Genomic DNA, 72,089 nt, shown 5'->3' with positions numbered 1-72,089 from the left:
TGTTTGAATAAATTTATACAGAGAGAACGTGTTGTGAGTAAAGAAGGCGAGTTTACGCTAGATTTCGTCAACAAAAAGGCACGTGATGGAGAAGACGCAGGAAGCAGGAAAATCCAAAGCTTTGTCAAAAGAAACACCCCGGACAACCCCGATCATCACCCGAAGCAAGCAGAAAGGAGATAAAACTAAAATGACCAATCGAAGGCAGGATACCACTGAAATCACTTCACCCATGAACGCTAATTCTGTTGCAATGGCGGCTCTCAGAGCAGCAACGATAAAATACGGGGAAGCCGCGGTAGTCCCGAAGGCTGCGGAGGCTAGCAATACCTTCGCCATGAGTCAACTTAACCAACCAAGGGAAAGGGTGGATGAATCCAGAACATTCCAACCCGCGCATCTGCTAACCTTTGGAATGCCGCTAACAAATAACCAGAATCAAACCATACCGGCGGCTCGGGCACCGCAGAGGGGCGCTCACTCCAATTTGGAAACACCAGCAACAGAAGTTGAACCCCTGCCACCTTTAGTACATACCATGGAGGAGGGCGGCGCCACGGCTGTAGCGGCACGTGTGGGGACTCCCAATCAGGGGTCCAACCAATCACACCAACTAATGGCTGAGCTCGAGGAACTGAGAAGGAACCAACAGGTTTACGCAGAAGCTGTAGCACTTTTGGCCAGAGAAAATCAAGATTTAAAGGAGCGGATTGCTCTAAGCACAAAGACCAACCAACAACTTGATGAAGCAAGCTCCAAAGCACCAGAGCCAAACCAAGACTGCAGAGTCGTCCTAGCGACTAATGAAGACGCGACAAGGAGACATAGCGTATCCGACCCAGATTATGACGATGGAGAGTCAAACGGAAATGATCTGAAGAATTTAGAACACCAACGCGCAATGGAGGAACTGCGAGATGAGATGATGGCAGAGATCAGGCAATTGAAAAATAAACAAGGAGGGGGAAGGTTAGAAGAGGTTATGAGAGAAGCTAACTCCACGCCCCTGACGCATCGCTTGGCCAACACCCCTATTCCCCTGAAATGCCCTGTCCCGACGTTCGAATGCTATGATGGGTCCAGCGACCCTGCTGCACATGTTCGGTACTACAACCGCGTCCTAGAGAGATGGGGACAGAACGACGCCGTACTCTGTAGATACTTCCCGTCAAGTTTGAAGGGATCGGCGTTATCATGGTTTGATAATCTGCCACCAAACTCCATACACTCATACGACCAACTGGCAGAGAAATTCTTAAGAACATACATGTACAACAAGACTGTAAACACTGGGATGGATAAGCTTTTTTCACTAGCAATCGGCTACAAGGAAACCACGAGGGAATACACAAACAGATGGCATAGGATCTGCCAAGCCATAGGAAGCGTGGACCCAGTGGTAAGCATCAATTGCTATAAGTGGGGCTTGGACCGAATGAGTCCCCTATTTGTTGAAATTCACGGGAGCGTGCCCAAGACAGAAGGCGATCTCCGAATAATTATCGAGAAGCACGCTCGACTTGAAGAAATTCAACGGGAAAACCCGAGGGCATATCCGCAGAGGTCTCACCGCACCAATTCAGCAGAACAAACCAATGGGGCCAAAAGGGGTTCCTCAGATGAGAGACCTCACGAAGATAGAAAGGAACGGAGGGATGAACGAAGAACAGGCGACCGAAAATTCGAAGACCAAGTTTACACGAAACTCAACGCTAGCTATGCTCGTATCCTGCGGAGATCAAAGGGAGGGAAAACTTAGAATGGCCATGGTCTAAGGGAAAGCAGCCCCCAAGATCCGAGAAGTCTAAAGATTACTGTGAGTATCACTGTTTCAACGGACACCAGACCGAAAAATGCAAGAACCTTAAAATAATGATCCAAAAATTAATTGATGCGGGAGAGCTCAAACATTACATACGGAAGGAGGTTACCGAGGACAGATCCAAACGAAAAACCAGTCCAACTTCCGGAAGAAAACCGAACAATCAACACCATCTCGTGTTCCGAAGCCACAGGACCCTCGCTCACAGCACAGATTGGAAAAAGGTTACGGAAGCAATTCGAAGATCGCTGCGAGTTATATAAGGTCGATGGGATAACAGTGGACGAACATGAAAAATGGATGGAATTACCTGTCATCTTCGATGCCGAGGATATCGAAGAAGATATGGAAGACCATAACGATCCCTTGGTCCTGACATTACCAATAGCGGGATGTAACCTCAAAAAGATCCTCATAGACGGGGGAAGCTCTGTGAATGTCCTATTCTATGACGCATTCAAGCGGATGAAGCTCCATGATGAACAGTTGATGACCTCTTATCACACCATCTACGGATTCAATGGAGCGGCCACGAAGCCCTTGGGAGACATTGTGTTACAGGTTAACGCAGGGCCCATGAAACTGGATACCCGATTCAGTGTGGTGGATACCCCTTCCCCCTACAACGCCATTATTGGACGACAATGGGTACACAAGCTCAAAGGAGTTGCGGCAACATACCACCAGTACCTCAGATTTCCAACACCTGAGGGAATATGGAGATCAAGGGAGATCGAATCGCTACACGAGAATGCCAGGCCACTCAGGATCATATCAACAACGAGCAAGAAGAACAGCGAAAAATCCGAAGAGTAAGAAATCAAGAAACCACGCAAGAGAAAGCCGTAGAACTATTCCTTAAGGAAACACAGGAAAAGGCTTGACGAAAGAGGGTAATGTCCGAGGCTCGGAAACAAGTACCTCAACAATCAACAAAGAGCAGAGAAACACGCCAAATAGCAATTAAAGAGCGCCCCAGTCCTCGGAAACCCAAGCCTATGTTCACACCGTGGAACCCACTAAGGAAATCAACATAGGAACGGGAAGAAGACCCGAAGATGGTCAAAATCGGGACCATCATGAAGAGGAGAGAACATTCCTTAACCAAATTACTTAAGGAATATGCGGATGTGTTCGCCTGGAAGTTAGGAGATATGCCGGGATGACCCAAAAGTAATCCAACATGAACTACGCATCAAACAGGGCACACCCCCGTTCAGGCAGAAAATACGAAAAGTGGCTCCAGAATATCATGAGGCGGTAGTAGAAACAGAACTTCGGAAGCTACTAGACGCAGGATTTATCAAGGAAGTCAAGTATCCTACCTGGATATCCAACATGGTCATTGTTCCTAAGAAAAATGGAGGGGTTAGAATATGCATCGACTTTACTAATCTCAACAAGGCGTGTCCAAAGGACAGCTATCCCCTGCCGAGCATAGATCAACTGGTTGAAGCAGAGTTGAAGGGTACGAGGAGCTGTCGTTTATGGACGGACTCTGGTTACAACCAAGTAGCCCTGGCAGAAGAAGATCAGCAACACACAGCATTCTATACACCACATGGCCTTTATTGCTATACCAGAATGCCTTTCGGGCTCCGAAACGCAGGGGCAACATACCAAAGGATGGTCGATGCTATCTTCAAACCATGGATTGGAGGAACCCTAGAAGTCTACGTGGACGACATGCTCGTCAAAAGCAAGCTGCGTAAAAATCACCACCAGGACCTGAGGAATATTTCAATGCAATGAGACAGCATCACATGAAAGTAAATCCGGAGAAATGTACTTTCGGTGTCACCTCAGGGAAGTTCCTCGGTTATCTGGTGACGAAAAGGGGCATCGAGGTAGACCCAGCTAAGATTCAAGCCATAGTAGAGATGCCGTCACCAAAGAATCTAAAGGAAGTGCAGAAGCTCAATGGGTCCATAGCAGCGTTGGGCAGATTTATTGCACGGTCTTCGGACAAGTGCAAACATTTCTTCAATATTCTTAAAAGGGAGCAGGTTCGAATGGACCGCCGATGCGAGGAAGCATTCCAAAAGATCAAAGAACATCTAGCTTCGATCCCTATCCTGCAGAAACCTGACCCTGATGAAGTTTTGGCACTGTACATAGCAGCAACGGAGGACGCAGTCAGCGCGCGGTATTAGTCAAAACCAATACAAAGATAGAACAGCCTATCTATTACGTCAGCAAGACACTCAATCCGCGGAAAGAAATTATACTAAGATTGAACAACTCATCCTCGCACTGGTATGGGCTACCCAAAAACTGAGAACCTACTTCCTAACTCACTTCGTCAGGGTACCATGCAAGCACCATTGGAAGCAGTCCTCAAAAGCACAGGAAAAGTGGGCCGAATAGCCAAATGGAACACCCATCTGGACCAATTCAACATCATTCATGAAATTCAACATTCTCAGAAGTCCCAAGTTCTGGCAGATTTCTTAGCAGACCTCCCTCTAGACAACGACGAAGAGATCAAGGGAATACCAGAAGCCGAGGAAGCAATCAAGGATCCAATGGATATCCTCGAACCTGCGAGTCATAGACAATGGGAAGTCTTCGTCGACGGATCTAAAAATAAGGAAGGGCAGGAATAGGTATTGTCATCATCACCCCAACTGGAGAAAGGATCATACAGGCACTTAGATTGGAATTCAAAGAGCATACCAATAACATTGTTGAATACGAAGCTGTCATACATGCCCTACGTATAATAATAGAGATGGGGGTAACCGATGTAAGGCTGACAAGTGATTCGCAGCTGGTCATACGGCAAATGGCGCTCGAATATAATGTGTACGATGACACCCTTTCAGCTTACATGGCATTGGTCCAAACATTGGCTTCACAAATCCCGAACATTAAGTTCCGGCACTTATGCAGAAGGGACCTCAGGCATGCGGATGCCCTAGCATACATATCATCCATGTTGAGGGATAAAAATGCCGAAGGTATTAAAATAGCAAGGGTATACGAGCCTTCGATTGCATCTCAATTCTCCTTCGCTACCAATCAAGATACGATGGAAGAATATATGAAGACCAGTAGGAGAAGACATCCATAACGACTTTGATGAAAGAATCTTGTCAAAAGCAAATCAAGACGAAGATTTCAGCAACGAAGATGACTGGAGGGTGACAATACATGCCTTCCTCGACAAAGGAAGCCTACCTGCGGATCGGAAGCAAGCTAGAAAGACGCTCTCCAAAGTGGGAAGATACGATCTTCGGGACGGGGTCCTATAGAAAATCTTCCTCGGACCATTACTACGCTGCTTATCCCGAAAAGAAGGGCATCGAATTCTAAAGGATATCCATTATGGTGACGCAGGGAATCATAGCGGTATGAGATCACTAGCTGACAAGGCAAAAACGCAAGGATATTACTGGCCGACCATGATACAAGATGCTGCGAGGATGTCCCGACGATGCGAAGAATGTCAGCGCTTCGCGAAAAAAATCCACGCGCCGGCAACATGTTAAACTCTGTCGATAGCCCGTGGCCATTTGCAAAATGGGGAGTAGACATCGTCGGGCCTTTCATCGAAGGATCAGGAAGAGACGATTTTTGATAGTAGCCACGGACTACTTCAGTAAATGGGTGGAGGCTAAGGCCTTGGCCAGGATCAGAGACGCGGATGTGTTCACTTTCATATTCCAGAACATCATTTGCAGATTTGGTATACCTGCTGAAATTGTGTCTGATAACGGCAAGCAATTACAGGGAAAAAATATAGACATGCTCTTCGACACCTTTAAAATAAGAAAGAACAAGTCCACCCCCTTATACCCTCAAAGCAACGGACAAGCGGAAGCTACCAACAAGACCCTCGCCCTTATACTCAAAAAACAATTAGACGAGCATAAGGGAAGATGGTGCGAACAACTGCACAATGTCTTGTGGGCATACAGGACAACACGAAGGTCCGCTACCGGGGAATCCCCGTTTCTTCTTACTTATGGAGCTGAAGCAGTCATACCTACAGAAATCCTCATGCCAACCACGAAGACGAAGCCTGGGAGAAAAACCTAACAACAGATATGATGTTAGAAAGGTTGGACGACTTGGAGGGAAGAAGGGGAAGTAGCATTGCAAAAGATGGAAAATTATCAACGAAGACTAGCAAGGGAGTACAACAAAAAGGTAAAGCTACGAAATTTTGTAGAGGGACAGTATGTGTTGAGAACAATCCCACGATATCAGCAAGAAAAGAAATGGGGAAAGTTAGCACCTACATGGGGAGGACCGTTTATGATCCACGACATTGCGGGTAATGGTTCTACTACCTTCGTAATCTAAAAGGTGAGGTCCTCCGGCATCCTTGGAATGCTAAATGGCTCAAACCATACTTCCCATAGAAGCAACGCAGATTTGAATCTGCTGGGATATACCAGAAGAAGAAAGGAGCCTCCGCCCAACATGTTTCTATCTCTGGAAGAGGAATTGCAGACCTCAACTTATCAATAAACAAGCTTTCAAATTATCAAGTCTGTGGAATCTACCTACAATATTGGGGAAAGTAGTTAATCTACAATCTCTCAGGGCTCCCCCATCAGTGTCCATAAGTGTAGGACCAGGGGGAAGGCACCCAGCAGAAAGAGATACCCAACCAATCTTAAGGCAACGGGTCGACGGAATGGGTGCGTACATATTTTAACCCCATATCCTAGAACGTTGCCCCGGCCCCCACCGTCTGGGAATCCTCTGGCCCAGGATTGCCAGCTTGGGTGCAGGGGGGGGGTGGGTGACAGGTCTCAAGACGATCACGAAGGTACCTTCCTTCGTATCGCACTCAAAAACACTTAACTTTTGTTTTGATTTTTCACAAACTTAAAATACAAAAACATTGTAGGTATATCAAGAAGAGGATTCATTTCATAAAGGGTGATTACAAGAAGTGAACGGCCAAAGCCAAGGATACACAATCAAAAAACATTCCTTTTACATCGTTACAAAAAGCACAATTATGCCGCGGACCCTACAGAACGCTGCATCTCTACCTAGGTGGCGGTCCCGTCGTCAGGATTTTCCGAAGACTTGATGGGACGCTCCCACCAGAAGAGGGGCCCGAGGAGCTGGGCAATGCAGCAGGAACGGGACGACGAGGGTAGTTCTTCACGAGACCATGTTCATTCCTTAGGCCAAGCTCTATCCTCTCCAGCATCTTGTTCGTCTCCTCAGCCAATTGACAACGAGCCTTATGTTTAATAACTGTTGTCCGCTGTTGGGCTTGGGATAATAACGAGGATAGCCGATTCACTTCTCTGGAAGCAGCACCAACGGCCTCCTCGCGGGTGGCTGCTAAATTCTTGAAGTGATTGGTTTGTTCCTCTTGCTGTGCTAAGGAAGATTGAGCCTTTTCAAGTTCTTCATTTGTGACGCGAAGGCGTCCTCGAGCCCTGAAAAAGACAACACCACGGAGTTAGCGTAGAAAACAAACAAGATCACACTCGATGAATTGGGATTATACCTTCGACACAAGCCGAAGCCTCTTCATATTCATTAACAACCGCATCTCGCGCTTCATCAAGATGATCATATTCCGCGGATAATTTCTTATAGTCTAGTTGAAGGTTGGTGAGAGTAAATTGACAGGCATCTAATTCTACCTGCTTCATCGAGTCCATATGACGAAGGTGGTCGACCTCTTTATTTATCTCTGAGACCCCTTTGCTGAGTCTATACATGCACACTTCAAGATTCCTCTCAGACTCAGCAAGACGGGCTACATCGGCACGAGACGCGGAAAGAGCATTGCTGAGAGCATAGACTTCAGCACGAGCATCATCTCGTTCCCTGGCAAGACCAAGCATATTATCTTGGACCCCTGAAAGAGGAATGGACCGCGCCGTCTGTAATTCTTCTTCCAATAGCTGAATCCTAGATTCCAACAAGGAAGTACGCTCGCGGGCTTCCCGCAGATTATCACTGGTCCACAGCAGTGTGCCATTAAATAAAGCACGATCATGGTTGTACAGATTTTGCATGTCGACCATCTGAACATGCCGCGCGCGCCATACTTCAGCCCGAGCATCCCATTTCTAGCCTCACTCTTAATCTTCTCAACCAAATCTCTAATACGAGATTTTTGCCGAGCTCTTTCGTTTCGAAGCCATACCAGCTCGGGGATGCCACCCACTGGACATAGGGTGGGGAGACTCAGACAGAACAACTAAGAGAAAAGAATGACGACATACGGCGAGGGAAAAGAACCAAACCTGTGAAAGTGGAAACTTGGCTACGAGTTTGCTCTAACTCAGCGCGCACTGCAATAAGTTCTGAACGAAGATCAGCCTCTGCTTCACCCAGTTTTCTTTCTCCTTAAGGCTTTTCTTCAGCTCTTCTATTTCCACCTCCGCCGCAGATAATTCCTTTTCCCGATGACGAAGCTTAGCCTCGAGCTTCAGAGATTTTGCTTTAAAGAACTGATATAGCACGTGGTTGCAATGCTCGCTCCTCATCATCTACACATCAAAATGACAAAACATTATTCAACCGAAGCGTCCTATTCTCACGAACAAGATGTACGAAAATTTACCTCCAGCACACGCTGTTGCGGGAAGCCATATTGATACCCGTCGGCAATAGCCATCATATCGGCAACAGAAGTAGGAGGCTCCGGCACGAGGGTAGCTTCGGGAACGGTCAACCTTTTCCCCAGGCTTCAGACACCTGCGCCTTCGAAGACATCTCCATCATGCGACGGGTATACGCGGTTGATTCCTTTTCCCCAACAACCACAGGAGCAGGATGAGAGACAAACAGAAGATTCTTCTCCTTAAACCAACTCATGATGGCATCCTCACCCTCAGACATCGGCGACTGGGGAAGACTATCGGCGGGCGCGTCAACAACAGATTTTCCTTTGACCGACTCGACCCCCTCAGCATGAACGTTGGCATGTTCTCCGCGCCTACATGCACAGCAGGCTCCTCCGCACCAACACCTTCTACAGCAGCATCACCATTACCATCACCACCAAGAACATCCCAATGTCATTAGGGGAAAGTAAAGAGAAGTCCTCGGGAAAATCGAGGGCTTCGTCAAAGAACTCCCCCGTGGAATACATCCGATCGAAAGAAAATTCTTGAGAAGTGGGAGGGTATCCATGACATCACCAGCAGGGACGGAAACATCCTCGATGACAACATCATCCGCCACTACACCCTTGTTCCTTCCTCATCACCAGGGACCAGCGAAGACTTCTTCGGCATTGATAGGGGAGGTACCAGTACGTTCCTCCCCATCTGTAATCTCGTCCTCAGCAAACTCTTCGTTCACGGACTAGTAACTTCTTCTTGGGCCTCAACCTCGCCCACCACCATAGTAGAAGACTGCTTCGGCCTAATCTTTTTCTTCTTCAATACCTGAAACCGACACCACAAAGGAATTATTCTTCCCGTCCGATGGAAGTTATAAAAACGAAACACAACTAGAATCTGCGTACCTGAGCAGCTGAGATATTCTTGGGAGTATAGCACCGGAACCATCCTCCTCGTCTCCCTCTACGACATCCAGGGCATAAGGAAAATTCATGCCCGCAAAGTTCAGACGCCAGGGGCAGAAATCTCCATAGCGCGGGAGGAGATTCGCGCGGCTTACTATTCTCGGTTGGCCGCCATCCGCGGGAACCGGGAATCCAACCGTAAGCCCACGGACCAACTATCTCAATGACAGTGGCGTGCCACTCGTAGTCATGATCGCGCTTGATCCTTTCTCGCGCGGGGAAGAGTTTCCGACGACTGGACGCCTCCGTGCCAGGAACATACTTCAGCTTGGCATCGCTGACCTCATTTAACAGACGAATCTCGCCTCGAGGAGCAGGAAGATTCCGAAGGCTGACACTCCACGGCTTGCGATTCCTGCTATTGACGTAATCACCGAAGGAGTTATTGAAATTCTCAGGAGTGTACCATTCCTTCTCCAAGGGATTGGGGACGTAGCAGTCATCGACGTTTCCCCCTTACTCCGCAGATAGCATTCCTTCAGGGCGCGGAGATAATTCCCCGATATTGGGATACGGAACGGCTATGAGTATTTGTGGAAGAACCCTCACGACTAGCGAGCACGTCGTAGTAGAAGGAATCACCCGATTTGTACAACGGCAGCATCAGACCAGCCTCGAAGGCCCCAACCGTCGTTAACAAGTGAAATTCATCGAATTCGTACTTAGAGATCAGCTCATACGTAATATCATCCTCGGGGGCATAAAACGAACCCCGAAGGCTTGGAGCTCATGCTTCTCCTTGAATATTTCAAGATCGATATGCTTGAAGGTTACTTTTTCCTGCTAACAGAACACTGCGTATCAAGGGAGCAGCCTCTTCCTCCTCGGCGGGGCCGGATGAACTAACAAACGCTTCAGACGCTTTTCTCTTCACGGGGGGATTCTTTGAAGATCCAGCCTAGGAGCTACGCCCTTTGTATTCTTCCCTTTAAAAGTTGGAGAAGACCGTAGATGATGCTCGGGCACTAACGAACGTAAAGGAGGAACGTCAAAAGCAACAGCGCGGGGAGGAGCCTGCGTACTCCGAGTATCTTCACGAGGACGCACCATTGAGTGATTAAAGACTTCCGTGAGCCAGACGGAATTATCGGAGGAATCTCTTCCCGAGAGACGAGGCTCTCGCTCCGGAAGAAACTCGACTCCGACGAACATCATCTTGAGACTCTCGACGCTGAGGAGATCTCGACAACCTAGAATCAGGAGTCTCATAAGTAGGCCGCGGACGGTCAGACATGGCTGCGGAAAGAATAAAATCAAGAACAGTTACACACAATAACCAAAAATCAAAAAAACACATTCATAGCAATACAACCACGATAACATAGCAACCCTAAAATTAGGATACAATCTCAATACTCCACCCTCGAAGTAATGGCTGCCTTAATTTAAGATGAAGAACAGGGGCAAACTAGTATGCAAGCATCAGAAAAGTTCTTCATCACAAACAAGGAACAACAATAGCAGAAAATTCACAAATCAACACGGCATAAAACAGTGAAATCAAGAAAAGAAAAACTCACCGGCAAAAAACAGCAAGTAGAAGAAACGAACAGGGGAAGATCCCAGGTGCAATAAAGACTGACAGAATTTAAGATCACAGGTGCAATGAAGACTGACAAAGAATTTAAGGTCACAGGTTTAATGAAGGCAGGCAGGAAACTTAAGGAAGAATGAACTGAGAGAGTGTTTAGGAAGAATGAAATTAAATTTCCTCTCTATCCTTAAAATACCCGAAAGAAAAGAGGAAATTAAGGGAGAAATAGGAAAACGTGCCCGTTACATAAGCAGTTAATGCACGAATAAAAGACGTGCCCAAGTATCTAGGAGAAGTTATTAGGAGTGAGAAGAATGTGCGACGATAGTTTTTCTTCAAGGCACCCATTAGTCAGTTAAGCCTGAAGAAAAGGGGCAAATTGTGTACACATATATCTCACTATCGGACACGTGTATACAGAAAGGCACGTGGAAAGCATGCAAGCTAAGACATCAAAACACGATGCGTCGCGAAGCACCAAATAAACCCCTAGGAGTTGCTTTATCTCATCCCCAGAAGGGGAGCTAAGATCAACGGTGGAGAGAAAGTCAGCTGACGCGGACTGACAGGGGCAGAAGACACTTGTCTGACACGAGCAGACCCCTCAACCACCCGCATTAAACACTCTGAGCAGTGCACGTGTCGACCGACTTATGGAACGAGCGAAGATGCCTCCACGGGATCGAGGGGGAAACGCAGACCTCTGCGTGATGGACACAAGACACTAGAAGATAAGGTTCCAACGGTCTTCAGAGATGGGTCCCACATTCCTACCTTATAAATACCCAATCTCCACAAAGGGGGAGGGGGATCGAAAAAACATCAGGAGAGAGAGAGAGAGAATAGCAAAGGTAAGGAATCCCTTAGTGGAGAGAAATATGTAAACCCCAAGTCATTCAACTATTCGTGTAACCGTGAATAATATAGTAGAACAACAAACCCCGTGGATGTAGGCCTTAGTGCTGAACCACGTAAACCTTGGTCTTATTTACATTTCAGCACATTACATTCATTTAGTTCCGCATGCATTTGCTTATATATGTTGTTTTCCTTTTATATTTGTACCCCATGCATAATCGCTACGCACGGGGAAGTTGGAGGAGGCCATGATAAACCCGTGGGTTTTGAGCCAATGAATCCACATCAGGGTATCATCATCGTAATCTCTTTAGACTTTAACAATTGATTGTGGGCATTCGGACTCCGCGTAGTTCGTGTGTCCACAGTTGAGGAACCAAATTTGTTAAGCTTCCCTAAATAGGCAATTTGGAATTCAGATGTACCATCAAAAAAATCGTTTTACATATGCAGAATTCCATACTAAGTAAGTAGTTACTCAAAACATTCTTAAGAAAAATGGGAGAACATTAGCGAACAGGTGTTACATGTGCAAATATAATTTGGAAAAAAATCACGCACATTCTGAAAATAGTTGGGGCTATGTGGAATCATTTCTTATTAGAATTCGGGCACAGATAGATCAGAGTTATAACAACACACAAGCCTAAAGAGTGTTTGCTTGGTCACAAACCAAAACCAAGTGGGATATGTTGTTTATAGGGCGTGGGGCGGAGGACAATCCGTGCGCGCATGCATCTGAGTACTAGTCCTAAATTTCCAACGCGCAACACTCTAATAAATCTTTAACTGGACATTGTCTTCTGGCATAACTATCAAAGAAAATATCAAGAACATACACACCAATTAATGAAAAAAGTTTGAAATGTTCTTAGTTTTTACTTCATTGTCTTGTGGCAAGGAACGGGAAGTGTCGTTTAGTGCATCGGTCGTATGTATCTGCAAATAAATTGTGGAGTTGTGCGCTAATGTTTGAGTGACACCCGGAGTTCCTCCAAACCCTTCAGTAGCTAACACAAACTTTTGAAATAAGCAAATGTGGTAGAAAGAACATACAGCTACTGAAGCGGCAAGAGGAACTCTAGGTGACGCCAAACTACAAAACTAAGTGATGATTGTATCGAGTGATATCCAACCGGTATTTCGCTCACATTTCTTTATATAGTTCAACAAAATCTACAACTGAGCATCTGGTGTTGTTGTGATAAAAAAGAAGGATGTTAAAAGTTACTACTAAGGACAAGTTGATGAATGAACCTAGACGTATTTCGAGCCACATTGCAGTAGGTTCAAATGAACTTGGTCCATCTCTAGGACTTGGTTATAAATATGGGAACGCAACAAAGATGAATGAGATTCTTCTTCACTTTTGTGAAGAGATAGTTGAAGCTTTCACTACTATCTCAATCCATCTCTTTATGTCTTTCATCTCTCATACTTTTATTCTTCCAGTGTTTTTGAAATTTTGGTTCCGCTGATTTTTAAGTTTGTAGTGACCAGCAGGAAAAAAAATTGTCATGCAAGTTGAGAGGATCTACCAGAAGCAGGGGATATTATGCGGAAAACTTAAAAAAGTTCCATTTCTGGGACAAAAAGAAAAAAGTTTCCATTGCCTGGGTGAAAGCCAGGTATCCTAACCGGGCTGGACTACAATGGATTGTTTGTCAGAAATGCAGAATAATAATGTAAGTGCACAAAAGGATAGCTATATTGAGGCGATTAGCAGCTGCCATAATCGAGAATATTTTGTGGATTTTTCGAGATAATGTTTCCTTTAAAGTATAACCAGATTATAAATGAAAAAAGTGATTTCACGATTTTTTCTCATTAATGATGAAGATACTTTTATTTAATTTCATTTAATGTTTTTCTTAAAAAAATGGGTGTGTAACGGTTACCCACCACATAGAAGTGAGTATTAAAATTATCACACGAGTGAAGACCGGGTCTTCTTATCTCTAGAGTAATGAGCCTACCAGAAATACAAGGCTCACTCTCATTTCTACTTTTATTCAGTTACAACTATAATCAAACACTTTGAGTGCACTATTGTTTCTTTCAAGGAGACAGTGTATGTATCATCTTAAATCTAAATTCCTCTCTGATCTACCAAATCAACAGATCAATCAGGAAGATGATTAACTTGGCAGCAGCATTGAAGAAAAGAAAATTAGCAGATCTCAGCGGCGGCGGTAGCAGCAGCAGCAGAAATGTTTACAGAAGAGAGCCGGGATGTTTCTTTGACGGTATGGATCTGCTTTTGTTTAACATTCTGAGTAGATTACCTGTGAAATGCTTGATGAAGTGCAAGTCAGTATGTAGATTTTGGAGGTATTTGATCAAACACAACACATGCTTTATCGATTTGCACCTTACAATGTCGAAAAATCATCTACTTGAAGAACATACTTTTCTGATGTACCCTACCTGCCATGTTAATCGACCCATACCAATTAAGAGGTTTTTTTTTATGTCCAAAAGATTTGATGTTTGATGATTGTCATGGTCATGAATCATCGGACAATTCTGCTATTGTCACTAGTAATAATGTGACTCTTGATGAGAAGCCAATAACAATGCTTGAACCTGTTAATGGTTTGATGTGTTTTGTCAAGGGTGGTAGTGCTGTTATGGAGCATTGTTCTGTTCTGATTTATAATCCTAGCATCCGAGACAAGACCCCATGGATCGATACTTTAACAAATGCAGCATTCAGGAAACTCTTTGGTGTCAAACTAGTTAAAGGCTGCAGGAGAGATCGTTTGAAAAGTTCATATGAATACATGTTTGGATTTGGAGTCGATTCGCTTACTAATAAACACAAGGTGTTCTGCATAATTGAGATTACTGTAACACGCAGAATTGAAGAAATTGTTAGTCGTGAATTGGTTTGTGGGGTTTTTACACTGGGTGAGAATACATGGAGGAAGATTGAAGTTCCACCCGAGACTACAATTAAGAAAAATTCTGTTCATGTGTGTGGTTCGATATATTGGATTTCTGGCAAGAAGCCACGAAGTGAGAATGGAGTTATAATGGCATTTGATCTTGGAAGTGAGACATTTAGATCGATAACCATCCCAAACCTCATCCTTGATCACTGGGGCTCAATTGAAAGGCTTCAATTGGTTCATGAGTTGGCTGAAGTGGATGGACATTTAACTGTATTGGTAAGAGAAGGAGATGACATTTTAAATTTATGGATACATAATTTTGACAAGGGCGGTAGTGTCACCAATAAGAATTGGACTGAAGAAACATTACAACTGCCTTGTCGCTGGGATAAAATACATAATTTAGCATTCAAAGCCATTACTGGTACAAGCCTGGTAGTCTTAAAATTCTTAAAGGAAGAACGTTATGCTCACCAGTTTCGTTGTGAAGTTCTTCAGTATTATGATCGAAGTGAGAAGAAATTTTATAAAAATTCGTTTGAGATTTTGTTGGATCCTACTGGTACTCCTGGTAACACCTACTCTATTACACCTTTCTTCGAGACTTTATTGCCTGTCTAGATTATTCAGCATGGTGAAGATAACATCGAGGACAGGCCCAATGGGATCCATTGCCTAATTTGAAGCCGGAACAAGGGACTACTTGAAACCTCATGACCTAGTTGTCCTTGAGTTAAACACTTAAGGTGAGAGTTGTTTTCTTTCTGTCTTAGTTTCTTTTTCTGTTTCTTTTTATTTTTCTTCTCTGTTTAGTTCTTCAGGAAGTTTTAGCTTTATGTCACTTCCTGTTCCTGTTTTGCTTTTTCTTTTATCAATAACTGCTCTCAGCGAGTTTAGCTTAATATCCATTGCCCGATTTACCAATGGAAAGCTTCTGGAAGAAGAACAGTGTTATTTTCTATTATTATTGTCAGAATATGTTTTAAAGGTTTCTTCTTATCATATCAAGAGTAAAATGATGTTTTCCAGTATTTTATCTTATCATGCTCTTGCCAATGCTGTCATACCAAAAAGTGTTTTTGTGCAGAACCCATAAGACTTGATATTGTTAATGTTTGAATGACACCCAGAGTTCCTCCAAACCCTTCAGTAGCACTAGCTTTGGAAATAAGCAAAATGCGCCAGTGAGCATAGCTACTGAAGCGGCAAGAGGAAATCCAGGAGACGTCAAAAATACTACTACATTGAATCTGTAGTCTCTGAAACGTGAACCTTAAATATTGCATTAGCATGAAGATAGATTAATGAATGAGTTATGCCCAATTGATATTCACTCACATTTCTTTATATAGTAGAACTTGCTATAGACTTTTGTTGTCACTAAATTACGAACCTAGACGTATTTGCAGGTAAACTCTAGTGGTCCAGTTGAACTTGGTCCTTCTTTAGGACTTGGTTATTACAGTATACGTAACAAAGATTGAAGAATGAGAATCTTATTCACTTTTATGTTATGAAGATAGTTGAAGCTGCAACTATCTCTTTATGTCTACTACTATCACTGATATCTTTATTCTCCTAGAGCTTTTTAACGATTCTTTTTAACAGTTTTACATTGAAGTTGTGTAGGTTGCAGTAGATAAGTTGCATGTAACTTGGCAGATTCTCTGGGAGAGTGTTTCAGTTTTATCTTATTTTGATTTTGGCAACTTGTAGCAGAAAATCAAATGCAACACCTTAGCAGTGTTCTCAAAAAATTTCCTAAAATCAAATGCAACACTGGGTGAAAGCCAGGTATCCTAACCGGGCTGGACTACAATGGAATGTTGTTGTATAGCTCAGTTAGCAGTAAAACGAGTCCAATACTTTGAGCAAAATCCAATCCTGGCAATGTTTTTTTGTTTTTCCTCAATTAAGGAAACTTGCCATAAAATCCTGGCAATGTTGCCATTGCCTTGCTGATGCTGTGTAAAGTTATGTCAGTGCCCCCGGAGGCGTTGCATTCAGATTTGATGATTTTTCAGTAAGCATTGTTCTGCAGTTGGACGTTATAATTTGGAAGATCTCATCTAATCAACTTGGAAAAGCTTTTATTTAAGAAAATAGAAATGACAATTTTTTGAGAATCCTCTCAATTTTTGTAATAGAAATGACATATCCGACTCAGTTGGCTTTTCGGGCGGCATAAGAAGTTCCTGACTTATTAAACAAACCCCAAACATTTGGATCAAATCTTGCCAATTCACTGTTAGGCACTAACCCTGCAACATCAACAACCACACACACCAGCTGCCCATCTAACATTCCTCGTGTAAAACGGTTTGGTTGAATGTTAGTTGTATAATCTTCACCCAAGTCAGGCGCCGCCGTTGATGCTTCAGTGAGAGTGATCTGAGTTGATTTGCTTGCAAACTCTTGAAAAACATCAAGATCCTCAAAACCAACCCACGAACCAGGAAAGATGGTGTCACTCATCCATGGGTACTTATTGGTTGATGGGTCTTTAGAACCGCAACATTCTTCAAGTTTTGACGTCAACTCCGCAACTTTTTCCTCGAGAGCTTGCTTCTCAGCAATTAAAGCAGCAACTCTTTCCTCCCAGTTGATGATGGTGTACACATCGCACCCGGATCCGTCAGGTGTTGGGACGGCCGTATATAAGCAATCGTTGAAAGGAGGTCCAACCCTCCATAAGCAAGCGTAGCAGCCGGTTCTGACATGGCGTAATCTGATGGTCTTATCGTCACCGCCAGGATTAACCAAAACAGGCTTGAAGAGGGTGCACATGTTGCTGTTTTGATCCTCCACTGGTACAGTCATATAGCATTTTCGCTCATTTACATTCTAGTAGTTTTATCATCATCTTTGTGAGTAATAAGTTTAGATCTAGAAATTGTTATATGGGTTTGAAGTTGAAACGAGACAAGAACAAGAGATTCAACACTTGGGTGTAACTATGGGATTTTCCGTACCTACAATAGTATAGCAGCCGCAACTATTTCTATGCATCTCCTTATGTCTACTATCACTTAAATCTTTATTCTTAGATCAAATATGTACAATTGCCGGACAAACTTTACTGTAATAAACAGGCATTGTGTGCAAGTGGCTTTTGATGGGATAGAATATGCTCAATAAAGAAAGAACAGTTTAAAGAGTACTTGGAACGCAGAAACAATGCTCAAGTACGATGTAAATTACACAGGTTTAAGATGGTTGTTTAATTTTCCTAATTTCTTTTTTTAGTTTTTCCTGGTACAGAAAAGAAAAAAGAATAATATATCAAGTTCATTGGTACCACAGAAACCAAGAACAAAAAAAAAATCGCCTTACCTTAATTAGATTTTATTTAATATATCTATTTTTAGAACATTAAAAACCACAGAAATGTACTTATTACCTTAATTAAGTAAGCCGATAGGAAAGTAGAAATTGATGTTTAGTCCTAAAGTTACTGGGCTTAGGACGCTTTAGTCCATCCATCTGAGCCCTAGTACTCTCAAGTCCAAAAAAATCCTGCGTCCAATAGTTTAGACCAAACATGTACGAGTTAGTCCAAAATTCAGCCGATTCAGAAAATGCGATTTTTTCTTATTACCCTAATTATCCTTTTTCAATTTCTAGATCTTAGATTTTTATTTTGGAGAGAGACAGAGCCAGGGGCGATTTAACATCGTTGTTCTTCAACAGAGATTTGTACTCGGTGTCATTTTTTATGCTTTCTTCCTCAGTTTCTTAGGATCTAGGTTAAAATCATATCATCTTTTCTCTTTCGATGAACGATTTTTCATAAGATTTCTACTGAAAACAAGAATTGAAGAAGGATTCTTACAAGATTTCCACTGAAAACAATAATTAAAGAAGTAATTTCACAAGATTCCTACTGAAAAAGAGAACCGAAGAATGGTTTTTACAAGATTTCTACTGGAATCGATAATTGAAGGAGGACTTCCATAGGATTCTTAGTGGAAACGAGATTTGGAAAAGGAATTTCACGAGATTTCTACTGTAAAACGAGGGTTGAAATAGGGTTTTCTCAATATTTCCACTGCGAGAGGTAATTCATTTTCTCCTTCCGTCACATTCACCGTTCCTCAATCCAGAGTATCAAGAGATTATTAAGGTCTTTCATCTTCGTTATTCATTAGTGATTTAAGTCCTCCTTACACTAGTGGAAAATGGAAGTTAAACCACTGTTAGGACGAGAAATAATATCACTAAAAACGACTGTATCCATCAGCAGTAATCTAGGAGTGGTTTTTCTCAAAACGACTGTGTCTGGCAAACATTGAATTCTTTAAAAAAAACGACTTTCTTCAACAGCTACAGACAGATACTGATGTACACAGTTGTTTTACGGGTGATATTTTATTAAAAAAATGATATTGATTCAGCTGAATCCAAAGCTGATTCAACTGAATTATTAAAAGCTGAATCGCAATTAAGAAAAAAATTACTTCAAAACTGGATCTAACAAAATTAAATTGATAACGACTTTAAAACTTAATTTGTATTAAAAAGTGTATTTAGTATTCGATTTCAACATTCAAAAATACTGCAAGTTCCAAGTCTGAAAAAGTTGGAGACTGAGTTAGAAAAACTTGACCAATATCCTACTACAAGCTAAACAAACCATAAAGTTTCAACACTAAGTTGAAGATAAAACTTCACCATCCATGCCTTCATTTTCTGACAACTTAGCTCAAATCAGGTCCATTGCTCCAGCCCTAAGTTGTCAACAAAAACCAACCAAGACTACATCAATTAACAACAACAAAAGAGAGGAAATGAGACAAGGAATCTGCTCGACACTAGAACCACCTAAACACATACAAGTATCCACTCAAATTGAAATTTAAAGAAAACATATGAACTGCAGCTAATTTTCATATGTAAAATATCATGTCCATAACTCATGAAGAAATTGAGATCCTAAATTCCTGATCAAAAACGTACAAAGTAAATTGGTAGAAGTCTTAGGAGAAAATCCACAAACTTCACCAATTGAGATCCTTACCGAGCAGCCTTGTCAGATAACACTCGTAGGGAGGTCCATCCATAGCTGCATCAAACTTTCATTCCACCTGCTCCCTCTTGGAATTTCTACTACCTGAAATTATTAGGAAGGTTATCAGTACAAATTCATTTGGCCTAAACTCTGTCCATTTTAAAATAAGCAGTTCCAGCAGCTTACGAAATGTATTCAAATAATGTTATCTGAGAAATCGTCATTACCAGGGGCTTCATCTTTGCATTCACTTCCTGCAAATAAACAGTGATTAAATGCAACCAATTTGATTTGCACTGGACAAACATCATTACCAGCAGCTTCATCTTTCATTGTAACTTCCTGCAAATAAATAATGATAGTTAGTTTAAATTTAGAGAATTCAAAAAATAATACAGACAAGAAGTAAAACATAGTTATAATTCCTGATTCGTGCAAGGTTACAAGTTGTATTCGATCACGTTAGGGGCTGAATTCTTCTTCTTATGAAGGTGTTATATTATAATTAAAAACAATGAAAATAATTTATGGAAGAAAAAATGATCAATTATAAAGCTACTCAACTAAAAAGAATCACGCCAGACACAAGTTCCAGAAAAATACTCAACTGAAAATCACGCTTATGAGAGATTTGATCTTCGTGTACTGCAACTAACTGAACAAAATGTTCTACGCTATCCAGTAAGACCTGAACATGTGAATCCAAGAATTAAAATTAATAAAGGAATTACACTGCATACAAGTTATTAAAGGAATCAAAAACAAAATAAAATTACCTTGCCAGCATCTGTAAGATAACCACCCATAGAAGTAAACTCTTCTTATATACATGCATGAGTAGAGTAATAGCACCCTGAGTCTAAAAAGACAATTGTTAGGAAAAACATAAAAACCACCACCGTTGTATGACTGTAAAAATGCTTGGACACTAAGGTTCTAAAATCATTGACAAATATGAAGAACTAGATTGAGATTTTAACATCTGCAGAACAGATGTGTGATTCAAATACCTCACGTATTTCCAATGTTGGAATGTGAGGAAGGAAATCATTCCCAACAAAAAAACACAGGAAAACAGAATCATCGATTATCCTTTCTAAGTTTATCACAAACGAGGGATTGGGAATGTCCATTTCATACTGTAAATACTCTCGCAACACCCAGGTGTTGAGAAACTGCGAATGGAACAAGTCAGAAGAGAGTTGAAAGCATGGCCAAAATTTAACAAGATTAAATTTAAGACGGTTTCACTAAAAAAAAGTTGTCCAACGATACTTCACCTGATATTTTTTTTTGCGAATCGGTGTTTCATCTTTTTCAGCAGGCTTGCCATAGCACTCGGCTGCAAGATGATGATGGATTTTCAAATGATGTTGTGATTGTGGTAAAAACTGGGTTCTTTTCAGACTTGTGAAGGAAATAATTTCTTAGATTTAAATTTAAACAGGAAAATAAATTTTGTTTGAAAACTTTAGGGAAAAACACCAAGACTTGGATTCCACCATTGACCCATTATTTGATAAATTCTAATAATTAATATTCATACAATTTTTCTTTTAGAGTGATTCTAATATTATGACTTTTGTAGATTTTTGAAGTAATAAATGTAAACACCAAGCATGAAACATCAAGAGTCTTAAACTAAGCATGCTCCATCAAAATGAATCACAATTATTCAATAAAAATCAATTTTCCAATAAAAATTCCATGCAAATAATCATGTAATAATATTGCAAATAAGTAATAAAGTTAGAATTATACCATAAATAATGACCAATGGCTTCCTCCGTCGCCTTGGCTAAGGGGTTTAGCTCCTCATATCAAAAACTTCCTCAAAATTGCTTAATAGGTGTTTTTATTGATGAATATGGTGATACAGAGAAGTTTGCAACGCTGTATAAACGTTACAGCGTCACTGTTACAAAGATGAGTACTGCCGTTTATAAACGATACATATCTAACGCTGTTGAACTACGACACACGTTTCTGGTTTTAAGACTGTTGAAGAACGACTGCCTTAGCAGGTTTGTTCTTCCTCTTCTTCTTCCTCCTCGAACAGCAGCAGCAACAACACTGTAACTCTCTGTAATCGCTTCTCCTCGGCTGTCCTCGACTCTAAACTCTTTCCTCAAGGTTTCTAAAACTTTTTTATGACTCGACCCAACCTTTTTATAACTCAACATGGTCATCAAATCCCGATGAAATCTCCTCTTTTTCTTCTCTGCGTTTGAAACGATAATCAGTTTTGTTTAGTTTTTTCACGTGCTGTTAGCTATATAATAGCTACCAAACTCTTCCCTAGACTTGAATAGGACCATGTACATGTTAATCCAGCGTCAAAGTCCTCCAGAAATCTCTTAAAAATCTTCTAAACTCGAAACAGAACACGTCTCTCTGTTGAGACTTTGAAACCCTCTCTCAGCCATTCCAGCCCAATTGTCCGGGTCCAATTGATTGTACTGGGCTTGTAAGGTCTTCTACAGTCCATACAAGCTGATTTCGTCCATTGAATCTCTTTGAAACTGCCCGAAAATTCAAATCTAAAACCATGCAGACTGATGCCAAATTTTCCCGCCATTTTCCTTAATTTGAATTTTGAAGATGACCTCCCCCTTATCCAGTTCCGGTCTCCCTTTAGCAGATGCCTGGAAATGGGTCACCCCGTAGTAATTAGGTTACCCCTTATCCAAAGTGAGAGTCCGTATAGTAATTTTTTCCCACGAGCGCAAAAACCACTTTTTAGCGAATTTCGCCGCAAAAGTTTATTTCTCCAAAAATACCTACAGGGACATAAAAAGCCATAATAAATATAAAATCGAGCACTAATAATATATACAATTGAGATTATATTAGACACATAAATGCGTCTATCAAATACCCCCAAACTTATTATTTGCTAGTCCTCGAGCAAAACAAAATAAAATCCTAACTCACTGTCGCAGGCATCGTCGATTGCATTTAGCGTATGCAATAAGCCTTTAAACCCCTAGGTGGCCCTAGTGGCCGAGTTATAGTCTCGGGAGGGCTTACTAGAGATATACCCACAAAACCTTTACTCCTAATTGGTCACAAGTATCCAAAGAGCTATGAGGACATACATATTCTCAACCTATCTCCAAGTAACTAGAATGCCAGAGAAATTATAGGTGTCATCTCTAAAGTTAACTGAAGAAAAGGGGAGACAAATCCACACGACTGCTAGATAAAGAGATATCCGCTATACAGCTAGATAAATATTGTAAGATGCGTCCGCTGCTATACAGCTGGATAAGATTAGGAGAGAGATAAAAATGAGAGGGACATCTGCTATACATCTGGACTAATTACGTGTGATGAGTTAAACCAGAGCTAGAAAGATCTTGTGCCATATTGAAAGCAGACTAACAAAGCAACCAAAATGCATCTTTCTTCGACTCTCTCACAGTGCCCAGTAGAAACAACGCCTTCTTCGGTCTTCAACTGTTGATGATAAACTCTCGAACCTCATAGAACCTTGACAATTAACTCTTCTCTTCGATTTCTTGCTTGACTTATAAATTTCTTCTTCCCTATGGCCTTATTGAACAAAAAGAACGTAATAATGTTTCATTTTATTTATTTTTAATTTTGTTTTCTTTTGTTTTGTTTTTTTTTTTTTTTCTTTTTTTTTTCTTTTTTTTTTTTTGCTTAATATAAAATAAAATAAAATTACAAGACAAAAATTTACATGGCCATGAGAGAAGGACTTTCAAAACTTAGATCTTCGCAACTTGTGATGTCTTGGTATCATGGATTCCAACAACTTATATCATTTGCTCTTATAACTTCAACTTTGATTTTTGAATTATTCTCTTCTATTGTTGCTTCTAAACCTAAAACGTCTTCACTTTCTTCATAGATTTTGATGTAGCTCCGCTTGTTGATGATGATAAGTTTCTACTGAGAGAGAGTCGCAATCCAGTAACTAAGACTACATTGTGAGGTTGCTTTGTCTTTCTGGCATTTCCTGACCTACTTGCCTTTCCATCATGTATGGTTAGGTCCATCACGGTTACCCTCTAAAAAGAACAAGTTCTCTCCTGAATTTCAAGGATCTCAATGTCTTTTTCTCTAATGTCTCAATTTGTTATCTGTAGCATTCCAATTTCTATCTTTTCGGTGAGAAACAGTATGTAAACTTAGCTAACCGGATACCATGTGACGCTAGAAGTTTCAAAAATGCGACTAAAATGTTTCTCCCATACCCCCAAACTTAAATCTAACATTGTCCTCAATGTTCTAAAGATAAAATTAAAAGCATGAACAAGGAAAAACTGTTACCACTTGAAGCAAAAGAGATAAGGAAAGATATTACCGTGTCGCAAGAATATTGGGTTACCTCCCAAGAAGTGCTAAGTTTAAAGTCTTCAGCCAGACGTAGGAAAGGTATTAGTCACCACGTAGAATCATAGTAGTAGCCGGAATAACTGTGGGTCATCTGGATCAAAAAGTGTTACCCACAAGAAGAGGAAACTGCAACAGACCAAGAAGATACCGAACATACCCTTGCTTAAGACAACTACATATAGTTGTGGTTCAGGTTCAGGCTCTATTAAAGGGTCTAAATAAAAGGTTTTCATCGGTAGGATTTCCTCAAAGCTAAGATCCGGTTCAGGTATTAGAGTCTGGAAAAACTCAACTAAGAACTTATAAGCACATAACAACAACCTGAATAACTGGGGATCCTCTAAGTCAATCATATTTGACTCACACAACTGACCACAATGAAAGAGGTGGTCTTCCTTAAGAAAATGTGTCGACCCTAATATCCTAAAGTTATTAGGTTTAGTCTCAAAACTTAATAACCGACACATCTTAAAATCAAAAGTTCCCACAATTGGTAGAAAAGTTTTTGGTGGGAAAACAAAGTCAATCTTGGAATTATTGCCTGGGCTAACCTCATCAACCAGAGGATGGGTTTCTAACAGTTGAGACTCGTGTTGAATATTATTAAGTTCGGGAAAACGAGTACGAAGATAGTCTTGTAAGATGGTTGAGGCATTGATTTCAAGTCCCACGTGAGGGATTTTTGTAAGAGTTAAAGAACATGGAGAATGATAATCACCCCCAAACTTAGAGTTTTCGGCGTCTCTAGGTAGACTGGTCATAATCTCCCTAATTTCTAGGTCATCAGATTCCTGAAAGTGGGCGATTGATTTTTCTAAGTCAGGTTCATCCCCGCTAATCTCTACGAGTTCATCTAAGACTATTGTTTCTAAATCGTTTGACTCGAAAACAGTACTCTCAAGATAAACTGGTTCCTCTAAACCATCATCAGTTTCGTAATCATCGTCTAAAACGTGGGTATTTCTAGTCAAATCCTCGTCCTTTTGAATAGGTAAATAATTATTAAAATTATTTGGATTTGAACTAGAAATATCATTATAATCATCATCACCATCCTCCTCCTCATCATCATCACAATATAATTTTTTATATTCACGAATTCTCAAGCTTTGTTCCCAACTACATGGTCTATGTTTATAATATTTCTCATAGATCGTTAGAGGTGATTCCTCAATAAAAGTTGGAGTATCCATATATCGCTGCCCACGCATATATTCACCAAGAGTCATTTCCGAAGACATCTCTTGATAACGAGAATTTCTAGACATATATTCTCGCAACGTCATCGCATGTGGCGTCTCCTCAAAAGGATTCATCACCGAAGAAATATAAACTACAGAAGGATTCTTTACAATCACAAACAAGGACGACTCGACTCCACCAAAACAAACCTAAAGATTTCTAGCAAACAAAAAGCATGATGGCTCCACTTAGATTGTTTCTAGACCAGCTTCTATCTCTCGAAGGGGAATTCGTTACAATTTAAGAAAACCCCTCTGGAATCAATCCGATTTAAAGTAAGTTGAATTGAGGCGAGGGAAGCTCAGTGGATATTTGATACCCAAGGCCTCACCGCTATCACAAGGCGGCGCAGTCACGCATTCAACTCACAGAAACCATTATGAACTTCGAGATTGCTTAAAAGGTAACCAATATCCTTCGAAAATTTTTCCTAACAAGCTCGATACCCTATAGGTCTCTTTCTAATCAGATTTTTAAAGCTTGGGTTCGCGTTAGGTTTTGTTTTCCTAAGGCGGGCAAGAAGAGAACGGTGATGAAATCCGAACCCTTATCTTGTTTAGGCCAGACCTTGCCCTTTACTAGGAAAATAAAGACAGTCCGGTTCGTCCTCAAACAATTAGCAACTTAAGGAGCACAGTAACTCGCTTGCAGGGGATTCGTGAGTGTTTCGATTGGACTTACCTCCCGTACCAGACGGGGGATGAACCGTTGAAGTCGACTCGGGCCACGACTCCTATGCCGTGTGCGAACCCGAGGGGCCGAGACGATATCGTAATCGTCGTCCTTCCCTGCAAACAGTTTGTATTTAAGGATACCCTTCCGTAGGGTTGAAAAAAAATAAAAAAAATGTCCAAAAGTCCAGAATAAAGTCCAAATAAAAAGTCCAAAAATTACAAAATTATGAAAAATAAAGCCTATTTACAAATTCTAAAAAAATAAAATAAAAGCTATATACAAAAAAAATAATAATAAAAATTAAATCCTAAAAAAAATTATGTCTTTTTTTTTCTTCTCTTTTAGCTTTTAGCTTTTAGCTTTTTGTTCCCAAGTCCTTAGTATTCCACTTCGAACCTGTAAATCAAAGACACAAAAAGAAACGTAAAAAGGAACAAATAAAAATAATAAATAAATAAAAAATAAATAAAAAATCTAAAAAAAAAATGCTACCTAAACACAAATCCGCGTCGGCGGCGCCAAAAATTTGATGGATTTTAAAATGATGTTGTAGTTGTGGTAAAAACTGGGTTCTTTTCAGACTTGTGAAGGAAATAATTTCTTAGATTTAAATTTAAACAGGAAAATAAATTTTGTTTGAAAACTTTAAGGACAAACACCAAGACTTGGATTCCACCATTGACCCATTATTTGATAAATTCTAATAATTAATATTCATGCAATTTTTCTTTTAGAGTGATTCTAATATTATGCCTTTTGTAGATTTTTGAAGTAATAAATGTAAACACCAAGCATGAAACATCAAGAGTCTTAAACTAAGCATGCTCCATCAAAATGAATCACAATTATTCAATAAAAATCAATTTTCCAATAAAAATTCCATGCAAATAATCATGTAATAATATTGCAAATAAATAATAAAGTTAGAATTATACCATAAATAAGGACCAATGGCTTCCTCCGTCGCCTTGGCTAAGGGTTTTATCTCCTCATATCAAAAACTTGCTAAAAATTGCTTAATAGGTGTTTTTATTGATGAATATGGTGATAAAGAGAAGTTTGCAACGCTGTATAAACGTTACAGCGTCACTGTTACAAAGATGAGTACTGCCGTTTATAAACGATACATATCTAACGTTGTTGAACTACGACACACGTTTCTGGTTTTAAGACTGTTGAAGAACGACTGCCTTAGCAGGTCTGTTCTTCCTCTTCTTCTTCCTCCTCGAACAGCAGCAGCAGCAGCACTGTAACTCTCTGTAATCGCTTCTCCTCGGCTCTCCTCGACTCTAAACTCTCTCCTCAAGGTTTCTAAAAAAATTTTATGACTCGACCCAACCTTTTTATAACTCAACAGGGTCATCAAATCCCGATGAAATCTCCTCTTTTTCTTCTCTGCGTTTGAAACGATAATCAGTTCTGTTTAGTTTTTTCACGTGCTGTTAGCTATATAATAGCTACCAAACTCTTCCCTAGACTTGAATAGGACCATGTACATGTTAATCCAGCGTCAAAGTCCTCCAAAAATCTCTCAAAAATCTTCTAAACTCGAAACAGAACACGTCTCTCTGTTGAGACTTTGAAACCCTCTCTCGGCCATTCCATCCCAATTGTCCGGGTCCAATTGATTGTACTGGGCTTGTAAGGTCTTCTACAGTCCATACAAACTGATTTTGTCCATTGAATCTCTTTGAAACTGCCCGAAAATTCAAATCTAAAACCATGCAGACTGATGCCAAATTTTCCCGCCATTTTCCTTAATTTGAACTTTGAAGATGACCTCCTCCTTATCCAGTTCCGGTCTCCCTTTAGCAGATGCCTGGAAATGGGTCACCCCTTAGTAATTAGGTTACCCCTTATCCAAAGTGAGAGTCCGTATAGTAATTTTTTCCCACGAGCGCAAAAACCACTTTTTAGCCAATTTCGCTGCAAAAGTTTATTTCTCCAAAAATACCTACAGGGATATAAAAAGCCATAATAAATATAAAATCGAGCACTAATAATATATACAATTGAGATTATATTAGACACATAAATGCGTCTATCGGATGACCAAATTGGCCACATGCATAACATTTTTCTTGTTGCCCTGGGTACGTGATAACCTGCAAATAACAAAATCTCCTTATTTAGTTATCAATGGCCAAGTAATATAATGACTAGGCGTTCAAAAATCCAATTTGACGAACCTATCTTAATATGGAAAAGTGAAACTCATGAGTAGTCAGTTATAACATAATTAGATCAACATCTTATGGATAACAAAGCAAACAATTTGTCCCAAAATTGCAATTAGAAGAAAAATGAAGATATGGAAGTTTAAGGAAATAAAAAGAATAAAGTTTTGGAGTTGAAACACACCGGGCCATAGAGATAATGTATTGTGTTTGGATTGTAACCTGGAAGAATCCTACGTAAGTGAATGTAGGACATGACCTTGTGCTCACCCTCACCAGGAACATTTGAATCAGAAAGAATAACCTTCAAATAATCACCCAATCCAGCCCAATAATTAGAGAGATACACAGAGAAGTATCCTGAAAACAAGGTATTCGGGGAAAGAGACTAAAACAGATTACTATGCAGGAATAGAACTAATCATCCTTGAGGGAAACAAGACTTTAAACTGTAAGTAGGACTCACTAGTCCCTACCTTAGTGTAACACAGGATGGTGGTTCATCCTAGAGCATATGTAATACTGAAGGCGTTGGACAACACAGCCATGAATGGAGTTCCTGGAGTAATGACACTTGAATCACCCGTTTCCGGCTTAGCTCCAATTATATTCTTCCTTTATCAAACACCCTTACGCAGGCAAAAAATTTCAAATTAAATCACAGATATACAACTTAATTTATCAAAATTACCTGGCTAGAAAACCTCACAATTTGTTACGTTGAGATTAAGATTCTCATTGCTCTCGAAGACTATGAGCAAGTTGTAGAATAGCTTATGCCATGACTTACTAGGATATTCGCACTATAAATTATGTAAACATATATAACAAAGCCAATGCTAATTCCAGTTGCAATCAAATTAACCTATATTGTTAAAATTAAAAATAACCAAAATAATAATAGGTACTCAACTGAAAATCATACCATAGGTTCATGTATTACGTATGTCATAGTATGAGTCTAAACATGTGTTAAAGCAAAAATTGAACTACTATTACCAAAGCACTTATTGCACCATTAGTCAAGTAAAACAGTAATCAAGATCGGGGCAAAATATTATTCATGAACCGAAATGCGCAGGACGAACAACAAGTGCAACCCATGGAGGTAAAACAATCGCTCCCTATAACATAAACACAACATCAAATCCTCACCTGGATGTAAAACTTGTTCCATTTATCATCATTCATCAAATCCTCACCTGCTCACTTTGTAAACTTTCGCTTTCTATAAATTAAACACGACAAAAAATCGAATCACAATAAAAAACTTAAGCAAATAATGTAAAATTTGTACAGGCTATCATCATTCATCAAATCCTCACCTGCTGAGATTGTAAGACTTTGTTAGATACACCTTAAGTTTTTCGTTGCTTCCTGCAAATACTACAACAAATTCAACCACAGTTGATGGGGCTGCGAAATTCCTTTCCTCTGGCCTCCATCCTACACATCACATAATACAATAAAAATCAAACACTAAAACCTTGCTGCTAATTATATGATTTATATAACACAAACACCCTTACACAGGCAACAAAATTCAAATTAAATCAAGAATATACTACAGAATTTATCAACAGTCACCTTGATAGAAAACTCACAATTCGTTACAGTGAGAATGTCTCTCGAAGACTATGAACAATTTCCAGAACATGCTCCACCATGACTTATTAGGATATACACACCATAAATTCTATAAACATAGATAGCAAACCCAATATTGTTAATTTCAGTTGAAATCAAACTAACCCAGATTGTCGAAATTAAATATAACCAAGATAACAAGTTCTAGAATCTTAAACAGAAATTTAATGTTTAGAGTTCAAATCTAAATAAAAGACTGATAGTTAATCTTACCGTTTTCACTATTTCCCAAGATCTCCATACTTGTGGTCATCTTCTTTTCTTACTGATATCCCTAAAAAATGAAGTAAAAATGGATATCTTAGAACTATTAAGGATTGTAAGAAAAACTGAAAGAAGAAAGGAACCCTAACCAGAAGATTATAAAATCATCCCTTGACGATTTCTCCGTCTTGATCAACATCCTCCACTTATTTTTCTGCTACTTCTTTGGTGCTATTTTTGTTGTTTAATTAGAGAGAGTATAAGAGAGATTGCGAGAAAGGCAGGGATAAAAGACTGATTGATTTGGTGTACTGGGTTTTAGTTGATGGCTAGGGTTTGTCTATTCTTTTCTCGGATCTAATAATGTCAAGAAATTTTTGGTGAAAGTGACGGGTGAAGAGATAAATTGGATTTTAAACTAGAAAATTTTGGGTTTTCTGAAAGATCGAAAAAGATTGAAGTTGTGAGTGAATGGACAAGAAGAATAAAGATGGTGGCGGAGTGAACGAAGAAAAGATAGGGTCTTTTTACAATTTTCTTATCATAGAAAATTTTGACTCTCACAGTGGTTTCTCTAGTCCATAGGACATGTAGATTTCCACAAAATACTTACGCATAAAACGACTGCGTCAGAAACATGTTTTCTTTTTTCCTTTCAGAACTACTGGGTCTCACAGAACTTATAATTACCCTGGATTGAGGAAGTCGTTTTTTCAAAGCCCAGGAAGTGGTTAAAATCCTATTCTCCACTAGTGTTACTTACATTTTGGATTTGTTTTCTTGAATTAAATTGTTGTAATAAGTAGATGCATCTGTGATTTAAGTCCCGAATTCTTGTCACTGGCAAAAGTAATGGTAATGCTTACAGGTAGCAACTTGGAGTAGGCATAGTGAGAAGGTCAATTTTTTATTGTTAAGAGATCACATGAACCATCGATTCTGATGCTATGTACCATAGCAAACTATTTAACTGTTTAATTTTGATGCTTCGTACAATAGGGAACTAAAAAAGATTAAAATGAATGGAGATAACCTTTAACTAGCTACCTACTTCTCATAGTAAACTAGTGCATGGTATTCAAGTGGATAGTGGGATCTCACTACAGTCAATAACAAAAGTTCATAATGATCACATTTGACGTGATAGATAGGGATGGAGATCCGAGGAATGTAAAACCACAAGCTTTTATCTTCAAGGTAAGCCTATTTTACGACCGGTTACAACAATATTCTGTCATTTATGTTTTGTGTTCACATTGTTTGCTAATACATGCGAAAGATCAATTTAAGTAAGTCCAATTTTGCAAATGAACTCAGGTATTTATGGTGAATTTTGAGTTGGTACGGTCCTTAATATCCGTTATGATCACGTGGAAAAAGGGGAACAAGCGGTCGATGAAGATGAAAGGCTAGTTATTGTCATGCCTGGCTTCTTTTCTTACACATTTGTTTTTGAATTATTAATATATACATGGTTGTACACATATAGATTCTTAGCGTGTACATGGTTGTACACCTATTAGTTTTTAACATATACATAGTTGTACACACGTTGATTATTAATGGTGCGGAAACTGTATTATACCCTGATGCACCACTAAAGGGTGTTTGCATATTACTCAGACTTATCTCTTGAAATTGAATGAGTCTCTAATTAGGAATAATATGTTATTCTCCTTGCATAATCTAAAGAAAGAAACGAGGAAAGTCAGCATGAACCAAGTCCTTGCGGTTAAGAAATAATTTAAATCTCTGAAGAAGTGTTGTTAGTTGGGAAGGATTATCATAGTTGTGCTTTCTTTCTTGTTTGCATTTGTAATAGGTTGTTTTATGATATCCCATGCTATGATCTTGGATATATTGTCTTAGGCATGCATCACATGGTAATCTTTGCATTATAACATCAGAGCAATACTATATGTTGATCTGTGCATTTTTTATGACCTCCATGAATCAACATCCATTTGGTTGATAGTTGTCCATGTATGGTTGATCTCATATCAACTGTTGAGGTACATACTCTCTTTTTGAGTATGTACATACTCTCTTTTAGGTTCAATCTGCGCCCAGAATGGACGAGGGGCGTAAGCGTTTGAAGAATTTTCCTTTCCGTATAATAGGTGTATTTTCTTGTACACCTGTTATACGCGGTGCACATAAAAGTACACTTTTTTTTGTTATACGAGGTGTATATGCTTGTACACCAGTTATAGTTATAGTTAAAGTTATAATTAATTACCATAATATTTGAGTATTTCTAGATTTTGTTACCAGTCAGATAGTAATTCATGTCATGCTCTTATTTGAGTTCTTCAAGTATTTTAGGTTATGCGCAATGTCTACAAGTTTGTTTACAAATTTCAGTAATGGCATCATGAAATATTAAGCTGATGTTATTACATTTTGTTATTGATTGTTAATGTGTGCATAGTTGTACACATGTGATTCTTAATGTGTACATAATTGTACACATATTGATTTTTAATGTGTACATAGTTGTACATCCGTGCGTTAATGTGCACATAATTGTACACCTTTTGATCGTTAAGATATTGTGTGGCATGGGGTACTAAACACGTGGTTCCTGGTTTAGAATTCGTGTGACTTATCTAGGTTATGGAGCTATAAAGTCGTTTTGTTTGGATTTTGTTTAAGTTACAGATCTCCCACCTTGCCCTTTCCTTTGAATTAGTTTGGCAGTTTCTAATTTCTGATTTTCATGAAATAGCTGTTGGTTTTTTAAGATTTTATAAAATGCAGTTGACATTATTTTGTTACAAGTTTAACCTGAACTTCTAATATCTTATATTTCGTAATTCTTTAAACATTCCATAAGATTATTAACCGCTTTACAGGAATTACAATATGATATGTAGTAATTGAATGAATTATAATTTGATATGTATTTATACTGTTAGGTTATTTTAGTATCCAATTCTAATCTTGTTCTAATCTGTTTCCACTTTTGTTTGACATCAAATGTGCCAAAGAATTGGTGACCTTCCAATTCTAACCTGACTTGAATGTATATCCTCACTGACAAAGAGATATGTTTCATAATTCTAATATGCTGGTCTCCTTGGTCTAATCTTGGTGTAATCTTACATAATGCTTAGAAGAATGATATCGTGCAAGCCAAGTGATCTTTGAAATGAAGTAAAGGATGCTTTATTCTAACAGTGCATGGTTTTTAGAGTTTCTGATTTAGCTTGACAGTGTCTCTTGGAAATTAAGTTTCCATCCTTCTATAAGTGTGCATATTGGTGCACCTGTACATATTGGTGTACCTATAATATGTACCAGTGTACATATTTGCTTTCTACTTCGGATGGATCTTAACATTTACGCGCAGACATCTGTGGAGTTTGTACAATTTTCCTACACCGATAATAATGTTTGAGAAGTTTTCAAAATACTTTGTTAAGCTGCGATTGAATATATTTAAAACGGTGCATTGATAGTTCTTAATCGTCTCATGAAATACAGGGGGGGACTTTTTTTTATCTAGGAAAAGGAAAAGCAAGCGCTAAGCAAGGCAGAACCCAGCTCAGGACAGATGTGCGCTTCAGTGGGAGACATACAAAATAAATGGATGTGACTACTGTGAGTAGTTATTGAACTGGCCTTTTTTATTAATTATGTTTTTTTTCAGACAGTGCATACGACCTACCATTTATCCTGAGCATGAAGTGGAGTTCTTATTTGTATCTATGCTCTTTTAGAATTCATATTGTTGTTGGTTGCATCTGGCACAAATGACAGATCTTCTAAAATGATAAAGTCAACTATAAGATAACGTCCAAAAAACAAGTCACACTAGTTATAATTAAGAAACACGATGTCAAAATGTTGGGCTGGACAAAATCCCATGAAAAGTGAAAGACCTTGATTTAAAACAGTTTCCTGATACATAAACATTCTGGAAATTATTAGTCTCAATGTGGATTTTTGATGTAGTGGTCTCAAATTACTAGTCTCGTTGTTGAATTGATCATGCCTTACTTTGGTCTTTTTAATGCGCATTTGCATTAGTCTCACTAAGTTATCTTTATCTTAAATAATCTGCCTTGTGCTTCATCTGAGTGGGGATCCTTTTTGTAATGCTTTTGCAGTGGCTCCGTTGGGTGTGTACGGTACATTCAAGGTTATTGAGAGGAAGGATATTGCTCAGCAGAAAAAGTGGCTTGTGTTAGATTTGAATATCATGCTTGTTAGTGGTGCTTAGGTGGAGTTGTATGTGGTGTACAAATCGATGCACCTTGTCTTGTCTTTGGATTTTCTGGAATTTTGTAAATTTGTATATGTCTTACACCAGTGTAAACTAATATATTTAAAAAATAAAAATTATATGGTCATATGTGTTCTCTTTTTTTCGAGCTCGAAAAGAGCTTTCCGAATATATAAAGTTTGCAGATTTTTGACAAACGGTTCAAAAGATAAATTAATTTTTAATTAATTTTTTGTTAATTAAAATTGCTGACTTCATCATAAGTCATTATGGACTAAACTGTTAATATTTGGACTAAATTGTAAATGATAAGGATTATTAGAGTATTTTTCCATATTTTGGACTGATTTGTACCTAGTTGACTCGGGCTAGATTAAACCGTATTTTTGGACTGACGTTTGGACTAAACCGTATTTTTCCCGATAGGAAATAGAAATTGGCTCGACTTGGATTAGGAATGGCCCTTAACACTATAAATACACGTACAGCTTCCAATACTTCATTCATCAGAGGATTTAGGTGGGTGATCTCCGGGCCGATTCATCAGGGTTTTAGCATCCTAAAGGCTAAAATTAGTTCAGGTTTTTAAAAAGGCTGAAACATGATAAATTTGGCAGCTGCAATAAGAAAAAGAAAACTATCAGAGAGAAATTGCAGCAGCAGCAGTGATGTTAAAAGAAGAGAGCAGGGCTGTATTCTTGATGGTGATGATTTGGTTTTACTTAATATTCTAAAAAGACTACCCGTGGAATGCTTAATGAAGTGCAAGTCTGTAAGTAGACGTTGGAGACATCTAATCAAACATGAAAAATACTTGATCGATTCACACTTTACATCATCGGAAACACGTCTGCGCTCCGATGAAAAATCCTTTCTATTGTATCCTTCAAGGGCTGTTAATGGAACCGTACCAATCAAGAAGTTTTTGGTCGGCCATAAAGAATTAAGTTTTGATGACGGTCAGGGCCATGAATTATCTGACACTGCTACTACTGTTGTCACCAGTAACAATGTTACTCTTGACAAGGGACAAATATTTATGCTTGAACCTGTACAAGGTTTGGTCTGTTTTGTGACTATTGTCAAGGTTGGTCTTTTGGAGAATTGTCCTTCTGTTCTCATTTACAATCCTAGCACCAGGGTAAAAACACCATGGATTGAAACAAGCAGCAGTGAAGTATTTGGAAACCTTGTTGGCATAAAACCGGTAGTATTTGGTAATCGTCAAGAGAAAAGGATTTTTAGAGCCTCTAACACAAACAAGTACATTTTTGGATTTGGAATCGACCCTACTACTAATAAACACAAAGTAATCTGCATATACAAGAACATCACGCGCAGAAAAAAAATTATTGTCAGTCGAGAACTGGTCTGCGGAGTCCTTACAGTGGGCGTCAATACGTGGAGAAAGATTGACCAAATTCCACCCGACACTGCGATTAACAAAAATTCCGTTCATGTGGGTGGTTCGATTTACTGGATATCTAACAAGAAGCTGCAAAGTCAGAATGGTATCATAGTGGTGTTTGATCTTGGAAGTGAAACATTTAGATCGATAAGAATACCAAGCTTCGTCCTTGATCTCTGGAGCTCAATTAAAACAAGAAAATTGGTTAATGAATTGGCAGAAATAGACGGGCATTTAGGTTTATTGGTCAGAGATCACCATGACATGCTCTACTTATGGTTATACAATGTGGACAAAGACAGCAGTGATACGGATGATAATTGGGTCAAAGAAACAATGCAACTGCCTTGTCGCTGGGATGATGTACATAATATAGCTTTCAAGGCCGTTGCTGGTACAAGCCTGGTAGTCTTAAAGATCTCAAAGGAACTGCAGTCTAAGAAGAAATTTCATTGCGAATTTCTCCGGTATTACGATCGAAGAGAGAAGAAATATTACAGAAATCAATCTGTGATTTTATGGGAACCTGCTGGTACTTGCGGTGTCACCTATTCTATTGCACCTTTTTACGATACTTTATTGCCTGTCTAGACTATTCAGCACTAGGAACCATCTAGCAAAGCTACTGAAGCGGCAAGAGGAACTCTAGGTGACACCAAACTACAAATACATTGCACAGCTGTGTAATTTCTGAACCCTAAAAGTTGCACTGCAGAATGCAGACAGATTGATGAATGAGTGAGTGCTGCACAAATAATTTGTTTATATAGTAGTAGAACTAGCTCAAGATTTCTACTGTAATTGATGAATTAGGAACCTAGACGCATTTGCAGGTAAACTCTAGTGGTCCAATTGAACGTGGACCTTGTTTAGCACTTGGTTATTACAGTATGTGCAACAAAGATGAAGCGTAAGAAGAATGAGAATCTTATTCACTTTTGAGAAGATAGCAGCAGCTGCAACTACTTGTATGTCACTGAGTTCTTTATTCTCAGGTCAATGAGAATAGACTGCAATTGCAACTGGACAGCATTTCGTTTTTCTTTTGCTTTCACTCATTTACAACAATTCTGATTCTTAACGAATCAAAATAGAAAAGGAAAAAAAAAAAATCACTACCTTCTTTCTCTTTATCTTCTTTCGATCCCTCTCTTGTATTATACGATCACTGCCCTAAAATCCCTTGAGGATCTTCCCGAATCACTTCAAGTTCATTGTAGCCAAAACGTACTGCAGGTACCATGAAAACACAAGAACAGTCCCACACTCCCACCGGTAACCATGAAGTAGTCTTGATAAGTGGCATTATCAATACAGTGTACGGCATATCAAAACTTCTCAGTGGAACCAAGAGTTCTTCCAAAACCCTTCATGAGTACGCACTAATGTAGTTTTTCAACTCAAGAACCGGCAAGAGGACTAGTTCTTGGAAATCCAATATGAAAAGTCGATAAATGAAAGCAAAAACAAAAAATATTTCCATTGCCGGGATTTGAACCCGGGTCGCCTGGGTGAAAGCCAGGTTCGCCTGGGTGAAAGCCAGGTATCCTAACCGGGCTGGACTACAATGGATAGGTGACAGGCTTTGGTCTCCAAATTACTAGTTATAATAAATATTGTACCTGAAGATTTATATGTTTGACGAGCATCATCCAGTTTTCTCGATGTAAAGTAGAGGCTCAAAGCTGCTTAGTTATCCGAACGTTGCTCAGGCCAAACATGTCTCGTCTCTTTCATCTCGTAGGACATTATTATAGCTCAAACATGAAGCATGACATTTATAATGGTTATGTTTTATTTTCAGCTGTGTCACCTTGGTGTCTTAGATTACATATCGGACTTCATTTTGCTGCATATATGGGAAACCTAGAGCTTATGAATTTAGATACGGTTCCGAAAGAATGCTGAATTACTATGTGAAATACACAGATTTAAGATGGTTTTTTGGTTATCCGAATTTCGTTTTTCTTTTGCTTCGACTCATTTACAACAATTCTGATTCCTAATGAATCAAAATAGAAAAAAAAAAAACTTTATCTTCTTTCCCTCTCTTGTATTTATACAGTAAAGACAGAGAGAAGAATATGACCAGGATGTTACAACAACCATAATAATATCTATGTATAAAAAAAAAAAAAATCACTGCCTTTTCGCTAACGTCTTCTTCAATCCCTTGAGGATCTTCCCAAACCACATCAAGTTCATTGTAGCCAAAACTGCTGGTACCACAAAGACCAAGAACAGTCCAACTGGGTGCATCTGTTCGACCTGTTTCATAAAAGTTGCAAAGAGAAAATTAAGTGGTCATGAGATTTTTCCAACAAAGTTCAAAGAGAGTAGTCTTGAGTAGATTATCTAATGAGAAGGAATCAGAGTGCGCGACAAGCAGATTCAGATAGGTGGTTTAACCGTTACCTGATGAAAATGCAGGTACACGTGGTAAAACAGGTAAACAAAGAGAAGAACCCTGGCAACCTGCAATGCATCATTTATTTCCGTTAAAATATGTTCCAAACGGTTTTAAATGAGAGACTAAAAAACTGGTAACTCACCAGCCAAGAAAAGAATATAACAATTCCATTAATGAGATAAGCAGTCGATCTCTTCATACCAGCTGTGTCAAGGTACCTGTTACCAAAAGGAAATATAATTAACAAAGCAATGCAAGCAAAAGGCTGCTTGAAAACATTAGTCATCGATAACTTACCATCTCAGATTTATTCCTGGGGTCGTAGTCTCTGAGATCAAAACCATGTATGTGTAAAGCTGACCCTCTCCAGATAGCATAGAGTATGCTACCGCAATTAAAGAAAGAAGATGATGGAGAACCTACAGCATGAGTTTTACTGTATTGTTCAATGACATTACAAGACAAGGACCAAATTCACAAGACCTTTTGAGACGTAGAGTTTAATCAAAGATAGCTAACAAAAATAGAAAATTGGTAAACTATACAGAGTAATAATATACTTACATACTCCATCCCACCTAAAGAAGGATACAGCCAAAATATCATTGCAAGGTCCGCAATGAAGTACCCAACAGAAACCTGTCACAAGTTAGATCAACTTTATGATACAGAAAATGCTTCTTTTACACATGTTAAACAGAGAACCCAAAGCCATACATGGGCATCACAAACACTGGCCTACCCAAGCATATTTAAGGCACACGTATTTGATCTTTCACAATGGATTTTCGATGCACATTTTAGAGTACATGTAAACAGCTGTGAAGGACACACCAAGGGCACTTCGCGTGTTCAACGTAGTTATTTAAATCATTTGAGATTGAGAACCTAAAGGGGAGAAATTCCTACCCCCAGTGCAAAATTAGAAAGTGGGGAGCTGCGGAATGTAACAAGGCCAGTAATTGAACGGTCGGAAAACAGTTCTGCAAAGAACACGAAGTACAATGACATTGTTGTGATGAATATGGCATGAATAGTAGAGATACCCCTGCAAAGACATTTTAACAACATATAAGAACAAGTAACACAAAAAATAAGATAACTGGGACAACTAGATAAGACGAACTTACCTGTTGTTCCACTCGATCTTTTGGATTTTCGTAAGGGTTGCGTAGGTCTTAGAATAACCGGAACTTATCACCTGGGTAATATCATAACCCTGCAATGGACATAAAAAGACAAGGCCCAATTATTGAACATGAAGCACTACAAACTAGCAGACAGTTTCCATAAGAGAAAGCAAGGGCCGTAAACGTCTAAGTCTAAGCATCTTTGTTTTCGTTTTAAGCCATAACACTATAACAGATACTAACATGCAACACTAAAATGATAGGTTAGCATACACCAAGAAAGGTGCACGACTAGCTCGGAGTCGCTGCAAAGAGTATATATCATGGCCTCTTATTAGATCAGATTTAGGATGGCCTGATTGGTTATACTTCCGTTTTTTATAGCTTTTACAGTTTTCAGTTTTAAGTTCTGTAATTGAACTAATCGCATTGGTTCTTAATTGATTTCGCAAAAAAAAACAAAAAAAAGAAAAGAAAAGAAGATACTAACATGCACTAGTTCAACAGATACCCCCAACTATAAAAAGAAAGCAACTCTAAGGTGTAGCAAAGACATACCATTTTGCAAGCTAGGACACCACTGAAGACAGCGGTGTATGGAATGACAGGATCTGCTAGCAAGTAAGTTCTAACCAAACCCTCAGCCTGGGTTTGGTAAGACTTCATAGCCATTACCGTCTTCCGGGAAACAGGCATCATAACGCGCATCCTGGTCCAAAATTCAATCAGCATAGCAACAAAAAAAAATGAAGTGCAGGACATATCTATCTTTCTTCACAACAGAGATAATCAAACAAATTAGTGTAACAAACTGACACTTCATATGTGTAATGTCAAGACTTACTGTTATGATGACTTGGTGTTTGCCAGTTTCTGCAGCAGTGAAATTATCAGTCCCTAATCGGCAAGAGAGAAATTCCTTATTCAGGTTACCGGCAACAAATGTAACGCACAAATCTAAATCCAAAAATACTCATTGGTGTTAGAAAGACACCGTCACAGCATATTCTCAAATGTAATTGCCCAGATTTCAATATCGATATCATGTCAATAGCTCGTCACAGATTTTTTTAGCCTACAACATAAATGATACATCCGATCCTAGAGCATGTAAACTATGTCACTTAGAATTATCAATTATGTTCCTCAAACCTACTTAATGAAACTGTTTATCGACTACTAACAATTCGTATCCAAGACACAACAATAGACCCTGCCATCAATCAGTATTCTAATTCGGTGGAACTATGAATTTCTTAGGTAATTCACAGATTACTAGTAATTCCCTTATCATTTGAGACTGGGTAAACATTTCACATTTCCAATTTCTTCAAAACCAATTATGAAATCTGAGATATAGCATTATGAGCAAACACACATTATTTCCTGTAACAACTAGATCCTGTAACAACTAAAACAAATTCATCTTTACACATTCAGGAAACCCAGTATCAGATCAAAAATCATGTGAGAACACAAATCAGAAATAATTAAGCAATGAGAATAAGAAAGGTCAACACCTTTTCCTACAGAGATCTCTACAAACATATGGAACAAACAAAACCCATATTCCAAAAACCAGAAAACAAATTATAGATCCAGAAAATAAAAAACTCAGATTATAAATAGAACAAGTCATGTGCAGTAATGGGGGGTTGGGTAGATGGATCTGAAGAAAAGGAGAAAAAAAGAAGTTACCTTTTAATTCGTTTCTGTAAATGGGATTGCTTAAATAACTGGTTATGTTGGTTGAAGATTATTACATTTCATTGTTTCCATTTTCTCTCCACTTTATATTTCCATTTCTTTTTTCTTTTGTCTGTTTGTTTTTGGTATGTGAAAGAGACAGACAGATTGATTCTATCTCTCTGACAACAGAAGCAGAAGGGTAGATGGATGAGAGATGGAGATTCAAGATTGACTAGTTGATGATGCAGAAGAAGAAGAAGAAGATAGAGGAAAACTCTGAAACAGAGGCCCTTGATTTTTCTTACAATTTTCAATTCACAGGAATTTCTTTTCTTTTCCTTTTTCTTTCTTTTGGTTTTTTCTATTTTCTTGTCACTTTAAGGTTAAATGGATAAAATATACATTTATTACATCAAATTTAACTGTCTTATCCAAGATTTACAGGAATTAGAACAGCATTATTGCACGTGATTTTAAGAAAAAGAATACTGTCTTTGAAAAAATTACACTTTTATGCAAATTACGTTTTGTGCACGATACGATGAAGCACGTGATTTTAAGAAAAAGAATACTGTCTTTGAAAAAATTACACTTTTATGCAAATTACGTTTTGTGCACGATACGATGAAACACATAAAGTATTGTAACCGATAGCCGAAAGTTATTTAGATCGAAAATTAAATATGAGAGTCAGTTTCCTAACGGGTTTTACACATGCCAATCATGAGGTGAAACAAGACCCGTCATTGCAAGTAAATGGATACATCCCCGTGAAAGAAACAAATTTTTATTTCATTTTCTTGCACTGGATTCACACAGTACTATTGCGGTATGTCATTAAAAATGCTTATGTAGTAAGCATGGGCAAATTATTGCATTCGGCCAAAAGCAAATAAAGACAAAGGAGAAAAGACCAGAGTGGTTTCGTTTCATAGTGTTTGTACAGTTACATCAGCTACAAGCCAACTCAACATAGAAAAAACTGGTAAAAGTTGTTTTCTGTGCATTCCAAATGATGGGAGCACTACAGCTGCACAACTCAGGAGATCTTCTTTTTTTCCCCCATAGAATATGGAAAGAGACAAAGGGATAATAATTCTACACATGATTTTCTTATTCTATTCATATAAACAAGTGCTGTGACTATGAGAACATGCTCAATACTTTTGTTTATTCCCTGAGTAATTGTTTAATGTGTTGAAGAATACTACAATGTTTCAGTATTAACATCACACAATGTCTGACAGCAGGTGCAAGTTTCTATTATGGAGAGCCTGGTCAAGGGAGCACACCAGGCCTACATCCATGCAACATACAACATCCACAAAATCAAGGTCCCATATTCAAAATCCATGTTAGAAGGGAAAAAAAAATGCCACTTTTCTATGACAGGCCTTCGTATTCAAAATCCAGGATCTAACAAAAATTACAGTTAAAGGATGTCTAATCAATGACTGAAGATACTCGTGTACATTGTATCTCTCTTTCTCCGTCAATCAATATAAATCTATCTTCATCTATCTATCTTCGAATTGGTAACAAAATATAGTTGACAAAACAACACCCACAAGTCACAACCTCAGCCTGCTACAAGCAGAGGGAGGAGATGAGGCAGTAATTGACTGTCACAAAAAAATGGGAGTATAAAATTGTAACCTGATCTAGGTTAAGATTCACAAAATCAAGAATGGATCATACTGTTGCTGATGTTGTGGTGGTATGTATGTTGTTTGCAGCCATTTGGTGCCGTTCACCTTTCAACAGGACGACTGTCTACATAAAAAAAAAATCTACACAAAAAATGAGGTATCCCTGTATCTTCAGTACATTTCTGTTCTATGGCATTTCAATTGTCAGAGGATTTAGTTTGGGATCTGGATCAGATAGAGTGCTCTTAGTATCCTCAGACCTGGGAAAAATATTTGGCATTAATATCTCAAGTAAAACTGGAATGCATATACATCCATCCAGAAACCAAATTCATGTGCTTGGGGCTTGCCGTGCTCAATTAAATCAGAATCCAAATCAAAATCAAATAATATAACGAGAGGGAGTTGCTCATCAGCAAGATTTACAAAGTCATGTGTATGCCACACTACCCGTAAGACTTTTCCTGATACTGTACGAAGGTTTAAGCTAACGATAAATAGAATTTAACAGGACTTACTTGATCAACTGCTCCAGTTCATTCACAACTTGGCTGATAGTATGGAGGGTCATCTTCTTTACCTGATTAGATTAATAAAATGTCATGTTGACTCGTTAATATGACATAAAACACAACTGGGGATTTTTTAGGCCCTAATAATAATGACTTAAAACATAATCTACAGTGCCGATACTGGTTTCTAAAGCACCAACCCCGGACCTAATGCACAGTGCATAATGTATTCTTTAGAGTTCACATGTATTTTGTGATGGGCATCACTAAATTTTGGTAGGAACACAAAATCACACGGCTTAACTAGAGCCTCTCAAAAATAGTAGAGATAAATAACTCATCAAGGGTGCATTAAAAAGACGATCAAAGAGCTGAAATAACAAGAAATTTGTTCAATTCTAGAAGAGAGGGGATCATGGACAATCTTATTTGCACACTATCTCACAAGATTTGCACAGATTTTTTTATGAAGCTCAAACGACACTGAAATTGAAGCTAATGGTTGTGATACTATTAAATTCAGAGCTAAACAAGTCTCTGTATGTAGAGCAGCAAGAGTTAAAGGATTTATACGCTGAGAAAACCGTACCTCCAGCTTGTCTTCATTTCCCTTATGGCCCTTGGGTAGTAAACGGAAATCCTCAGTTAACCTCACACATTCTAAGACATTTTCTGGTGAGACAAAGTCGACTGCAACCTTAAGACATGACTGCAAAGGTAAAGAAAATAAAATGAACATAGACAGAGGCAAGATTAAAAAAATTCATTCCTACTGTTCAAAATTCTAAATCAACTACAACACAGTTGGACAGCACCATAAAACTGTGGATAGCTCAAACCTTTCTACACACAGGAAGAAAGCACTCCATACCTTGAGGTTTCTTACTTGATGAAGGCAGCCTGCTGGGATTAATACTGCCTCTCCAAGTTCTTGTACGAAAGTCCAAGGTTCAATACCTACATCGAATCCAAATGCCACTTAGATAAGAATAAACAAAAAGTACTAAGTTACCAAAATTAAGAAAGATTAGCTAGAATAATTAGATAAACAACCGAATTCCTCCTTGAGCGCCCTCTTATGCTTTGCACTGAGATAAAAAGTCTGGTCATAAATTGGATGAATAACCTGTAACATTTAATTATACTGTTAAGTTACAACAGACAATGTGGATAACGTTCGCTTAACACTAACCGTATTAGCGAACTATAATAATAGAGCACATCATTTTATAATATTAGACTATAGTCAAGCTCTTGCTACTCAAACTGCAAACCCCAACAACAGAAACCACAGATCTCAAGCTAATTGGTGTACCATGTGCACAGTGAAAGCATAAAGGTACATCAATATGATACAGATGGATCTCAAAAAACTTGCTTGATGTATCAGGCATATCGATTACCTCAAAACAGCAATATTTTCCATTTTAATGTGATGTCGACAATGAGTGTAAGAACAGGTTTGTATGAATAAAATGGATCTGTAATTACCTTTTCTACAGGAGAACCATTTATGTGCCTGAACTCTTTGGAATGGTTTCTAAGATATTCCTGAAGTTTTGGAACATCTTGCCTGCGGAAGATATCCCAAAGAGCACCACCATTACTCTTCTCCAAGCCATCAAGGTTACTCTGTTCTTCACTCAACTTGTTCTCATTATTGTTGACCTCAGCTTCCCCATGTTGTTGGTCTGCATGATCTTTCGTATCCGAAACCTTATTTCTAGAATGAACCATGCACATTTCCACTTCATTTGTCTCCAATGAAGCCAGGTTGTCGTCTACTTGGAGATTAACATCCATATTAAGATCCAAACTGTCCACCGCCTGAACTTCACATGCATCCTTTTGTGTTACACCCAAACCACTGGTAGCTGGGCCACAGCCGACAATACAAGACTCTTCTTCTCCACGATTAAGGTCAGACTTAGTTTGTTCATGGTTTGAAGGAGCAGCACATGACCCACCATTCTCAGATATAGATGCTTCAAAATTTGACTCGGGAGAAGTCACAAAAAGCTCTTTTTCATCTAGGGCCTTGTATGTCTTTTTCAAAGCCTTCATAGCAGAACGTTGTCGAGCATCAAGAGAAACTTCCCCAGTATGCATCAAGACATTCACCTATGCCAGATGCAAGAAACACTAATTAGCAAAATTCTTCAGAGTATGTGTAGACTGACATATATGACAAAGAATGAACGTCAGTGTGCAAACTCAATAGAAGTAAACATACCGCATCAGACAAGTCGCAATGAAGTTTTGTTACAGAATCACCACGGCCGAGTTCTTCGCCATACCCATAAGCAATGTATGCCTTGGGCCCCAAGTCCGGCTTCACAGCATCCTCTGGCAATTTTGTTGCAAGATTAAGAAATCCACTCTTCGGGTTTGTGTACCCCTGATATGGCAAGGAACTAATGAATTCAGCACCATGGCGTGGCAAGCGTTCCTCCAAGAAATTCGATGGTGGCCAATCCATCAGTTTGAGCATCTCAGGCCAAGAGTTGAGGTGTCTCCGACCTTCTGAATAGCCTCTGAAAAATTCTTTCAGATTAATCTGCACATAAAAAATACAAAACTCAAGGTCATGAGCATATAAATTAAAAGAGTGTCAGAGTTGAGAGCAATGAAACCAACCTCACACCAATTCAGGCATTCGATGGCCTTTGCTGTTAAGGACGATGGATCCTTGGACTTGCTGGGGTTTGTTACCTGGCGCAATGCACGCCACATAACCATTGGCTCCCAGCTCAGGCCATCCGTAAGATCCACAACATTCCGGACAATTACCGGCTCACCTTTCATCCAATGCTTTTGAAAGTGCTCCATGTCCCCATGCTGCATATCACTACCTGATGGACAGTACAGATGATTGTCATCATAATCTTCACGACAAGATGATATCCGCAAATTACTGTTTTCCAAGTCAATAGAGCCGGCAGAATTGAAACAGGAGCATTTATGTGCAGGGGTTGCAGGAACATCTAAGAGTTTGTATTTCTCTGCTAGTTCTTCTGCTTTCTGCTTCAGCTCTGAAACCCAGTTTTCTGGAAGAATATGCTTCAGCTCTAGATGACCAGAATCGCAAGCATCGACTTCTTTAGACAAGCAAGGGATGCTACCATTACTCCCCATTTGCCACCCAGATTCTTGTTTGTCGCCATGCTTCGTAATTAATTCTCGACAATCTCCTTGTAAAGAACCACCACGGATTTCACGACAGCAATTCAGGCATAGATCATAAGAACAGTGTGTGCAGCTCCGATAAAAATCGACAATTGAAGTACTGCAGTTGTTACTGCTCATGTGTCATGGGTTAAATTCAGTCTGTTAGTAGAATGTATTAAAGGGAGCAAAAATAGAATATGTTCCTCGCAAGGAAAGCCTCACCAGTAGAAACGGTCATCTGGTTCACAAGAAGTCTGTTTTATCTCCAAATCTGGAACTCTTACTCCTGCACGAACACAGTAGCTATCAGAAAAGGAAAAAAAATGAAAACGAGTTGCATAAATTTTGCGATGCAGATCAGCCAAATCCACCATGGATGCACACATTTATACATTTGATCTGACAAGAATGTGTCTCAAGTTCACAACAGACACTCGTTACAAACATCTAATTGTAGATAACTCAGTAAAAAAAATATATGTAATTTAGAAGACTCTAAAATCGGACAACAAAAACGGGGAAACAATGAACAAGGTTATGTAAAGCACCTTGTATATTTGCCTCCGCTACTCTTTCCATATCTTGTTCTTCATGAATTAGTTTCAGGATGGGTAATAGAGCTCGTAACATATATTTACAGCAGTTAAGCTTCTCGTCTGCATCCATCTCCATTCCTTGTCTCTTTAAATTCTACACATCATAGATAGAAATAAACATATTAAAACTCCAGAATGTCAATTCGTAGCACCGACAAAGATAACACAAAGTGCAATAAAATATCAACCTTAAGCACTTTGAATGACCGCAAGCATGCTTTGCAATTGCAGTTTCCACGACAAAATGGGCAAGAATCTGCAATTGCTTCAGCCGAATATTTCGGATACCTATACTCCACAGAAAGAGAAAACAACAACCAGGAGATGTTAATTGATCTCCCATTGCAAACTATTAGTTCTTGAACTATAATTTGAACAAACAAGATAATGGTTCATTTCCTTGGCATAATAGAATTAACCACAAACATTAAATCATCAAAAAGAAAATCAAAATTAAGAAACAAGCTCCAAGGTGATCTTACCAACTCTGAATGCAACGCAAGCAATATACTTTCACTTTGCATTTTCCGCAACAAACATATTCCTCTCTACCGTTCGTACACTGATGACACCTTTTCTTCTCCACCTCCACTTCACTCACCTGTTTATTTATTCACAACAATAAATTTAACATCACGTAATTGAAAGTCAAAACTGAATTTCTATGCATAAATCAATCACAAAAAAATAAAAATAAATAAATAACTCACATCATTCCTCTTCTGTATGTTTTCCAGTAGAACCACCTTCTTTGGCCTTCCTCTCTTTTTTCTTGTTTGCTCATCACTCAAATCGCTACCCTTCTTCTTTGTAATTTCCAGGAGCACAACCTCCTTTGGTCTTCCTCTTTTTCTTATGTTTGTTCATCGCTACCTTTCTTCTTTGAAATTTCCAGTAGAACCACCTTCTTTGATCTTCCTCTTTTTCTTCTTGTTTGCTTATCGATTAAATTTGTGCCCTTCATCATTGTGTTTTCCTCTAGCACCACCTTCTTTGGTCTTCCTCTTTTTCTTATGGTTTGCTCATCACTTAAATCCCTACCCTTCTTCTTTGTAACTTCCAGTAGCACCACCTTCTTTGGTCTTACTCTTTTTCTTCCTGTTTGCTCATCACTTAAATCACTGCCCTTCTTTGTTGTATTTTCTGCTAGCACCACCTTCTTTGGCCTTCCTCTTTTTCTTCTTCTTTGCTCATCAATTAAACCCCTACCTTTATTCTTTGCGTTCTCAAGTAGCACCGCCTTCTCTGGATTTCCTCTTTTTCTTTTTCCTGACCCCTCCTTAATCTCATCAATTCCATTTTCCTCCCTGTTTTTCATCATCATTTCCTGACTCTTCAAGTTCTACACATGGTAGAAAGAAATAAACACATATTAAAATTCCAGAAGGTCAATTTTTAACACAGATAAAGAAAATAAGTGAAAAAGCATATCAAACCTTGGGCGTTATACATGAACGCAAACATTTTATGCAATTGCAATTATCACGACAAAATGGGCAAGACTGTGCAATAGCTTCAGGCGAAAACTTTGGATACCTATACTCCACAATAAAAACAACCCGCCACAAATACGTATTATGATCATGCCCCAATCCAAATTTTTAATTCTCAATCTATAATTTGAAAAACAAGACTAGGAGTAATTTCCTTAGCATATCAGAATGAACCACAAACATGAAAAGAACAATGAGAACTCAGAAAACAAGCTTCAATTCGATCTTACCAATTTCCAATGCAACCAATGCAATATACTTTAACTTGACATTTTGTACAACAAACATATTCCTCTTCATCGTTCTTACCGCACTGATGACACCTTACCTTCTCCTCCACTTGGTTCACCTGTTTACAAACAATTCTAGCATCATCATTCAAAATCCACATTGAAAATCACCAATTTGAAACCCAATTTATATTAGCAAAGAAAGAATTAAAATGCTCACTCTATTCATCTTGTTTGTATCTTCCGATATCTCCACCTTCTTTGGTGTTCCTCTTTTTCTTCTTGTTTGGTCGGTGCTTGCCGTGTGATGACATATTACCTTCTCCCCCTCCTCTTCATTCACCTATTAACAAATTAAAATCTAACCCTCAACACCGAAATCCACATACAAAATCACGAATTCAAAACCAAATTTCTACAAACAAATCAATCAAAACGAGAGAATTAAGAAGCTCACTTGATTCATCTTGTTTGTATTTGGGTCCAATAGCATCACCTTCTTAGGTCTTCCCCTTCCTCTTTTTGTTTCTTTAGCAATGGAGCTCTCCCCTTTTATCTCCTCATTGACGCACTCTACTGAATCTAATTCCCCATTTCCTAAATCCTCCTTAGTCTCCTCAGTTCCATTTTCTTCCCCCATTTTCATCTTCTTAATCCCCTTTTCATTCTCTTTCTCCTCCTCCACCTGTTTACAACAATTATAGCATCGACATTGAACTCCACATACAAAATCAAGAATACGAATTCCTACAAACAAATCAATCAAAAAAAAAAAAAAAAAAAAAAGTTAAAAGCTCACATCATTCATCCTGTTTGTATTTTCCAGTGGCACCACAACCTTCTTTGGTCTCCCTCTTTTCTTTCTTGTCTGTTCATCAGAATGAGGTTGTCTTCCTCTTCCTCTTTTGATTACTGTTTCTTTAGCAATAAAGTCATCCTCCTTGATGCACTCTACTGAATCTAATTCTCCTTTCGCTGCTAAACCCTCAATCTCCTCAATTCCTCCATCTTCTTCCCTCTTTTCCACCTCATCCACTTGGTTGACCTGTTTAGAACAATAATTACACCATAATCATTCAAAATCAACATCCAAAATCTAATTTCTATAATCAAAATCAATCAATCAATGAAGAGAGAATCAATTTCTGTAATCAAAATCAATGGATCAAAAAGAGAGAATCAATTCAAAAATACCTTATTATTCAACATTTTGTTAGTGTTTTCCAGCAGCACTACTGCCTTGTTCTTCTTCTTAGGTCTTCCTCTTCCTCTTTTTATTACTGTTTCTGTAGCAGCAGTAATAATAGAGTTTACCTCTTTAGTCTCCTCCTCTACTGAATCTGATTCACCTTTTCCTAATAAGCCCTCCTCAATCTCTTTAATTCCACCATTGTCTTCTTCCATCTTTTCCATCTTATTCTCCTTCTCATCATCATCATCATCATCATCAGTACCAAAACCCCTAAAACCCCTCTTTCCTTGTTTCTCATATTCAATCTTTGATTCTGTTTTTGCTGTTTGAATAACAGCTGCTTTGCTTTTGCTTTTAGAATCATCATCACCACCATCCTTCTCTTGATTCATGGTTTATCGAGATCGCAAAACCACTTTTGCTTTTTTTACCGCCCCCTCAGTCTCTCCATCTTCTTCCGGTGGGCGATAAAGAGAAATAAAACTGGTCTCTGGTCTCTCTCTTTCTTTTTCTTATTGCTCAAAACACTGATGATCGAGTATTACATAGTTATCAATCCGTTTTGGGTACTTGGTTATGGAGAAGCAAAGTTGTAAAATAAAAAGTGCAGTCAGATTATTCCCTTGCCAATATGCATGAAGGAGGATACTTGTGGTTGTGGTGTATGATGCAGCTTTAGAGCTTGGGCACATTCAGCTTTATGACCCTTAACCTGGGTGAAAGTAAAATCTTAGCTCCACTGCCTAATATACTGTGCAGCCTAACAACAAACCTTCAAGCTCCATTGCAAGGATGTGTGATAATCTGTTTGTCGAGTACTTTTTTTAGACCAATGGTGTTGTGTACTTTTAAAGACGAGCAATTTGGAAAGACTGTGCATCTTTATAAACTCTTCACATGTTTGATTTAAAGCATTTACAGGTGGACCTTCAAATCCAAATCAAAATGGAACTGTACCAAGTGAAAGACACGATTCCTGCAGTTCAAATGACACTAGACCTAGATGAAATAATGTGACCGACCCACGGAACATTTACCATGGTATACTGTGTTAATCTCTGGCCTGTTTCAAACTTCTCGGCCACTCTGCATATTCTTCCCAACCGTGGTTCAATGAATGCATACATATAATCTAAGCAATCTTGCTTGAGTTTATAGGCTTATAGTTCAATTTTGAAACTAGCACACTTAATGAAAAAGTAATATAGCTGCGCAGTAGACATATCTGTAATGTATGAAGCAGAGCAGACTATACCATCTCCTATCTGGGTGCACCGTTCTGCTCCATTAACTATGAAATTGTTTTACAGAAAGGCACACAGGTGATCTTGTGCTCGAGTGCCTTGAGTATTCAAGGCCCTACTAGTTCAAAAATGCACTTAAATGAATCGCATAAAAGAGGTGCAACAAGCACAATGACTGCAGTAAACTCAAAACACAGACTAGGTGAGAAATTGTACAACCATACTTGTTAAAATTATTTCATTGCATCGTTAAATCCTACCTGTTCATACACTTTCAATAACCAATAACAGATGATTATTTAGTACATCTAACCTCCGCCATCATATTAGCATATATTAGTAATTGGAGGAAATTTGATTTATGAAAAAGCAGATGCACTCCCTTGTGTTTTACCCATCAACAGTACCTTAGCCTCGTTGATCTTCTTAGCAAGATAAATGCTCCCACCCTGGTCAGGATGGTTAGCCACCATCACCCTCCTGTGTGCTTCTTTAATCTTCTCCTTGACTGCATGCTCTCTGAATGAAACCAAGCAAATAGATAAACAAATTTTACTGGCCTTTTCTGCAGTTGCAGTCATAACCGACTTCACAAAAAAACTGTAGCAAGCGTAATGATAACATCATTCAGAACTTCCTAGCTTCTCTATTAACTGACAAGTTCACTTGCTTCATAGTCTCAATCGCAACAAAAACACATTTCACTCACTTACTTCATAGCCTCAATAGCTACTACCAAGGTAAAATTTTCAGGTAAACTAAGAATATCTGAACATGCCTAATGAATCAAAGTGCACTTGCCAGAAGTGTGTCACAGATGTTTCAGCAATTAAGTTTGATCGACATCGGCACACTACAAAGACCTTACAAGGAATTGGCCAATTGTTACAATGGTAGCTTGAAGTGCTGCCTTTCATTAGTTACTTTTTAAGCGCAGGGCTCTCTGAACATTGCAAGGCAATCTACAAATTCATTCTCAAAAAATTACGAATACAGTATTAAAATGTCCGTGTTCACAGATAGGCAATTGGCAGTTGCTAGGCCAAATGAGCATACCTTGGGTAAAATTCCCAACACCCCCAATTCTATCTTTCTCCCTAGTTCTCATATAAGGCCAAATTGGAAGCTTCATTCTCTAATAAATCAGGGATTGATAGTGTTACATATTGGTGTGCACAAATAGGCAATTGGGCAGCTGCTAGACGAAAATAAGCAAATTCTATGTAAAATTCCCGCCACCCCCACCCCCACCCCCAATTGTATGTTTCTTCCCAGTTCTAACACAAGGTCAATTTTTCAGCCTATGAATCTACACAATTATCAAACAGAACACTAAAGAACATCAATCAGAAGGGGAATGAATGTAGAATATACCTGACTCCAAGAATTAAAGCAGCCTCTCTTCTAGTCATGACAGGTTGAAATCCACCTTGGTAAAATCTCCGTGTCCGGGGAATAATTGGGCGTGTCTTAAACGCATCCCATGCCTGAATTAAGTATCTACCACCTAAAGCAACCGCTCCCACAGTCATCCCTGTTACCAACGGCTCCTGCAACCACAAAAAACAGGCAAAAATCATTCATCGCCAAATGCAACAACTGATAAAGCGTAAAATCAAGATATCCCAGTGGTCTTACCATTATTAGATAACGCGATTGTAAATTAGATTCCAGGAATTGCACACTTTTGTTCTGCGTAAGAAATTGAGACTTGTATCAGATAAAAAATCTGTGTATGATACAACTGAAAACAGCAAAATCAAAGGAGATGGGTAGGGGGGGATTATGAATACCTGCTGATGATTTGATTTTCTGGGTGGAATTTCTTGTCAACCAACTCTGAGGAGGAGGAGGACTTGGGAAAGAAGAAACAGAGGAAAGATTTTATTTTTCTAGCTCCTTCTGGGGTTTTCTACCTAAACATGAACAAGGGTAGTTTTGTAGATACAGCCGAAACCATGTCTAGATGTGCAATACTATTTTCTTGGTCGCATAACTTTTTCTGCACGCGTCCATGTATCCTTACACTTATGTTACATGGTGAGTAGTTTTGCGGGGAGTGGTTCCTACTTCCTACTCATCCTAAATTGGCAAGTAGGCCTCGATCCCATGGGCCATGTCTCCTTGCTGCCGGTGTGGGGAAAATTGTTACCGGAAAAGTATCTCTCCGGTGCCGGTGGATGAGCGATTTTTGTGTACTTATCATCACTTGATGGAATTTGTTTGCGTTTTCGTTTTCAAATCACCTCTTTCATGGCATGGCTAAAAGTATGATACTATAAGGTTTTCTAGCTAAGGAATTAAGATCTAGGAAGATTAACTACTTCTCTACGGAGAATGTGAGCGAAAATGTAAGAAACAAAATCCTAGAACGAGTTAAGCTGGACTTAACTCCCATCTTGTATATTTTGCAAACTTTCAATGTTACATAAATAAAAGTCATCTTCTTATCAAAAAAAGGTTTTATTCTAAAAGTATATAAGATTTTCGTATTTCTCCGGTTACAAGCATGTCAAGATTATTATAGATGAGCGCAAAAGAAAGAAAATAACAACATAAAACTGAAATAATGCACTTCTCTGTTTCTTGATTGAGCCAATAGATTATTTATTTCTCCATTACAAGAGCCCATGGATATTTATAAAACTCCTTGACTAAATCGTTCTTCAAGTGGAACCAGGGTTGTTCTTCAATGATAGACAAAAGTTAGTATTTGTCATTCTTTTTGATCGCAAACCGGTGATTATTTTTCTTTAAGTTTTCTCCTATGGCTTACCACTCTTCTTCAAGTAACAAAGTTAGCATAAAAATAAACGTAATTAGCCTCATGTTACATAGATGATACGGTAAACTCGCCGTGAAATGGTGAAGAGCCAAAATTTATCTTATTTATTTATAGAGTATAAACGTTGGAAGTTTACTACACTCCCAAAAATGAAAATGAAAACAGTGCATTACTCTTGCTCTAGAAAAGTTGTGCCCAAAATCATCACATACACTTACAGTGCGTCAGTTGCGTCACCAATAACAATGGTCAATAGAGTAAATAAGCAGTTTTAGGAAATAGGTTCCGTAAAATCGTTGCGGTCGGCATGCCTGGGGTTGGAGGGGAGAAAATTTCCAAAGGTGTTTAGTTTTAATTAGTTATTCCCAAAAATGTTTGAATAGCACGGAATGTGTACCCATTGTTTGATATTGTGTACACAATATCATGAATCCACACCTATAATGTGTGCACATTAAACCTTTTTCGGAATTTTTTAATAACTAAACATTTTTAGTAAATAGCTTTCTATAGAAAACACTTTTGGGCGTTGATAAGTCAATCTTGTACACCTTTTTAAGCTGTTATCACTTGTTGGTAGTATTTTCGGTTTAGAATCACCTCGTCGGCTCATTCTATTCCATGGTACAAAAATAGCTAGTCTTTAGACCAAAGGGAAAAAAACTTTTGCTACGGTGTTACTCGGGAATTTTAAATTGCAAATATCCTATTTAATACTCCCTCCATACCTATCTTATAGGCGGAATATTCCTTTCCCTTGTACCATTAGATAGGCGGAATGGTAATTTCAAGATGGCTTTTAACTATTTTACCTTATTTATGTTGCTTGGTTATCATCGCAATTGGGTTTATGTCTCTAACATAGGAAATATAATAAAGGGCAAAACAGGAAAAAACATGAACATTTGTAAAAATCAAAAAAAAAAATTCTTAATCTAAGAGAATTGATCCCTCCGCCTATATATGTGGTACGGAGGTAGTAGGTAAACTAAAAAAAAGTTGGGGCAGACCAAAAGCATCAAATCTTTAATTATCCATTTATAATAGAAACCTTCAAATATCGAAGATCGGATTCTTCTGATTGATAGCGGATAAAATCTTCAACTAAGTACTGCAGTTTCCGAGTTAATGTTTCACGTTTAAAAGTTCTCCATACTCGGTCATAATTTTTCTCCAAAATCCAAATACTTTTAATATGAGAAAGAGAAACCATAAATTATCAGATGTAAAGAAATAGATCGCTCAAAATGGAAAAAATCAAATCAATTCTTTTAAAGAGAGAAAGTTGAAGTTTGCTACATTTATAGAAATGTACATAAAAATTGTGCTTGGGTACCAACTATATAAAAAAATGTGATCACACCTTTAACATTTTGGAAACTTCCCGCATATCATACGTAATAGCTAAGTCAGGTTCTTATGTTCACAGGAAAAAAAGAAGGAAAAAAAACAAATAATTCTCCAAAATCTGATATATATGGAGGATCTAGGATGGTTTTGATCTATATGAGATTATTATCCTCAATAAAATCCACAATATCTAGGATAGTCGAATCAAATGAGTATCTCTGACCTGAACAACTTGAGGAGAGAACTCAATGCAAGATTCAACTGTGTGATATTGAATCAATAGGGGCAAGAAAAATGGCATTTAAGGGCGAAGCAGAATGATTTTTGGTGGGGACTCAAACACAAGTTATTTTCACAGTATCGCAAGTGCAATAGCGCAACACCATTGCGAAGCTACAGGTAGGAGGGTCAAACTTTTTTGATCCAAATATTACCAAGGACGAACTAAGAAGTTTTTACATCAATCTCTTCACCGAGGGAGATGAGGTGAATTCGTGTATGGAGAATCTCTGTTTTCCTAAAATCAACAAGGAGTATAAATTCTGGTTTGAGCGTGATTTCACGGAGGAGGAAGTTTGGGACGTTGTTAAAAAGATGGGAAATAATAAGTCGCCACGACAAAATGGGTTTACGATTGAATTTTTCAAGAGGTATTGAGGCATTATTAAGGATGATCTTATGAGTCTTTTTAAAGACTTGCAGTAAGGTTGAACAAGGTTTTTCCGGTTCTTATATCAGACTTTCAAGACTCGTTTATTCATAACAAACATGTCCTTGATGAAGGGCTAAACATGGTTTCGATTTTCCGCTGGAACCGAACCGAACCATACCAATTAGGAAGAAACCAAACCAAACCATATACTAATGGATTGGTTATGGTGTAGAAAGTGGAAAACCGATAGTGTTGGTTTTGGTTTGGTTTGATCTCTAAAACCGAACCAAAAACCATTGGAAACCCGATTAATTTTTAAACTTAGTTTCTACCTTGATTTAAAAGTATTAGATTCTACTCATTGATTTAGAGGATAAATATAAACCCTAAATCTAATATTACATTATGATACTCTCCCTCTTTCTCTTTCTCTTTCTCTCAGTCGCCTCACTTCTCCACCCCTAACTACAGTTGCCACTGCTGCTACTCGACTTTCTTCTTCCCTTCTTCATTCTTTTTTGTTTGTCAATTAACTAAATTAAGATATATTATATATCTTCTTTTGATCTCTAGATTTAGAGTAAGATTTAATTATTCTTGATTTTTTTTGTCTGTAAATTTGTTTAAACCAATACTATCGGCAGCTACGATTTTTTTATCTGTAAATTTGTGTATTTTTTTTTGTTTGAGTCGTTTGACATAACTATTGGTTAACCTAAAACCACTGGGACAAACCGAAACCGGCTGGAACCATTTGGAAACCGAACCAATGGTTAATGGATTGGTTTGGTTTAGATTTTTAGAAACCGATAGTATTGGTTTCGGTTTTGGTTTGGCTAGAAACCGAACCAAAACCGACCATGAACAACCCTAAGTTCTCATCACTAATGAATGTGTGGACGGTAGACTGAAAGATAAGAAACCTGGTATTCTTTGCAAGATAGATATGGAGAAAGCTTTAGATAACTTTAATTGGCATTCTCTATTTACTATTCTGCAGAAGCACCTTTTTTTTTTGCTCGATAATAATATTTTTATTGATTACCAAAAGAGTTCCAAAAAAGATTTACAAAAAGAAAGACCAATAAGGACTATAAAGGTAACAAAAAAGATACAACCAAAAAAAGTCCACTGAGTTTAATTATCACAACAACTATTTAAATCTATAATAGGCTTGTTGATCATTTTCCATGGGAGATAGAAAAGCTGGTCTGTGAATGTAAATGATGTTTTCACCACTTTGAAGATCAGCTCCTTTTTTTGCCAGTAAATCAGCTGAGAAATTCACTTCTTTATAGTTGTGAATGAATCTCCAGTCACTGATACTTTGACAAATTTTCCTCCACCTTGAAATAGCAAACCAAGGCATTTTCTGAGATTTAAAATCTTCAATTACTGATTGAGAATGGATATCTTGGATTAGATGGTGTGTTACTTCTTCTCACTTGCCAGTATTAATGAATGGCACATTTCTACGGAGAAGTTTAAAACCAATAAGGTGCTACGACAAGGAGATTCATTATCGTGGCATAAACATTCAAAGTGATTTGTGTGTTCTATGTAATGACGAAAAAGAAACTTATGATCTCATGTTTCTTCATTATCTGTATTCTTTTGGGATATAGGATTATTTTATCAAGGCGTTTAAGATATCATGGCCGATGCTGAAAACTTTTTTCCAATTGTTTGAAGCTTGGTCTTCTAACGTGTTACAAGGAATGGGAAAGGAGGTGTGGAAGATTATTCACTAAGCTATTTGTTACATCTTATGGAATGAGCGAAATTGGAGAGTTTTAGGTGGTCGGTAGAAAAGTTTCCGGAAAATATTGATCTTGTTAAGCAACTTGTAGTTTTAGGGTCTTGTGTTACTGATTCCTTTAAATTTATTCCACCGAATCTCATTTGAAGTAACTGGTATACTCTCATGAGTGAGTGATTTGCTTTATAACTGTATTACTCTTAATCTCTTTTAGCCATCATGACTGGTGAGTCTGATCATCTAATTTGTTAAAGTTTTTTATTTATTCCAGGTATTTATCGAGCTAGTAATATCAAATGTGTATTTGATTAAATGAGTTTATATTGATATTATTAGTCCGAATTTTCTAGGTTATCTAAGATCATGCGATTTATAATTTTTTTGGGTCCACTCCACTCATCGCAAATTAGTTTTAGTTGTACGCCCATATTCTAACAGTTAATGGAGCTAGTAATATTCAAATGTGTTATGGATTAAATAACGGATATTAAAAATTTGCATAAAATTTATTTAACTCGGGACAAAATAATTGCATGCAATAAGTTCGGAAAAAGTTGTTAAATTCGACACTTATCATCCAAAAAAATTTAACTTAAACCAAATATCTGATATATCCCACTGCTACACCAAGTCTTATAAACCATTGGCAAGACAAACATTTTTGTTTCATTTCTCTCAAATAGATCAAGTAAATGGACATCCATAAAATCTTCAACTAGGATTTGAAACTAATGTTTCAGGTTTTAACTTCCAAGTTCTTGGCATCATAATTATTATTTTCAAGTTTCCTCCGATATCCCAGAACTCTGCTTACAAAAAGAAAAGTCACGGATGTTAAGTCAAAGGAAATCTTTTGGAAGAGAGAAAAATTAAAGTTTGTTGCATTTATAGTAGTGAGCATGAAAATTGTGTTCAAAATTTTCACAACCACAACTTTAGCGTTTTGGAAACATCCCACATATCATTCTACCAGCTAATCCAGTATTGAAATTCAAAAGCGAAGTTGTGCACTAACAAAAAAAAAAGTAATTGGATCAGTTTAGTTAGACGAAATGCAAGACTCACGAGGACCTAAATAGCCAAATTCTTGATACCAAATGCAGCAGCATCAACAACAAATCTTGTACACCTTATTAAATTGTTAATCACTTATTATCGGTTGCATTTTCGGCTTAAAATCACCACGTCAGGTTCTCTATTGTCACTTGGGAACTGTACATGAAAAATTGGGACATACCAAAAGCATCAGATCTTTATGATCCATTGCTATGCTAAACTTACAAAAAAAAAAGGTAAAAATGGAAAAAAATCATATCTCTCAAAAGTTCAAATGGTATAAACAAACGACATACGTGAAATCCTAAGTACTGCATTTTTCAAGCAAATGTTTCAGGTTTGAAAGTTCTACACGAGGAAAGACTCATAGACTTATACATCATAATTGTTATTTTTTAGAAGTTTTCTCCAACATCCCAAGATTCTTGTTATGAGAAAAAAAAGCCACCGATATAAATACATCCCTCAAAATGAGAAAAAACGAAATCAAATATCCTAAAGAGAGGAAGTTGAAATTTGCTAAATGTATAGAAATATACATGAAAATTGTGTATGAATACTAACTTTGTGAAACAAATGTTATTGCACTCACTTGTGTAACGTTCAAAATTGTCACAACGTTAGCATTTTGGAAACTTTCCGCATGTCATACATACTTGCTGATGTTGGATATTTTAATATCAAGTGCGAGACGGCGTTTTATATAAATATTTTTCTCCTTTGAATTTAAAAACCTAATTCGGTTTACCAAAAAATTCTACAAAAAAAACTCTTCTCGTAAAGTGTTTTTCCATGAGATACCATTGGCGATGCCTTTTGAAAGCGTCTAAAATGCCTTTTCAATTTTCTAATTAAGGTGTCCGTGTCATGCATTTGTGAAGTTTTGCATATTCTTAGACTCCTCATTCGTACTTTTTTTAAGTTTTCTACGCTGGACAAGTCAACCTTGTGCACCTTTTTAAGTTGTTATCACTTGTTGGTAGTATTTTCGGTTTAGAATCACCTCGTACGCTCGTTCTATTCCATGGCACAAAAATAGCTAGTCTTTAGACCAGAGGGAAAACAACTTTTGTTACGGTGTTATTAGGGAATTTTAAATTGAAAATATCTTATTTGATAGGTAAACTAAAAAAACAATTGGGGCAAATGAAAACCATCAAATCTTTAATAATCCATTTACAATAACAAGCTTTCAAAATAAAACGAAGATCGGATTCTTCAGATTGATAACAGATTTAATCTTCAACTAAGTACTGGATTTTCCGAGTTAATGTTTCACGTTTAAAAATTCTGTAGAAGCACGATTTTGTCAACAAATGGATTTCTAGGATTAGATGGTGTGTTACTTCTTCTCACTGTCAATATTAGTGAATGACACAGTTCTACATAGAAGTTGAAACCCGATATGGGGTTACGACAAGGAGATTCATTATCGTTGTATTTATTTTTATTGGTGGTAGAGGTTCTTTCTAAACTGATAAATGATCAGTGGAGACAGATCATCTTTCTGGTTTCAGATGATGGAGCATGGCTCAATAATTTCTCACTTAGAATTTATGGATGATACACTAATTTTCATTGGCACAAGTGTAGAAGAAGTTAGAAGACTTCTTATCATATTAGAGGTTTTCGAAATAATTATTGGGCTCAAATTGAATTTAGAAAAAAAGCACAATGACCAGTGTTGGTACGGATGCGGTAATTGAGGCTCTTTCTAAGGAACTTGGATATAGGACGGATAAGTTTCCTTTCACATATCTTGGTATGCCACTAGGGGAGAATGGGCATAGTATTTCTGTTTGGGAGTATGTTTTGACCAAGATGAAGCAGAAATTGATGACGTGGAAAAAAAGAAACTGAAGCAGGTAGCTAGACTTATTCTTATAAAAATTTGTCTTGCTAGTTTACCTATTAACTACTTGTCGTTATTTCATCTCTCGGTAAGCGTGGAGAAGAGAATGGTGCGGATTATGAGGAATTTTTTGTGGGAGGCGGCAGAAGGTAGGAGGAAGCTAGTTTAGGTAGATTGGACAAAACTTTTCATGCCTAAAGAAAATGGTGGTTTGGAAGTGAAGATTATGGTAACTACTAATCAATCTTTGTTAATAAGATGGATTTGGGGGTTCTCAAAGAACAAAAACAACCTTTGGAGGATAATAGTGAATCAAAAGTTCAAGAGAAGCCTAAATTTGTTAATGCCAAATGTTAATACCAAGTCTCAGTGTAGGAGTTTGTGGAAGAGTAGTGAATATGGTTCCCGTTATTCAAGAAATAACTCAGTTCACAGTGAGAAACGATAAAGGGATAAGGTTTTGGAAGGACAAATGGCTAGATAGAGGAAGGCTTCAAGATTTAGTCCCGGTCATTTTCATGGCTTCCAAGGTGAAGGATGCCTCAATAGCATGATATGATTGTGAACAATAGTTGGAATTGTGAATTCATGAGGCCTTTGAACGCAAATGAGAAGTTAGAGTGGGACTTGCTCAGACGTGACTGTTACCCATTACCGTAGTTAGTGGAAGTCGATGATGAATTGGATATTATAAAGAATTTTAATGCTACGAGGTTTTGACAGGTACCTATCCCCTTACGACTTCGATTCTCATCTATAGAAGAAAAATATTCCAAACAAGGTAAACTTCATTCTTTGGTAAGTTTTCACGATTTAGTCCCTGCTATAGACATGTTACTTCATCGTGGCATAAACATTCAAAGTGATTTGTGTGTTCTATGTAATGATGAAATAGAAACTTCTGATCACATGTTTCTTCATTGTCCATATTTTTTTTTCGATATTAGGTTATTTTATCAAGGCGTTAAAGATATCATGGCCGATGTCGAGAACTGTGTTCCAATTATTTGGAGATTGGTTTTCTAACGTGTTACAAGGAAGCGGAAAGGAGGCGTGGAAAATTATTCACTAAAATGTTTATTGGATCTTATGAAAGGAGCGAAATGGGAGAATTTTAGGTGGTTGGCAGAAAAGTGTTGCGGAAAATATTGATCTTGTCAAGCAACTTGTAGTTTTATGGTTATGTGACACTGATTCCTTTAAATTTGTTCCCCCTGGTCTCATTGGGAGCAACTAGTAAACTCTCATGAGTGGATGATTTTCTTTTTAATTTTATTACTCTTTTTCTCTTTTGATATAACTTTTTCTTCAAAAAAAAAAGAAAAAAAATTAATATCTCTAACTCCGACGAGTCTTTTATATTTTTCTGCCAACATGACTGGCGATTCTGATCATCTAATTGGTTATAGTTTTTATTTTTTTCCAGGTGTTTTTCAAGATAGTAATATCAAATGTGTATCTTGATTAAATGAGTTTATGTTGAGATTATTAGTCCCGAATTGTCTGGGTTATTTAATATCTTGCGGTTTATAATCTTCTTTGGAGCCACTCCACTCATCGCCAATTGGTTTTGCGTTGGATGATTATATTCTAACATGGTATCATAGCAGGCTATATGTGTCGAGTCATTTGACCTCATCTTTATTCCGCGTCACCAGATTTATTGTCCATGTGTTAGACCAACGAGCAGTGGCGGAGCCACGTTTGGACTGTCCTCCCTAGTTTTTGGTAAAACCAAAATCAGTAGCTATAATTTGGTTCAACAGAATATTTTGTCCCCCTAACTTAGGTAAAAGAAAATTTACTTAGAGCATCTCTAATTGTGTATGGATATATATCCAATGTGGAAGCTTAAAAAAAGGTATTTTGTTGATATGGAATATAAATAAATGTTTGTTTTGATAAGCATCTCCAATGGTAGTTGTATCAAGATTTAGTTTAATACAAGTAGTCATTTATTTGTTAAAAGATCTAAAAAAATAAATAAAGTTGAAATAGTCTTAAAAGGAAAGTAATTGATGACGTGGGTTTAGAGAAGAGTATCTAAAAATACATACTCTCATCCAAATTCAAGTTGCCAAATCAGATACGATACAATTTTAACCATACAACAACCACTGGAGAAGGTTTTTTTAATACAAGTCTCTAAAATCCTAGGTGGCATCAATATTTTTAGATATCCAAACTCCATTGGAGATGCTCTTATATTTTGGTTAAAAACGATAATTATTTTGCGAAAAACTAGAATGTTGACTAGTATATCTACGATTATTTAATTATACACCTGTAATTTCAATTTGTTACTTAATTATATGCCTAACAAAGGAAAATATTTCGTTTAGGAGTTTTCCAAATTAAAACTCTTCTTTAACCATAATTTTTGATCCTAAAATTGGAGAAATTTTTTGATGGGGGCGTTTTTTGAAGGGGGCATGGGGACAAATGATATTTTGACACATGCCTTTGATTCCCATGAATTATGTTTCCGAAAATTCCAACACCAATTAAGAAAACAAGATTTCTCTCCAAAAATAATCTTTTTTTGTATTTTTGGAAACATAATTCATGGGAATCAAATACATTTGTCAACATATCATTTGTCCCCCATGCCCCCTTCAAAAAACGCTCCCATTAAATATTTTCTCATAAAATTGATTTGTTAGTGGAGAAAATGTCTAAAAAAATTTTACAGCCTTCGGCCACAATTCACTGTCACGATGTGTATACGTAGTTGTCCCCCCAACCCAAACTTTCTGGCTCCGCCACTGCCAACAAGGCTACACGTGAGGGGCGCATTGAGATTATTAATCCCAAATTATCTGGGTTATTTAAGATCATGTGGTTTATAATATTCTTTACGGCCTCTCCATTCATCTCAAATTAGTTTTGAGTTGAATGCCCACGTTCTAACTAACGAGGCTACACGCGAGGGGCATATTCAGATTATTAATCCCAAATTATCTGGATTATTTAAGATCCTGTGGTTTATAACCTTCTTTACGCCCTCTCCATTCATCGTAAATTAAGTTTGAGTTGGATACCCACGTTCTGACAGTTTATGGAGCTAGTAATATTCCACTGTGTTACGGATTAAACGACGAGCATTTAAGAAAAGATTGCACAACTCTGGAGACAAAAAACTGGCATGTAGTAAGTTTGGAAAAAGTTGTTAAATTCGACACTTATCATCCAAAAAATTTTAACTAAAAAGAAATATCCGATGGATCCCACTACTTCACCAAGTCTTCAATAAAACATTGGTAAACATTTTTGTGCATTTCCCTCGAATAGATCAAGTAAATGGACATTCATAAAATCTTCAACTAGGATTTGAAATTAGTGTTTCAAGTTTCAACTTTCAAGGTCTGTGCATCATAATAATATCGGAAAATGGGTCATTTGTCCAAATATTTTTAAAAACATGGTTCAAATGGACGATTAAAAGTTAGTATGGGTGAAATGGACACCAAAAAAATAGCAAGGATGAAACTGGATTCATCCTGACTTAAACTTAAAAAATAGCAAGGATGAAACTGGATGCATCCTGTTGTAAATTTAAAATAAAAAAAAAAATTGAAAATTGGTAGGATGAAACTGTTTACATCCTTGCTATTTTTACATTTTTGTCCATTTAAACAATATCGAAATCACAAAATTGGTTAAAAAGACCAAAATCAACAATTCCTGGGTGAAAAAGACATCTAGATTTTGATACTGTTTAAATGGAAAAAAATGTAAAAATAGGCAGGATGTAAACAATTTCATCCTATCCATTTTCAAATACTTTTTCTTATTTTTAATTTACATCAGGATGCATCCAGTTTCATCCTCGCTATTTTTTAAGTTTAAGTCAGGATGGATCCAGTTTCATCCTTGCTATTTTTTTGGTGTCCATTTCACCCATACTAATTTTTACTCGTCCATTTGAACCATGTTTTAAAAATATTTGGACAAATGACCCATTTTCCGTATCAAAATCTAACTGTCCTTTTCACCCAGGAATTGTTGAATTTGGTCTTTTTAACCAATTTTGTGTTATTATTTTCAAGTTTCCTCCGATATCCCAGAACTCTTCTTACGAAAAGAAAAGTCACAGATGTAAAGTCAAAGGAAACCTTCTGAAAGAGATATTTTTTTTTCGAAGACGAAGTTATATTAAAGAGAGAAAAAAGAAGGAAAGGATCCTTCACAGGTTACAAGAGCTTACACACTCATTAGAGGATTCCAGTTACTCCATACAAGATTGGAGTTTACAAACTTAAAAGCATCAGTATCAGACAGCCATAAAACCACCAGCATCTTAACATGATCAATGGTTTCAGAAGCACACTTCTGACGTGCACCAAAAACTCTTCCACTTATCTCCTTCCAAAGCACCCAACAAATAACATAATGAAGAATTCTCCACACCTCTTTAGCTCTTCCACACAACACATTCGTTTTCCACGCATCAAAGAGTTGCCATAACGTACTAGGCAGAGGCCAAGATATCTTGAACACTTTGATAAAATAGTCCCAAACCTCAAAGGAATAAGAGCAATGAATGAACATATGGTCAGCTGTTTCTCGTTCAGTATTACAAAGCAAGCACCGATCACTTTCAATTTCCATTCCTCTATGAGTTAGAATATCTCTAGTTGGCAATGAATTATGAAAAGTTGCCCATAGGATAAAGATCACCTTATGTGGGATGTAACTTTTCCATATATGCTGCACAAAATCGCATTGATCGAAATCACCAGCTAAGACCTCATAACACTTTTGAGTGTTGTAGTTCTCCAAAATAGACATCTCATCCTCTTCCTCCGTTAAAACTGGAATGTTTGATAGATCACATATAAGTAAATCCCACTCGAGTTGTTCATTAGCATCCAAAGGATGTTTGAACACACAAAGCCAGCCATTTTCACTAAACATATCAGATATAGTAGCATCCTTGTCTCTAACAGCTTGAAACACCATAGGGAATAAATCCTGTAAAAAACCTCTATTGAACCATCTATCCTTCCAAAATCTTATTCCTCTACCATTCCTAATAGTAAAAGTAGCAATCGTTTGCACATTAGGACTCATGTTAACAACATTCTTCCATAAACTCCTACATTGAGGAATGAGGATGGTTATCAACATCTAGCATTAATAACTCTCTATTCCTATTGAATTTCTGATTAATAATCTTCCTCCAAAAGCAATTTTTGTTTTGAGAATATCTCCAGATCCACTTGATCAGCAAAGCATGATTTGTTGTTCTTAAGTTTCTTACTCCCAAACCTCCATACTCCTTAGGCATGATAATCTTTGTCCAACCAACCCACACAAGCTTTTTTCTCCCTTCAACAACACCCCACAAAAAGTTCCTCATTAATTTGATCATCCTCTTCTCCACACTTGTAGGAAGGTGAAACAAAGAGAGAAAATAAATAGGCAAACTTGCTAGATAGCTTTTAATAAGAGTGATTCTCTCTGCTTTATTCAACTTTTTCTTCTTCCAAGTAGCCAGTTTTTGCTCCATTCTTGCTAACACATACTCCCAAACATCAGTACTTTTCCAATGAGCACCAATAGGTGTATCCAAATAAGTAAAAAGTAATTTTTTTTGTCTTACAGCCAAGTTCCTTAGAGAGAGCACTAATAACATTTTCAGCTCCTACACTAATCATAGTGCTTTTCTCAAGGTTTAGCTTCAAACCTGTTAATGTCTCAAAAACAATCAAAATAATAAGCAATCTTCTCACTTCTTCAACACTTGCATCTAAGAAAATAAGAATATCATCTGCAAACTGTTATAGTAGTGAACATGAAAATTGTGCATGATTAACCTTATGAACAATATGATCCTACCCATTTGAGTGGTGTTCAAAATTTTCACAACCACACTTTAGCATTTTGGAAACATCCCACATATCATGCTACTAGCTAATCCAATATTGAAATTCAAAAGCGAAGTTGTGCACTAACAAAAAAAAAAAAGTAATTGGATCAGTTTAGTTAGACAGACGAAATGCAAGACTCACGAAGACCTAAATAGCCAAATTCTTGATACCGTAATATCGAGTACTAAGACAGTGTCTTCCAAATAACTGCAAACCAGTAACAATGGAAGTCATAGGCCGTGAACCTTCATCAACAAATCCCAAGCACACTATTGTATCACCACCAACTCAGGGTCACGGAGCCAAGACATTTATGCCATGCGTCAAATAATATTTTTTTTTCCGGACATCTACCAAAAGTTTTATTTGATCCGTAATCGAAGCACAGCTTATAGCAATACGGAAGTTGATGACCAAATGCAGCAACATCAACAACTGATAGATAGGTTCGGTAGTATCTTTGCTACTGGCATTGCTGGGGCCGTGTGGGGATGTCCGAATTGGAAGAGTATCTCCGGTTCCACTCCAGTGGATGAGTCAACCTTGTACACCTTATTAAGTTGTTATCACTTGGTTGCATTTTCTGTTTAAATCACCTCGTCATGTTCTCTATGGCACAAAAATAGCTAGTTTTTTTTGATAGAGGTAAAACAAATATTGTTAGTCGGGAATTGTACATGAAAAATTGGGACATACCAAAAGTATCAAGCTTTTATGATCCATCGCTGATCAAAAGAAAAAGAAAAAATGATATCCTTCAAATGGTTTAAACAAATGGACATATGTGAAATCCTAAGTACAGTACTGCGTTTTCCAAATAAATGTTTCACATTTGAAAGTTCTTAATGCATACAAATAGACACTTGTGCATCATAATTATCATTTTTATAAAGTTTTCTTCAATATCCCAAAATTATTATTATCAAAAAAAAAAAGAAAAAAAGCTATAGATATAAAGAAATGGATTGCTCGAGATAAAAAAAAATGAAGAGTAATCATTATCTCCTAAAGAGAGAAAGTTAAAGTTTTCAAAATTCATAGAAATATACATGAAAATTGTGCATGAGTACTAAGAGCTTCTCCAATGGCGTGTGTGTGGAGATAAATATCAAAATCCACTTTGGATGTACATCCATTTTTTCAAAAATCATTCTCCAATCCGAATGTCATAAATCAATGTATGCATGACTTTAGGTAAAAAATGTCAAGGGGAATGTCTAGTTTCCCACATTCCCCTTGACATTGTCTACCATCCTAGTCAGCTTTTTTTAATTATAAATACATTTTATTTACTAAAATACAATACATAATCATTTTTAGATCTAATAAAATCTTAAAAGTACTAAACATAAAATTTACATTCAATAAGAGAATGATCACAAACAACACCATTGGAGATGAATAATTTTTTTCACCTAAACTTAAGGAAAATTTTGAATAAAGATGTCTTGGTTGTGTTGCCACATAGAAAATACATACAACAACCATTGGAGAAGCTCTAACTTTAAGAAACAAATGTGATCACACTCATTTGTGTAATGTTCGAAATTATCACAATGTTAGCATTTTGGAAACTTCCTGCATATCACACATAGAAGTAACTTTTTGACTTCTAGAAGTCAAAAAACAAGAACTCAGTTTGGTTGTAAAATTTCAGAATGACTTCTAAAAACAGAAAATTCGACCTTTTGTGAAGCAAAATATCTGAATTTCTGACTTCTGCTTCTGACTTCTCTTCTGGAGAAGCAGAAGTCAGAAACAGAATTGTATCCAAACGTGCTATTAGACTCCATCTGCCCAACTGATGAAGAATTACCGGAAATTTTGTAAAAAAAGGAGAAAATTTTTACATTTATAAAAAATGAAGGGTAGTTACTCAATTGCTATTTCCTAGAAGTGTACATGAAAATTATGCAAACGTTAGTTACTGACATTTAAAATTCAAATTGACAAATGTCAATGTTAACTGTAATGAAAAAGTGATAATTCAAATAATTTATTCACCAGAAACTAGCTTCTAGTAAGTTTTCGTTTGGGAGACGCAAAAAAAATCAACACTAAAATGCAAAGACGTAATCAATCTAAGAGTGTCAGTGGAACTTTCCCCAAACTAAATTTTATCGACTATTTACCCAAGCGTAGGCTGTGTAACAACATGTTAATTTTAATTTTTATTCTTATTTTTTTGGAAATTGGATGTATTGAAAAAAAAAAAAAAAAAAAACAGCATGTTAGCTTTTTTTTTTCTTAAATTTTTTTTAATAATTTCATGCATCCTACATCGTTGTAGTTAAGTTGAAAAAATATTTCATCCACATGAAACAATTACATGGATTGAAATAAAGAACATTGCACCACTTATCCAATCTCCATTTCCCGTGTATTTCTCCCTCTACAACTATTTAATTTATATTCTCTCTCCAAATTTTTAGCCAAATCAAATTTTGATATTGTTTCCTAATAGAGAAGAGTAGAAAATGGAAACTCCAACTGTCTTTACTGTTACGAATAAAATGGAACATGTGTCGCCGCCTTACTGGCTTGGCGCAGGTGGCTCACCATTTCTTTGGCACAGAAGATATGGACCCCTATTTTAAGTTAATGGACGTTAGTAGGACTAATTGAGCCAATTGATGATTTGTTTATTAAAAGAGTCAATGGAATCTCATGCAACTTTTACTTACACTGTTCTTTAAGTTGCCCTTCCGTTTTTCTTTCATAGTTGATAATAGCTTACATTTATCGTCTTTTCTAGAATTGATCAACATTGTAGTGAAAAATTTTCTTCTTGGTTAAAATCCCTAATTAGAGAAGAGCTAAATGTAATCATAAATTAAAATTTATTAATTAAATTTCTTTCTTTAAATCGCCCTTTCTAGCAACGAACGGGTAATTAATATTATTTAAGTTTTCTCCCATGTCTTAACCCTTTTCTTGACGTAACAAAAATAGCATAAAACTTGATGCAATAGGCCTATTACTCAAGGTAAATAAATGATACAATAAACTCGTCGTGAAATGGAGAAGAATGAAGATTTATCTTATTTATTTATAGATATAGAGTATATATATATATGTTGGAAGTGAAAATAAAGACGGTGCATTATTCTTTCCGTACAAAAGTTGTGACCAGCTCATTTGAGTTGTGCCCAAAATCATCACACACCTTGTAACATTTTTGGAAGATCACATTTACAATGCGTCAGTTGCATCAATAACAATGGTTAATGGAATATATAGGTAGGTCCCGCAGTGTCCTTGCTGCCGGCATTGCTGGGGGTATGGGGAAGTCGGAATTGGACGAGTATCTCCAGTTCGGATGGATGAGTCAATCTTGTACACATTATTAAGTTGTTATCACTTGTTGGTTGCATTTTCGGTTTAAAATCTCGTCGTCTTGTTGTATGGCACAAAAATAGCTAGTCTTTGGGCTAGATGTAAAACAAAGTTTGTTACTCGGGAACTGTACATAAAAAAATTGGGAAGCAACAAATCTTCACGGTTGCTAAAGGCTGGTACCAGCACTGGTACCATTTGACTTATCGAACGATAGGATCACTTGTAAGTTTACAAGTGATGTAAGACAAAAAGCTTATAAGTGATCCCGACCGTTGAATCAGTCAAATGGTACTAGTCCCGCTATTGCTATTGGTACTACCATCCTTTAGCAATCATGCAAATCTTTATGATCCATGCCGATACTAAATTTAAAAGATACAACCCAAGAAAAAAAGTAAAAACATAAAATAAAAATCATATCCTTCAAATGGTTTAAACAAATGGAAATACATGAAATCCTAGGTACTGCATTCTCCAAATAAATGTTTCACATTTGAATGTTCTTCACGCGAATAGACTTATAAAGTAGTTATTATTTTCTAAAAAATTTCTCCAATATTTCGAGACTTTTATTTTGAAAAAGAAAACCAAAGATATAAAGAAATAAATTGCTCAAAATGGGAAAAAATGAAATCAAAACTTATAAAGAGAGAAAGTTTAAATTACCTAAATTCATAGAAATGTACATGTTCCAGGGGGTTAGTCCTCGAGTGATTTCGGGGGAGTTGAGTGTATTTTAAATCTCAGGAATTTTAAGAGAGTTTGAGAGAGTGTAGGGAGTTTGAGAGAGTTTGGTGTTTTTGAGTTCTGGGAGTTTGGGGGAGTGTAGGGAGTTTGAGAGAGTTTATTAGAGGGAGTTTGGGGGAGTTTGAGAGAGTTCACTCCTAACTCATTCTCTTTTAAGAAACAATAAAAGGGAGCTGAGCTCAATTTCAGCGACGGATTTTTATGATCATCTTCACAAGCAGCTGCCGTCATTTTCTCCACTTCTATTTCATTACTAGGTTGGAATGGGTGCATAAAACATAGATGGGTTTTCCCAGTGCTCTAATTTCATTTGCAGGGAAAAGAAGATACAAGAAGCAACAAAGAAAATAAGAAGTTGAAGGTACTGTTGGTTGAATTCAGGCAGTGTTGGTGCCGTTAAGAAGAATTTGAAATGCTGATGTCGAGGGAAGGAATGCTGCAGAAATTATGGAGCTAAACCTGTGGTATTGGTCTGAAGTTGGTGAATTGTAACGAGCTGAACCTGTGCCTTGCAGTTGTGCGTTTGCAGTTGGCTAAGAAAGGAATGGACTGAGATGGGAGTTGTCTGAGGTTGGAAGGAAGATAAGTTGGTGTTTTTGCAGCAGCTGGTTATGGAGATTGCAGATGTGTTGAGTCTGTGCATTGCAGGGAAGTAGGCTGTTCTATTCACAGCACAACTATTGAAAGCTTGAGTCTGTGGTTGTGTCTGAAGAGGGAATGTACTGAGATAACAAATGGGTTCGATTGATGAGTTTGGTGATGACCTGAGATAATGGAGATGCAGTATGGCGACGAAATGAAGCGGGTATGGAAGTGAAGTTGCAGTGAGGCCATGGGAGATTGCAAGTCTGAACTGGTAGGATGAGCTGGAAATGGAATGTGTGTTGAATGTTTGATCAGTTGGTGGCGGTATTAAGCTTGATGTTGAACTGGGATTGCAGTCAAGAGCAGGAGTATTGTGAGAGTCAGTGTAGATGGTGTTGCAGTTTGATATTGCTGCCAGAGATGGCTGTGGGTATTGGTGGTGACAGTCAGGTAAGGCGGAATCAACTATAGAGAATGAGATGGTGAATGTGGAGCTAATCATGGCAATGGTGAACAAGGTCTAGAATGGAATTGAGCTACAGTTGTATGAAATGGGTATGAGTGTTGCCGGAAGGGAATGGATGATAACTGATTAAAGCGGAGACGAGTCTGGTATTGAACCTGACTTGCAGGTGGTTATAGTTACAGCAGGGAAAGAATTGAGATGTTGTTGCTTGAACTAAATGGTACTGGTGATGGTGGTGGTGGTGCGAAACAAGGGACTGAAATGAGTTCGATGTTGGCGGTGATGGAATGAAGCTTAACAGAGAACAATGGAATGCAACAGTGCTGTGTGCTGAGATATGGGGGCTGGAGATGATTGTGTGTGTCGGTGTCGCAGCAAGAAGGAGAAATTCAAGGACTGGAATGGCAGGAAACTGCAGCGAAGGAGAGTGAGATAGCCGTGTTCCTGGTTGTGCTAGAATTGCAACTTCCAGATCTTTCTTGCACACTATGACTGGCTGCAATGGGCGTTTCTGACACAGATCTTTCCAGTTTTCCTTCAAAAACATGACCTACATCCTCTTTGAGATGGACTTGTACAACTCCACAGCCAGCAGACCCAGAAATAGAACATGAATTTGTTCCCTTCTTCTTCTTCCGACCTACTTCACCTTTTTTAACTCCACCTTTGGCTTTAGCCAACTTTGTACTCTCAGGATGCCCACTGGAACAACAACAGTGGCCTCATTTGGATCA

At 37.7% G+C, this 72,089-nt stretch overlaps 4 protein-coding genes and 1 non-coding gene across 10 annotated transcripts; 1 reads left to right on the top strand and 4 right to left on the bottom strand.

Moving 5' to 3' along the window:
- Window positions 1-14,216: 14,216 nt before the first annotated feature.
- On the top strand, window positions 14,217-15,245 carry LOC113358770 (putative F-box protein At3g17490). The gene has a single exon (XM_026602447.1). The coding sequence runs from the start codon at window positions 14,217-14,219 to the stop codon at window positions 15,243-15,245; it is 1,029 nt and encodes a 342-aa protein (XP_026458232.1).
- A 21,810-nt stretch (window positions 15,246-37,055) lies between these two features.
- Window positions 37,056-37,150, bottom strand: TRNAE-UUC. Its single transcript has 2 exons — window positions 37,112-37,150; window positions 37,056-37,090 (listed from the first exon to the last, which is right to left on the bottom strand). It is a non-coding gene; the product is annotated as a tRNA-Glu (tRNA).
- A 319-nt stretch (window positions 37,151-37,469) lies between these two features.
- On the bottom strand, window positions 37,470-41,173 carry LOC113313147 (transmembrane protein 56-B-like). 6 transcript variants are annotated; one of them, XM_026561880.1, is made up of 10 exons: window positions 40,817-41,173; window positions 39,963-40,075; window positions 39,677-39,827; window positions 39,119-39,207; window positions 38,898-39,036; window positions 38,553-38,627; window positions 38,286-38,407; window positions 38,131-38,206; window positions 37,994-38,053; window positions 37,470-37,846 (listed from the first exon to the last, which is right to left on the bottom strand). In XM_026561880.1, the coding sequence occupies exons 3-10, from the start codon at window positions 39,824-39,826 to the stop codon at window positions 37,718-37,720; spliced, it is 840 nt and encodes a 279-aa protein (XP_026417665.1). In that variant the 5' UTR covers window position 39,827; window positions 39,963-40,075; window positions 40,817-41,173; the 3' UTR covers window positions 37,470-37,717. The 6 variants fall into 6 exon arrangements, with proteins under 6 accessions (XP_026417665.1, XP_026417679.1, XP_026417694.1 ...); XM_026561894.1 differs by having other exon boundaries at window positions 39,963-40,015; XM_026561909.1 differs by having other exon boundaries at window positions 39,963-39,991.
- A 1,000-nt stretch (window positions 41,174-42,173) lies between these two features.
- LOC113313133 (lysine-specific demethylase JMJ25-like) lies at window positions 42,174-47,581 on the bottom strand. Its single transcript, XM_026561862.1, has 13 exons — window positions 47,443-47,581; window positions 47,215-47,333; window positions 46,921-47,020; window positions 46,685-46,826; window positions 46,359-46,422; window positions 45,606-46,266; window positions 45,202-45,525; window positions 44,460-45,089; window positions 44,022-44,094; window positions 43,840-43,925; window positions 43,558-43,677; window positions 42,975-43,036; window positions 42,174-42,716 (listed from the first exon to the last, which is right to left on the bottom strand). The coding sequence occupies exons 4-13, from the start codon at window positions 46,806-46,808 to the stop codon at window positions 42,644-42,646; spliced, it is 2,217 nt and encodes a 738-aa protein (XP_026417647.1). The 5' UTR covers window positions 46,809-46,826; window positions 46,921-47,020; window positions 47,215-47,333; window positions 47,443-47,581; the 3' UTR covers window positions 42,174-42,643.
- Window positions 47,582-51,090: 3,509 nt separating this feature from the next.
- On the bottom strand, window positions 51,091-52,823 carry LOC113313138 (mitochondrial import inner membrane translocase subunit TIM14-3-like). Its single transcript, XM_026561869.1, has 4 exons — window positions 52,685-52,823; window positions 52,530-52,583; window positions 52,266-52,441; window positions 51,091-51,410 (listed from the first exon to the last, which is right to left on the bottom strand). The coding sequence occupies exons 2-4, from the start codon at window positions 52,530-52,532 to the stop codon at window positions 51,251-51,253; spliced, it is 339 nt and encodes a 112-aa protein (XP_026417654.1). The 5' UTR covers window positions 52,533-52,583; window positions 52,685-52,823; the 3' UTR covers window positions 51,091-51,250.
- Between the last annotated feature and the right edge of the window lie 19,266 nt (window positions 52,824-72,089).

The sequence above is a fragment of the Papaver somniferum genome, chromosome 1, assembly GCF_003573695.1.
Source record: "Papaver somniferum cultivar HN1 chromosome 1, ASM357369v1, whole genome shotgun sequence".
Classification (NCBI taxonomy): Eukaryota; Viridiplantae; Streptophyta; class Magnoliopsida; order Ranunculales; family Papaveraceae; genus Papaver; species Papaver somniferum.
The sequence above is the reverse complement of the archived record's forward strand: the minus strand, read 5'-3'. Positions and strand labels throughout refer to the sequence as shown.

Excerpts from the sequence above, each read along its gene's own strand:
- LOC113313147 (XM_026561880.1), bottom strand. The coding sequence starts at position 39,826 with ATGCGCGTTATGATGCCTGTTTCCCGGAAGACGGTAATGGCTATGAAG. Across the intron at positions 38,054-38,130 it reads TTATATTCTTTTCTTGGCTG|GTTGCCAGGGTTCTTCTCTT; the intron begins GTGAGTTACCAG and ends GATGCATTGCAG. Across the intron at positions 37,847-37,993 it reads TGTACCTGCATTTTCATCAG|GTCGAACAGATGCACCCAGT; the intron begins GTAACGGTTAAA and ends TTTATGAAACAG.
- LOC113313133 (XM_026561862.1), bottom strand. The coding sequence starts at position 46,808 with ATGGAGATGGATGCAGACGAGAAGCTTAACTGCTGTAAATATATGTTA. Across the intron at positions 45,526-45,605 it reads AATGCCTGAATTGGTGTGAG|ATTAATCTGAAAGAATTTTT; the intron begins GTTGGTTTCATT and ends TTTTATGTGCAG. Across the intron at positions 44,095-44,459 it reads ATGGTTCTCCTGTAGAAAAG|GTTATTCATCCAATTTATGA; the intron begins GTAATTACAGAT and ends TAAATGTTACAG.
- LOC113313138 (XM_026561869.1), bottom strand. Across the intron at positions 51,411-52,265 it reads GCTTTAATTCTTGGAGTCAG|AGAGCATGCAGTCAAGGAGA; the intron begins GTATATTCTACA and ends GGTTTCATTCAG.
- LOC113358770 (XM_026602447.1), top strand. The coding sequence starts at position 14,217 with ATGTTTGATGATTGTCATGGTCATGAATCATCGGACAATTCTGCTATT.